Genomic DNA, 65,619 nt, shown 5'->3' with positions numbered 1-65,619 from the left:
CACCAGCTTGCTGTCTGTGTGTCACGCAGGTGTCATGCAGATAAAATCATCTGCACGTATACCCCAGACACTGAAGACCCAAACTTACCATGATACATGTGGTGTATGGTGAGCAGAGAGACGTTGTTTCCTGCTCAGCATGTGACAGATCACCTCATGTGTTTGACAGGAACCTCTCCTCTTCCCTGCTACAGCACAGCAGAATGCATAAAAACTGCTGACTTCTGCTCTGTGCTTTCTCTGCTACCTTGTATTTTGCTGTTCCCTGTCAAGAAACTATTTGCTGTCTGTATATTTGGTGACCGTTTGTCATCTCTATTGTCAAATATCGGTCTGATATGACTGGATTTAACGCGCCGGAAGAATGCGGAGGTGGTGCAAAGGCTGTGTCTTAGGTAAATGACAAAAAAGCAGCCCTGCTATAAATTAGATTATTGGGGTAATACACTTGCGGGCACAACAAGCAAAGCACTCGGGGTGAGACTACCTAGACCAGGGGTGCCCAATCCCGGTCCTCGAGAGCTACTATCCTGCAGCTTTTAGATGCATCCCTACTCCGACACAGCTGAATCAAATGGTTTGATCTCTTCAGCATGCCATCATGTTTGGCAAAGGCCTGATAACAAGCCATTCATGTGATTCAGGTGTGTGGGAACAAGGATGCATCTAAAAGCTGCAGGACGGTAGCTCTCGAGGACCGGGATTGGGCACCCCTGACCTAGACCAACTAAAAAAGAAAAAAGTCACAACGGAATTAGTTTATGGTGGAAACTTGCTCAAGTGACTGGGTCATGTTGAGTTTCTTAATAACTGCTCTGGTAATGTTGGTCAAAAAGGGTTACTATTTGTTAATGGCAAAAAATTCCATTAGTTACCTCAGCTTTTTTCTTTTTTGTACAAATACACATCTAGTTCAAATCGAGCTAGAATAAATGAGGGGATTATTTAAAAAAATAACTTTCTTACCACTGTTTATATGTTAAACAGTTCACAATCTCTGAGTTTGTGAATGTTTGTTTTCACTGTTTTCACAAAATCAAGGTAATCGTCACATTTAACACAAGCATGCTCACATCCGGCCTAAAAAGAAAGACGAAAGTAAAACTTGTGGCTTTTAAATGGCCCTCAAATCAATGGGTGATGTCACAGTGGTTACATCCCTTCTTGCTTTTGTATACAGTAAGTCAAAGGAGGGAGACCTACACAATATATGTTATTTTTTTTATATTTTTTGTGCTGCATTAGTGCAGGAGTATTTGTCACATTTACCTTTAAAGCTCGAGAAAATGGGTCAAGAAAATAAAAACTTTTATTGGAAGTTGGCTCACAAAAATATCTCCCAGCCTTTGCGAGCTTGGACCACTCTGGCTAAAAGGGTGTTTTTCTCACACAGTAACAAATTCTCATGGCATGAAATAATTTTTACTCCAGTGAACTGATCCCATTGTATTCACCAGCCTTGCACAGATGGCACACGCAGCACCGACCAACCATACTGCAACTGTGGTTCAGTAACAGGAAAAAAGAAATATGCAACTTTATGGGTGTAAGGTTTTTGGCATCTATACAGGAAAACCATGTGTGATAAGCTTCACTTTCAGCCAGTCGTAACAGCGGTCACTAAGAGTTAATTGTAATTTCTGCCATTTCAACATATGCAGCTGAAAACAGTCAGAGTTTTTGGGGGGACAGAAGAGGAAGTGTGTTTTGCAGTGTATGCGCAAAATGTGACTGTTTTTCTCTTCTTGATTGTAAGACCGAGACATTTTTACTAGAATATTGTTTCCTAATATTAAGTTCAGACTCATACTTAGGAGTGTAATTACAATGTTTAGGTTAGGTGTGCGGGGGTGGGGGGTAAATGCTTTTTAAATTTTTGTTTATATCAGGTTAAGTGTCAGACACATTTAAGACAGGAATGAAGTCGGTCCATTCAAAGCATTGGCAGTGAAACAAAAGTGTTCTTTTAGCAAATGTACTCCATCTGTGTTCAGAGAGCGATGTTATGTCGAGGGTGAAAAACAGACAACGTCAAGTCCTCATAAGGACAGTAATCTTGTGTGAGTGCACATATGGGAGGAAGAAGTTCAAGGAAGGCAGGGGGTGGGGCGCGGGGGCGACAGAGCTCTCAGCTCTGGCTCATGCCGGTTTGCGCTGCTTCTCACTGGCTGAGCACCACAGCGAGGTTGCGAGGTTAGCGGATGGATTTGAGGTGGGGAGGTGGCTCATGGGTGAGGGGGGGGGGGGGGGGGGGGGGGGGGTGTCATTTTAGCGCCTTGACTGCCCTTTGCAGATCTGGGGGCTTTGGCATGGCGTGCCCTTTGGCATGTGGTACAGCTATCTGAATGCAGAGAAAGAATGCAACAGCAATCACGCCTCCCTCTACGAAGAATGAAGGCTCAGATATTTAGCTGTGTCATATGGAAAGTGGCTTCAAGCATCATACTGTGGGCACACGCAGGAACAGATGAAGAAGAAGAAGATGAACACTATGTTTTCACCACAGCTTTAAATACAGCTCCCCCCGGTGTGCTGTTCTTGTTTCATCACACACCGTTTCTCAGGTGTGTGCAATGAGCCTACGGTAGAGGCTGAATCAGAGGGCTCACAAAAATGTTACACAGTAGTAACGTGGGCAATATTTACGTTTTACTACAGTGCTTGCTGGGATATAATGAACTGAGCGAGAGAAGGGTCGTTTGCACAGCTGTGTTACTAAAACATCTCCCTGAACAGCCACGCTGCTCTTCAACGGGCAACAACAGGCTCAGCTGCTTCCATTCACATTCCTGTGCACATGTTTGCATCCGCGATAGTAAGAGATGTGATTATCACATTCTGACTGTGCACTAGTAACTACGTTTGTGCGTCTGTCTTAGCGGGACAGTTGGTTTTATGGGCAGGAAAGTGATCACAGTATAGAGGCCTGGTTTATTTTGAACTGCACACCTGAGAGATGCACAGGTCATGTTTCACCTGAGGCCAACTTAAAAGCTGTCGGTTAAGGAGATTTTTGACCTCCTATTGTATAGGAAGGCAAACTGTGTTGTTCAAGCAGCTATTACTATGAAGCAGATGCAAACACAGATTGCAAGAAAATGCAACACTTTCTATACGCACATCTATATATAGACGTAGATTATCACAAGAAAGGCATTTCCAGAGTAATAAATAAAATCCAGCTGGAGTGTTGAGCAATGGAAAAACTAAGTGGGGCTGTCTCGCCTCTGTCCAGGTGGTACTGATTTCCAGCTGTGGCAAATGGAGCCGTTTTACTTAACTATGCTTTACTTGGATTATAGAGCATATTCTTCTAATCAGTGAGGCGGTGAAGGATTTGGAGATCCAGGATTTGTTTTTAATCACTATTTCTTCACTGAAGTTTGACACGTGAAAGCTGAAGGATGTAAGAGTTGGATGGTTTTTTGATTCTCGTATGTGTCACACAGTCATTTTGGGGTTTTGCAAAAGCAACTTTCACAAACAAAAAGCTTACTGAAGTCTCACTCTGGACGTATTCAGCTACTGTGTAACAGTGAGTTTATACAGACTCGAACCCTTGTGGCGTTTTGATTAAAAACAAAATAGACCATCAGTTGACAATCTGAAGTGACCTCAGCTTTGCAGCCTCCAAATCAAAAGTGCCATTGGGCTGGCTGACTGACAGAAGCAGATAACAGGGGTATCACAAAAAATATCTTCATATTATCACAATTTGATAGATTAGGACCAATAAAAATGTCATACCCCTCTGCAACAATTTCCATGTTTGTAGGAAGTCTGCAAGAACAACCAGAAAAGGACGCGTGGAGAGAAAACCTGGAAAAATAATATCCACACATGTGGCTGTGTGCTTGGACACAATTAGGTCTGTTTACACCTCCAGGTAGAAAACATATGATGGTAAATGGCCTGTATTTGTATAGCACTTTACTTAGTCCCTATGGACCCCAAACTGCTTTACACTACATTCAGTCATTCACCCATTCACATTCACACACTGATGGCAAGCTACATATGATGTGCTTTCTATGAGTTTATAAGTATTCGGTGACCACTGCATGGACTGAGTGGAAGGCACATGACAAAATCACATCCTCCCGGTGCAGTAAATACCATGCAAAAACTGGAGTAAGCTCGAGAAAAGAGAAGAGACAAAGGCAGTAGCTCCAGGCTTCTCCTTCACTTTACAGCTGCCTTTGGTCACGAGTTCTAAAGCTTGAGAGTCAGCACAGAGAGATTACTATTTCACACTAGAACTGACTGATTACTGCTCTGCATGCAGGAGAGCTCCTGGCAAAGCTATCGCTCGAGGTCAGAGGTGAGCAGTCTGACCTCTAGCAGGGCCTCTTCGCTGAGAGCATCTACCCCAATGGACTGGAATCCCACAAACAGGATCAAGTCAGAGGCCCTTATCAGCAGCTGGACATCACTACCTCGGCGTTAAGTCGTTAAAACAGTCCACTACTTGTGGATCGATGCATCTACTTAATGTCACGCAACTGGTCCCCGGGGTCCTTTATTCATAATGAATTCATGACTACATTCTGCTGAGAATGCTTCTTGTAACTTAGTTAAGCAACTATTTTTAAAGTACATTCTTCCATTTTACGTAAGTGCTTGTGAGATCTTGTTTACGCCGTCTATGTAACTGAAGCAAACTGCCGCGAACTGGCCGCAGCATGCAAGGATCCCACGTTTGCTCTGCCGAGTGAAGACGGGAATGCGATGCATGATATATTAATAGATTTTGCATAATCTCCAGTGAAGCCAGAGGTCAGTGAAGTAGGTTTAGGACCTGGCAACTGAATCCAGGACAGCGTTGTTTCTCATGAGCTCAGTGACTGACAGCCAAGTTCCATCAGACAGAATTTGTTCCAGAGACTGAGACACTGCCTCTGACCTCACTGCCCCCCACTCTCTCCATATCGAGGTTTCAGAAAAGCTCCCACTTATTCAAAAACAAGACCGAATGATGGTATCATGAGACCCCGGGGCACAAACAACTGGCTAAAGCAGCTTCCAGGACTGTCACCTTTCACCTCAGTCTTCTGTGGTTAATTCATATCCCCATTAGGATTAATAAATATATATTTATTTAGTGTAGTATATGCCATGAGCTTTATAACCTTCTAATGCAGACTTTCCTGAATAACTGTTCATATTCCAAGAAATAAATATTTTTGTGTTGTGAAAATACTTCATCGGTACATGCATGTTTTTTTTTTAATGGAAACTCTGAACAAACAACATGTACAGTAAATCAAATGCAAAGGCACACACTGTCCCACCAGAGGAACGTGTGGAGGGTCAACAATCCCATGCATGTCTGGATGATAATCAATACACCCCATTTTTCTCCTTATGAACCCCTCCCTCTTTCTTATGTAACGTGTTGGGAAACACCTGCCTGTCACTCTGACTGGGATCGTCCTGCGATCGCCACCCCCGCCCTCACTCGGCCGTCGATCCCCTTACACTTCTGAGAAATGTGTATCCAAATTGTTCCCGGTGACAACAAGCACATGATGGAGCGCTAAAAGAAAAAGTTCAGCCAGTCTGAGTCAGAAGAAAGATGAGGAGGGAGGGAGGGGTATGTAGCCCTAAGAGTCAGACCACGCTGGTTTAGACCGGTTCCTGCCCCCATCCCATTCTCTGCTCCTGCCTCTCCTCCTCCTTTATCTCTTTATCACATTGACTCCCCTGTTTTTCTTCTCTTCCTATTTTGGTCTACTTCCTCCCCGACCTACCTCTGACTTTCCACCCTCTTTTTCTATTCCTTCTTTTCACTGCTTCTCTTCCTCTTCTCCTCCAATTCCCCTTCTGCAGATGTTTGTGTAATCTAAGGAAAGATTATATGCTGTCTGCACAGCTATAAATACTAATGCTCACTTCTGGTGATATTTTACATAATAAACCATCAGTACAAGCTCTGGGGTTAGCGTGTGTTGTGTGGGAAGCAGAAAAGCGAAGACGGTGTAAAACTGTCATGAGAAGTGATGCTAGAAGTGTCCTGTGTAACATAAAAGCGAGGACTGCACTGTGAATAAATTAAATCACACCGAGGTATCAACAACATCTTTAGACTGTCATATGAGACAAAAAATATATTTGAGGCTAAACAGAAAATAGCGGTCAGGGTCAAGAAAATGGAAGCTGGATCTGAGTTTTAATGCCAGCTGCTGACATTCCTCAGCAAAACTCCACTGAGCTGCAAGGGTTTGTTCACCCAGACAACACTGGAGATGTAAATACTGAGACACTGAACAATGTTCTCTTCGTCAGGCTGCTGGCCAAAAGGATTAAAGACTGCCACCAGTGAGATATGACACAAAGCAACGGCTCACAGAACTGAGCTGAAAAGCCAGTGGACGGATCTCATGCCATAGATGTGCATGCATAGTTATAGTCATACTGAAAAAGGTTTATACAAAACATAAGAACAATAATAATAAAAAAAAATATGTCTCTTAGCAAAATGAAAATAAAATCGCTGATGTTAATTACAATTAGAAAAAGATTATTTGTAACGGTTCCCCAGAGAAAGCCTCTTCTCTCTAAAAAGACCATGGCATCACAGCGTAGGTTTGCAGAGTTATATCTGAATAAACCACAAGACTTATGGAACAATGTCCTTTGAACAGACAAAACCAAAGGGGAGAGGGGAGTCTTCTTTTGTGAGGTTTGACAGCTAAAGCTTGGCCCACAGCAAATCTTCAGCAAAATGGGTGGAAAAGAAAAGAATCAAGATGCCTGTAAAGGCCCGGCCAAAGTCCAGACTGCAATTTGATTGAAATACTGTACCAGGACCTGCAAGAGAGCTGTGATTAAACACACACACCACAATGAAGTGAAGCAACGTTCTAAAGAAGAATGGGCCGGGGGCAGCACTTTAGCTCAGTGGGTGAATAGGCGACCACATGCCACACGGCTAGAGTGTAGTGGCCTGTGTTTGAGTCTGATCTGCAGCACTTTGCTCTTTCATCTCTCCAAACTTTCACTGATCCACTATCCAATAGTCGGAGCGGAGTGGTCAGGAAGGCGTCTGGACGTGGCCGCGCCATCTTGATTTGCTTGATTCGCCATCTTGCTACTACTGCGCATTCACCCAATGTATGTATGTATGAAAAAAACAACAAAAAAAAAAAACCACCCAGCACGCCCCTGCGGGCGGTTTATCCTTCAAGCTCGGGTCCTCTACCAGAGGCCTGGGAGCTTGAGGGTCCTGCGCAGTATCTTAGCTGTTCCCAGGACTGCGCTCTTCTGGACAGAGATCTCCGATGTTATTCCCGGGATCTGCTGGAGCCACTCACCTAGCTTGGGAGTCACCGCACCTAGTGCTCCGATTACCACGGGGACCACCGTTACCTTCACCCTCCACATCCTCTCGAGCTCTTCTCTGAGCCCTTGGTATTTCTCCAGCTTCTCGTGTTCCTTCTTCCTGATATTGCTGTCATTCGGAACCGCTACATCGATCACTACGGCCGTCTTCTTCTGTTTGTCTACCACCACTATGTCCGGTTGGTTAGCCACCACCATTTTGTCCATCTGTATCTGGAAGTCCCACAGGATCTTAGCTCGGTCATTCTCCACCACCCTTGGGGGCATCTCCCATTTTGACCTCGGGACTTCCAGGTTATACTCGGCACAGATGTTCCTGTACACTATGCCGGCCACTTGGTTATGGCGTTCCATGTATGCCTTGCCTGCTAGCATCTTGCACCCTATGTATGTATATGTATATATACATATATATATATATATATATATATTAATTTTCTTCCTCTACACCCCCTCCCCCCAATTTTTTTGCACATGTCGAGCGTGTCAGGCTACATTTCACTGTGTGTTATACTTGTATAACTATGCATGTGACAAATAAAGAACCTTGAACCTTGAACCAATAAATGCCAACATAAAACCTGGTCTTAAAAGCAAAACGGTGGGCCAAAATTTCTCCACAACAATGGAAGACACCAATAAAGTGATGTACCACTGAACGACACAGGAAATCATTCCTGCCTGTGGCCATCTCCCTGTACAACGCATCCACTTAACACACTGTTTGCTGCTACAGCTACACATGTTTCTTTTCCAACTATTTATTTATAAGTGACTTATGTATGTATGTATGTATATATATGTATTGTACTATTCTTAGTTAGCGTATTGTCTGTCTTGTCTTAATGTTGGTTTAAAATGGAGCACTGTAACAAAAAATAATTTCCCCCAGGGATCAATAAAGTATTCTGATTCTGATTACATGCTTATTTCTACTAAAAGTATCTCTATTGGCTGATGGTGTGTACTTAATTTGTCACATATCGCTTCTGACTTTTGGCCTTAAATTTCACTGAAATCTTTTCTATTACTGTTCCAGTTGATGAGCAGTTGATTTAGTGAGCCACAGTACAGACACAAATAAGGACACCAAAAAAGCTGGAAAGAAAACCTCCTCAGCAGATGGTGTAATGGAAAGAGCAGTGTTTTCCTGTCCAGTTATTTTTGGTTCCTTCCATATGCGACTACTGAGATGTCCAAAAATAAACTGATTCCAGTTTAAGCTGCTTGTGAATATTATTTGTTGGATCCGGTGTCAAAGTCTCGTGCACAGACAAGCAGCTCTGGCGACGGGGAGACATCAGATAGCTCAACTTGCTAAGTAAGGTCTGTTTACAGCCTGTGTAAGCTAGCAGCCAGATTTGCTGTGCAGACTGGCAAACATGGCATTTAATAATCTCATTGACCTCTGCCACTTACTAGAGTACGAAGTCATCCTGTTATTGTAAAAGGTATGTTGATGCTTTCCATTTTCTCTGAATTCAAGAACTGGAGAGACTCTGGTTTCGATCATAAATAAGACTGACTGAATATGATGCCTTTTTAATCACAAATAGCACTTTGACACTAGAAAGCTAACAGTAATAATTAAATGGTTTAAAAGTTCAGTTAATCAGCTTAAATATTTTAAACTGCAGCAACTTTTCGAACCAAAATAACAGCTTTTAGCAAGACCCACTCCGTAAAATCCATTCTTCTTTTTGACGAGCTGTTAGCTGTTAGCTTGTCACAAAATCATCTTACATCCATCCTCTGCCGCTTATCCTTTTCAGGGTCGCGGGGGGCTGGAGCCTATCATGGGACGAGAGGCACCATGGACAGGTTGCCAGTCTGTTGCAGGGCTAACACATAGACACAGACAACCATTCACGCTCACGTTCACACCTATGGGCAATTTAGAGTTTCCAATTAAGCTATCCCCACTATCTGCACGTCTTTGGACTGTTGGAGGAAGAGAGAACCCACACAAACATAGGAAGGACATGCAAACTCCACACAGAAAGACCCCGGCCTGATGGTGGATGTAAACTCAGGACTAGGGATGGGTACCGGTGTCCGGTGCCATGATGGCACCGGTTCTGACATAAACGGTAGTAACCAGACCGAAAAGCAGCGCACATTTCGGTGCTTTATTTCGGTGCTTTTTTTTCCTGAGCTGTGATACACTTCTAGCCAATCATTTTACGTTTCCGAGGATAGTAGGCGGGGCCAGGTACGTACGTTCTGTTAGAGCAGAGCTACAGATTAAAAATGTCCAAGGCGAAGCGGTCAAAAGTCTGGCTGTACTTCACAGCAAAATATGCAAACTCAGCAGCCTGCAACAAGTGCTTTAAGCTGATACTGTGATACTGTCAAAGGAGGTAACACCTCGAATCTCATGAAACACCTGGCACGCATAGCGTTTTTTTTAAAAGCCGAGAAATGCGCCGTATTTGATAGCTTGCTGCGAGACCTCACACCGTGCACGTCGGGTGGGTTGCCTGTTATCTGACCCGGAGCAACATCCCCCCAAAACCCGAAGAATAGAGTCCTGGCCCCCAGCCCTGCCAGTGTAGCAGAAATGATGAGGATGATGATGCAGCAGCAGCCGTTCTTCTCTGCATGAGTAGCTTCATGTTGTTCGTGTGTAATTTACGTTGAGTAGGCTAACCACGTTATTACATTAATGCATGTAAGGTGAACTAGCAAACATCATCATAGCTACATGCGGCTGTCTTCTTGTTTGATGGCAGATACTCCCTTCACCCTGGCCAAAAAGGCTAAAATGACCAAAGAAAAAGTGGAAAACAGTTAAACAATAGAGGGTTTAAGTTTGTGTTTTTTCCATTGTTTAAGCACTGCTTCCAGCCAAGAGTGATGCCATATATGCCACATAGCTGCAGAAAAGGCACACATTGTTATCTTTTTACAAAAAAACCCAGCTGAACATGAGAAGTTTTTGGACAAAGTTTGTGTTCTCCATTCTTTAAGCACCGGTTCGAGCACCGTTTAAGCACCGGCACCGTTTCAAAAGTACCGGTTTGGCACCGGTATCGGATAAAACCTAAACGATACCCATCCCTACTCAGGACCTTCTTGCTGTGAGGCAACAGTGCTGCCCCAAAATCAACTTACATTTTCATGGATTAAACTGGATTCAGGGTGAGCCCGGAAACTTCAAATCTTCAGTAGATGGATGTGAAAACAGGCTTTCAGTGTCAAACCATCCACATGTAACGTGCTGCATGATGAAAGTTAAGCATCTGAGTGAATGAACCGTAAGCAAAATACCTTCACCAGAGAGGGGACTTGTCATGTCTTTGCACTCACGGGAAATGTAAGTAATGAAATTAGTGGTTAAAAATGTGGCGACAGAGACTACACAAAGTTTTATCTTTAAACATAACACCACAACCAAGGTTTTATCTTTCACTGAAATGCTAACAGCCGAGAAGCATGATTCATGCTCTGTTTACCACAGACTGAGAACTTCAGGTCACAGGAACAGAAAATCTGAAAGCTGATTCAGATGAAGGTGAGGCGGTTTGCATATGAGGTAAGTGAAGTGTGCAGCCCTGTGTTAATCGGACTGTATATATGAGACCAGAGCTGCTTTTAGCTGTGATTAAAGCATCTTTCCAAGACTTCCAGGTCATCAAACATTTACCATGGAAGTCCTATGACAGTCTTTAAGATAGGCCGAGCTTTGAAACCTTTTACCACATTTGGTATAAGATTTCACAAAAATACTTTTATCCACTTCTCTGTATAAAGAGAAAAAAGAATATATGCAAATGAAAAAGCAACTTTAGCTCAAAATTAGTCCATTTTTTAAAAGTTATTTTATTTTTTGCATTTGGTACTATCTTCACTAACAGAAAGAAAAACCTGTAACAGAGATAGTTTCATTGCTTCAGCCTCTGGCAGAGTGCAGCCACAAGACAAACGCTGACCTTCTTTGTTGTGACAGTCTGCGATTCGGACTATTTGTCTAACCATGATAGGATTTTAAAAAAGGATGTGTCCGCTGTGGCGCTAGTGTTTGCAATAAAACACAATGGGCTTTCAGAGTGAGTCACAGGCAGCAGAGAGAGAAACCAACACCACCCAGACACTGTCCAACGAGCTAAAGAAAGCACTTACAGTCACCTGTAAGGAGACCGGGAAAACTGCTACTCTGACTGGAATAAGTGCAGTTGAGCTGCATTTTCTAAAAAAAGAAAAGAAACCAAAACATGCAACACGTCACTTTAAAAGAGATCTTAGCAGATGAGTAATTGTGTGTGTGAACAGCCAGAGAGTCAAGCACTCACACTGGCTGTCAGGAAAAACAAGTCCAAGCAAAGCAAATAGAAAATCCCCCTTTAAAATTGATTGCGTCACAACAACTGCATTTAATATGATTTACTAATCACCCATCCATTTATTTTCCTAACCACTTGTCCATTTCAAAGGGATAGGGAGAGGCTCTAGGCATCCCCCAAGAATAGGAATGTCATATGATTGCTAACCATTTATCATTGAAAAAATAAATATAAAGTCTCTGCAAGCAAACATCAGCCACCGGGCATAACAAACATCAGTTTCACCTTCATTAAAGCAATCGAAATGATGTTTACAGATGCACTAAACAGTATTTATTAACCATTTACAGACTGTTATAAACACTAGTTACAGCGTCACATTCATTTTGTGGATAATGATCAGACTGGCTTACAAACCAGTAATTTACCAGCTGGCAAACTTTATTTATCATCATTTTATTGTTAAACCAGTAAAAACCTATTAAGCTTCAGTTAAGTATCTCTCAGGGTCCTGGACTTGTATTATATTATATGTTTTTTTTGGTGTTGCTGTCCCTCGTTCTCCCTGCTTGCAGGTATATGTGTGGGTGTGTGTGTGCGTGGATGCAGGTGTATCTGGGAGCACCTGTTTACAGGCACCTTCAGGCCTGGTGGGTGTGGCCCTGCCAGGTGGTTGGCCACACCTGAAGACCTTCACACACCTGCAGCTGATCAAGCATCGTCGGGGGAGGCTTCACATTAGTCTCTTGACCAGTTACTAAGTTTAGTCTGCTGCATTGTGGTATGTTTGACCGCTGCCTCTCTGTTATTTCCCCAGGAGAAGCGTGGAGATGAGAGGGCAGCGAGCACGGGGTGCTCAGACACTGAGGAGCGGAGACAGGAACACTAGCACTGTGAAGAGGACATGTCACGGGAGTCGGGAACGCACTGAGGATTTATTTCTGTTTTCCATTCACTATAAATAAACGCACTGCTAAGCACACAGAGTCCAGCATTTGGGTCCTCCTTCCTCACATCCCCACGGTCACGCGGACCGTCACAGTATCAGTAATCAGTGGTTATGAATTTATCACAAAGAGTCACAGTAAACGCGCAGTGTGAAGTTTCTGTGTTTTGCTTAAGCACATGTTGACTCTGAAAAGTCTTGAGTCCATTCAATGAGCCTATGACACATGAATCATAATGTGGGACAGGCAGAGTCAGGTAAATGAGCAGCAGCAGCACATATATGGAGGAAGGCATCAAATACTTTAACACCTTAAATATGGTGCAGTATACATTATATAATGTATTTATAGATGCTTCCGAAGTTTTACATGCTAGCGAAATCTATGTCATCCCCCCAAAAAACAAAAGTGATATAAGATCAGCTCCCTCTAGACAGAACAGCAAACAAGTCGTGCTGATACCTGCAGATGCCCCCTGAGGGCACTTTCCCTTTCGGTTGTTTTGTTCTTAGCATTTGGGAAACTTTGTTTCGCAATACTTCATGTCTGTGATTAGCAGCTATTATTATGCCCTCAAAATGAGCTATGAGTCACATAAAGTTCAGTAAGGCTCAGTACAGGTGACCTTTGGGGTATAAAGAGTGAAATGGATAAACAGGTTATGTAACCTGGCTTTGTGTCCATGTGCTGTCCAACTTGTACCTGTCGAAACCCAAGCACACCGTTCTCATCCCCAACACTGGATATGTAGAACGCAGCCGGAAAATGAATCAGCATTGAAGGATATTAAATAAATAAATAACAGAGCTAATCATTAAAAATACTGGTCTGTGTTTATCTCCATCCCAGCAGGAAAACGTAGCTTAAAAAAATGGTTTTTGAGGGCCATGTTGTCCATCTTTTTAGCTCTGAAAATCAAACTGACTAGGCTGACACCATTTTCAATTAAAAACACTGTCTAATAGACCAAAAATCTTTTCTGTTTTAAAGGGATACAGATTTTGAACTTTGGCTATTAATCTAATCTTCTACCACACCATGACCTTGTACTTTTCATTTCAAGCTGTTTGCCTGCCACAGTATGTAAGGGAGCATTTCTAAATCAAAGCCACTTTTCAAGTTGTTATTCTCCCATCCGTCTGCTCAGCTCCAGCCTGTTTCATCCAGATCCCTGCAGCGCTTTCATTTCAGTCCTCGCTGCACATTAGGTTATTGGGTCTACTAGCTGGCTCTCAGAGGACAGAGTGAGAACTTGATTATAAGTGTGTCATGTAGTTGTGTAAGGATTAAGGTGCAGTGAGTGGGGGTTGTAGCCTTTAAAAGAGACTGCTGTGTCACACGACTACATAGTTAGCATAGCTCCCTGTTTAGACTGCTCCCCCTCCTCCTCCTCCCACCTGCAGCTCTCCAATCCACAGATATCATCTGGGGGCTGCTGAGTCAGAGCTGTCTAAACTGCCTGAACTCACAGTCCCAGCTGATGAGAAGAAGTTGTTATCCATCGACTGATCGCTACTAGCTTACATTCATTCAGCCACATAGAGTGTAATCAAAGAAAAAGAGGTCTCTAACCAACTCTCGCTGCGAACATCCTGACGACAGGAAGCGTCACCACACACCACATCTTTTTTATCTTAAATACAATCCTACATGACAGTGTGCTCAGCCACAGTCTCTGTGGATCATAACACATGATCTGGGTGCCAATCCACAACAGCCGATAGGTCTGCTGACATATATCTTTGCATCGTAGTGGCAAATAAAAAAATCTGAAAGTCTCATCAGCTTGTTTGAGCCTGCCTACGGTTTCTGTTGATGCTTCGACCTGCTCTGCAGACCACCTCCACACCAGGCTTTCCATGCATGCAGGTGGAAAGGCAGAACAGAAAAGAGCTGCCAATTATGAATGACTGCAGACTGGAATAATAATGGTTTTGTTGAAACATGTTTATGTTTATCTGCAGCATTTCTCAGCAGGTTTAAATTTCGATTACCTCTGAAATGCACTTATAGAGTTCATTACTTATTACACTTACTAAAGGCCTCAGGCCTGCAGCCGGGTCACAACAATTACTGCAGACACTGAGATCACGTCCACTCAGTGAGAGATGTTTTTAACTTTAATGTTTTACTTGAGATCCAATAAAAAAATGTTTTCTGTGTGTAATGATTAGTAACTCTATGAAACTCGATCTTAAACTCCAGCATTTTACTAGTGTAGTGATTGTGGGTGTGTAGATGTTGTGATTTACTTCTAATGTGACATTTTTGTGATCTTCTACATGCACCTTGCCAGTGAACTGCAGAGGCAACTATAGGTTTAAGCCAATTCTGGATATTGATTTCAAATAAAACCAATTAGGAAAGAATGACAGCATTTCAAGCTTTTGAAGTATTTTCAATTTAAAAAGGAGTTAAAAGAAGAGCTTCACCTCAGATTTTCTATCTGACTTTCACAACATTGGGCACCATCATTTTTGTTTAAAGGTTTCTGCTTTCTTTATCTTCGTGCTTTCATTATTTGTAATTTTTACATGAAAAAAGACAAAACTGTCAAACGTCTGAAAATGATTACACAATAACTGGCTGGTTGGTCATCTTAATTAAACCACATATTACCTCCATAGTTTAAATGATCCGAGGCATCCCCAGAGGTTATTTAAGTGTACATTACTTGAATTTATAAAAATATCAAACCAGTTGATGGTTTCTGGAAGGTGAACTCACCAGGTTGTTTTTAATCAAAGCTTTGAGGTAAACCAGTTTCTGCAGGGCAGTGACCTCCATGACCAAAATACAGCCTGTAGATGGTGTTTCCTGTCAAATCATCAACAGGTGGACTTACTTTTAATGACACTCAGTCATGACCTGAAGACTGTGACAGGATATACTTTTTATTTGGGTGTTGTCCTCAGATAACTAAGCATCTTCAACTCTATAATTAAGTGGTGTGTCAGACGTCTCCAACTGCGATAAGTTTCAGTCTTCTGATCTAATCGGCGGAACTTCACAAGCTCCGCCCACAACCAGGCTCCAGACAGTGAACTAAGGGTCTGTTATTTTTGCTGACACAACAAAAACTTATCATCGTCAAAATGCCGTAAAGGTAGCCGTGTGTTGTCGTGGCCTGTTATTACACCTGGTTGGTTACAGGCTGCCAGTCAGAACAGTCTAGATAAAGACTAGAAGGAGCAGAGGTGACTGACCAGAAAATGACCATTTAGCTCAGACGTGTGCTGAGTAAGCAAAATTGGTCAGATTCAGGTTTGACAGACAAAAGAGAGAAAATGTGATTATTATTATTATTATTATTAATCAATTTTAACCAATATATACAAAATTAAAGTTAACTAAAGCCTGCAACAATGTGAAAACTGAACAAACTGTGACTTTTTGTTTCTTTTTCTATGTTTTTATACTATGTGTTGATCAATATGTTCACAAATCACTGAGATAATACAAATCGTATTCTTTCTATAAAGGTCTGATTGATTGTATGCAGATTTCTAAAATAATAGCCAGCACTGATGCAACTGAGTAATACAATTTATCAATTTAAATGCCCCCAAATATTGTAAAACTTCATTAACAATGCTTATTTCTTACTGCTACAATATCTTATATAAGTGGGCAAAGCCAGTGAAAAATAATTCCCAAATACTTTGATTTGTTGGCACTGTTATAACATTGTGCCCAAAGACTGTAGTATAATAGTAATCAAGTGTAGACAAACATTAATACCACTAATCACACAGGATATACTGTGTATTAATATATACCTAGCTAATTACAGTGATTAAGGGTTTCCCATCGTTTGAGCTCTGATGTTAAAATGTTCTAACATTGAAAGCAAACAAGCCAAAGAAACAGACCTACATGTGCAGACACATCTGTGAACGGTTTCATGTCCAAAGCACTGCCATCAGCTGCTGATAAATGTTTACTTTAAATTGAAGGCTAATGAGTGATGACAATGATTGTGGCTCAGAACACATTGTCCTTAAGAGCAGGAGGGCATTTTGAATATCAGGCTATGGGATACTCCACTTGGGGGACATAACAAGGAAATGTGGCTGTAGATTGACCCCTGCTGACAAGTAGCAGGTGAACAGCCACAGCTTTAAACACAAGACGAGAGCGCCCTCTGCTGCATCCGATGGGTAAGTAATCAGATGCAGGAGAGGGAAGGAAACACTTTCTTATTTTCTGTCATACACACCATCACAGTGGTGGATTCTCATATTATACTAAGTTTGAAATAACAAGATCAACATATATCTAAGTAATCCCTGTGAGCCAGACTTCAGGTTTCAAACTGCTCAAAGGCATTTTTCTCTGTATGATCTCAGCATGAGCAAATATCATTAACTGGGTCATTTCAGGCACACAGCTCTGGCTGTGACCACAAAAACCCAACTTCTGTTCAAAGCTTCTGTTTATGTGGGCAAATGAAATAGAGGCAAGTTTGTTGAAGAGGAGAGAGCAGGGAGCTAAAAGGCTAATTTCAGTCAGTGGGTGAGGAGCTTTCACCAAGGTCAAGTGTAATGTAAATAATTATTATTTTGAACTCTAAATCATGCAAAGCTACTGTAGTAGATACAAGGAATAACAACACAGAGCTAATGAGCAAGTCTGAACAGCATTACACTAGCTGGTTAGTCTACATCAGCAGTCCCCAACCCCCGGGACTCAGACCAGTAGCGGTCCTTGAGTCGTTTGGTACCGGGCCGCGAGAGTTGAGGCTCAGGTGTGAAATGTATGGTTTTCAGGGTTTTTATCGGTTTTCAGCGTTATTTTGTTATCGTTTTTATCGTTAACTCAGTTTTCCTGGGTCTTTTCACGTGTGTTATGAATAAATCTTTTTTTCGGTACCGGTACTAGTTTTATTTTGTTGTATTTATCCGCGACACCTTCAAGGCCGGTCCGTGAAAATATTGTCGGGCATAAACCGGTCTGTGGCGCAAAAAAGGTTGGGGACCGCTGGTCTACATAACTATGGACCAACATCTAGGATCAGGCCTGCTGGACATGGCTAGGGTCTAAAGAATGCTTGTTGGCCTGGAGAGAAAACTTACCTTCCCTTTTTAGACTGCCAACTCCAACCTGACACCAGACCTAATCCTGTGGCCGAATTCTCAGCAATCTGTCCTCATTGTTGAATTGACAGGTCCTTGGGAGGTCAAAGACCATCGAGCAAAGCAGTCACTGGCTGTGGCTTAAAAGAAAGAACACTACCTGAGCTAACAGCTGACCACCAAAGATTAACCACGGGACACACCTGGGTCTGATCAGCTGAGGGTATGCTGTGCTTTAAAAGGGCAAAACAGCCAATTATGATGACATGATGTCCCAAGTTCATTTTTCCGCCCAGTGGCTAGAAAGCCAAATCAGCTAGACACGCAAATCAAGTGCGTGTGGACATTTTGGGTTTGCAACACATAATGAATCTATCCTTCCATGCTGGAGGTGCAGGAGCCTAATCTAGATGTCATGAGCCGAAACACACCCTGGTCAGGTCACTAGTCTATTATTGCAGCACTAACACAAACAGACAACCAGTGACATCCATACTCACATCTCTGGCCAATTAAGAATCACCAGTTAATCTAACATATGTCTCTGACAGTGTGTGTGTGTGTGTGTGTGTGTGTGTGTGTGTGTGTGTGTGTGTGTGTGTGTGTGTGTGTGTGTGTGTGTGTGTGTGTGTGTGTGTGTGTGTGTGTGACAGAAAGAGCAAAAATAGTGTTGTGTGTCTACAGTGATGTGAAAAAGTGTTTGCCTCCTTCCTGATTTCCTTTGTTTTTGTATGTTTGTCACACTTAAATGTTTCAGATCATCAAACAAACTTAAATATTAAACAAAGATGGCACAAATAAACACAAAATGCAGTTTATAAATGAAGGTGTTTATTATTAAGGGGAAACAAAATCCAAACTTACATGGCCTTGTGACTCGTTTATGCAGAATTGTTGTAATTCAGCCACATTGGAGGGTTTCGAGCAGGAATCGCCTTTTTAAGTTCGTGACACAGCATCTCAGTCAGATTCAGCTCAGGACTTAGTCAAAGTCCTGACCTGAATGAAGACTTTTTTTTTAAAGCCATTCAGAGCTGGACTTGCTGGTGCGTTTTGGATCATTGTCCTCCCGCAGAACCCAAGTGTGCAAGAAATTGAACTCAAAAGCCACATTTAATTTATGCTATATGGGGGATCACTTTACACAGGGCCATGTAGATTTGTATATAAATAATAAATAAAACAAACTATAAGCCTACAATATTCCAGCATTTTGTAATTTTACCAATTAGTGATAACAGTCCTAATAGTTTTTGTAAAGGACTTAAAGACTATTACCGCTTATATATTGAAAGTATGCAGTCATATTATACTATGCGTTTATGGTAGGCTATATATAAGTCCACTGGAAACAACCTGTAGTTAGTTTCTCTCTTTTGCTGCTTACCAGCTTACTGTTGTCTTTACATTACTTTGGCAAACGTAGATGAAGAAGACGGTGTGAGTTTGTAGCATGAGATTAAATACATGTAGGTCTAAAAGTTTCCAAAGCTCTGACTGCAGTTACTGTCCACGTTGCTCAAAAGCTTCAATATATTACTGATTGTTGCTATGTGATATTATTTTTGCACTTACAGTGTGTGTGTGTCTGTGCCAGTAAAAGTACCAGACTGAGAGAGTGCACAACAATGTGTTTGCTGTTGGTCAGTGGACCAATCATGTTTTGTTGATGTCATAGATTTGCAAGGTGGGGGAAATAGAACAAAAGTGCTCTTGTTTATGTAAAACTCGCTTCTGGAGCAAGTGGTAAGCATTTTAAGTGTTTTATTTATTCATTTAAACAGTATAATAAATAGATTATTGTGTTTGCTGTTATCTAAATTAGGTCACTTGAAGTTTGTTGATGTTGGTTTGATCCTTTTTATTATGATGATGCACGAACAACAGCCTGTTTTAGCCTTGGAAAATGTAGCTAGGTTGCTAGGCAGATTTGGCCAGCTAGCTACTTCTTTTCTTGCTTCTTGCGATTTGTTTGCAATTGTTTGCTGTGTCTTGCGCATCTGTTTCTGCAGCTTTAACTTCATTAGTACCAATCCAACTCCACAACGCAACAAACCCCGCCTACGAGCGTGTAACACTCAGATTCGCATTACTGGTGTTTGTGTGACAGTTTAAGTTTCGTTTTCTTTTCTACGGAAAAGGCAGTGGCTCTTTCATTTGCGGTGTGTCCTGAGCTGCAGCTGCTGGTAACATCTACACACAGGAATTATGTTCTCGTCTGTTAAAGAAAAAAACAGGTAAGTTCGCAACTTTTAGTATTACAAAGTTTGATAGTTAATATGACAAGATTCACTCTTGCAAAGATGAGTGACAGCTGTAGTGCTGTCACTGTGGCCCATAGCAGTCAGTGTGATATACCGTCAAATAACAGGAAAGGAAAAGACCTGGCTGCACAAACAAATGTTAGAAATTCAACAAAAAAATTTAAAACTTCAAAGTTTACCTGGTTTTATGTCAAAACCAGGTAAACTTACCTGGTTTGCCGAAAACAAACAAACAAATGTTCACAAGACAGCAAGAGTCAACGATCCAGAGAGTCTAGTCTTCATTATATTCGTTTTATATACGTTTTATTACTCTGAGCAATTCCCTCCGCACCTAAAGCGTGCACTTTATCTTTTTGTGCACTCAAATGGAGCCAACTAGCGCCACCTGTGGCCAAGTGCCATAGCCTACAGCCAGATTAACTTGTGACTCACACACCTGAACCTGGCTCTATCACAACGTTTTATTTCGTTTCTGCTTTTCAGACTCATGTTTTGAGGTTGCTGATATTGTGTTTTAAGTGTAACCTGTCAGACACTTCACCCATTGCCTACTGGTGGTGGTCAGAGGGTCCGGTGGCGCCAGTGTCCGGCAGCCTCGCCTCTGTCAGTGCGCCCCAGGGTGGCTGTGGCTACGATGTAGCTTGCCATCGCCAGTGTGTGAATGTGTGTGTGAATGGGTGAATGACTGGATATGTAAAGCGCTTTGGGGTCCTTAGGGACTAGTAAAGTGCTATATAAATACAGGCCATTTACCAGGCCATTTTACTAAAAAACCTCAAGTTTCATGCTGTTCTTTAAATTAGTTAAGGGGTCTTCCTCTAATGTGTACTTTTTTTATTAGTGGCTTTAACTTTGGACTTCCAGTACTTACAACCAAACCCTCAAGTTCTAATGGATTGACACCACTCACAGCAGCTCCAACTACTTCAGTCCAACCTGCTTTTGGCACAACAACTCTCACCAGAGATGATAACAGCGAAGTCACAGATAGTTCAGAGACAAGGGAACCAAGACCTCAGTTCACATTCTTGGGTGAGCCTCCTTTTACACAAAGTTCTTTTGTCAAAGACCCAAATAAGTATGAGAAACCTTTAACATCTCAAGTCCTGTGTTTCACCACGCTACTGTGAAGCTGTCTGTACACAAAGTGCAAATAGCTTTGGAGATCCATGATTTCCTCAGGGATTAATAGTGATTCTGGTAATAAAGTTGGACATTTTGTTCTTTCCTTTTTTGGTTACAAAGTCATTTTAATCAGTGGCATTCAATCAGGGCAAGAAAGACAAGCAGTGCTTATCTGGTGAAATCTACAAACAGACATCAGTTACAACATAACAAAGAAAAGGGTGTTTTTCTTTCATCTTAAACATCATTCTGACATGAAGCTTCTGTAATGCCTGTTGCCATTTATTCTTTGCATTACTGCCATCTTGTGGTCACAATTGTTTATTATCTCTGGAAGCAGAATGCTTGATTACAGAGCTGCTGAAATCTGAATGGGGTATTAGTCCCGTGACAGACTGGCGACCTGTCAGGGTGTAGCCCGTCTCTTGCCCTTTTGCTAAATTTCTGGTTCTGGGTGATTTTTATATATTAAATATATTTGTTACACTTTTTAAAATTAAGATGTAGGCCTGTGTTTCTGAGCTGGTTATAATGTGTTTTTTCCTTTCTTTTAAAAAAGACAAGGACAACAACTACATTTTTCTGTAGAATAATTATTTTTGCTTATTTTTTGTGAGTTATTAGTAATACAGTTTTATGTGTAGTGAAGTGTTTTCTTTGTGTTTTATTGTTACTTTTGCTAAAGTAATGGGTCTGAAAAAAATCCTCTACCATTGTCAGCAAATAGTAAAACTAAGTTTAGTTAGATGACAACTATAGTAGTAATATAATTTTACAATTCTTTAGCCAGGAAGGAGTGGCCAAAGGGGAGGACACCCAGGAAGAGTTCAGGAAAAAGCTGTCAGAATGGTATGTTTGATACTAGTCGAATTTTCAAAGACAGGAGGAAAGTGTTTTTTTGGTATTATTTTTTTATTTTTATTTTTTAAAATTTTTATTTTTTTTTGGGGGGGGGGGGGGGGGGGGGGTCTTTGCTGAAGTCACTGAATGCCACTGCTTTTAACCCTAGCCTCGATGAATGTTAGAACTTTATATAAATACAACAAATACTGGCTATTTTGTCAAACCGCAATTCTTACATTTTTTTCAGGAGGTCAACTGAAGTTGGAATCTCCATGGAGAAACATGGACTGGACAGAAGAGTGAGTACAGTTGTGCTGTTCAATGAGCTCCTGTTCAACTAGCAGGAACTAGTAGATGTCAAGTAAGTGCATTTTTAAACTTTCAAACACAATGAGTCACTGAATGTATCACTGAACCCAGGCGAAAGACAAGCTTGATGGAGACAATCACCTCCTACAGACGGAGCTGTGAGGAGGTGCCTCAGGCCCGGGTTCTCCTCCTGGGCCCGGTCAGTTCTGGAAAGTCGAGCTTCATCAGTTCAGTCCAGTCTGTGTTTAACGGAAGAGTCACCAACCGGGCCATGGTGGGCTCCTTCTCATCCGGTTTTACCAAAAAGGTACACGAGGAGCATCTGCATGTATTTTAAATAAGTGGAAAAATAAACACAGAGATCCTCATTTAGTTTCATGAGATTATTTAAGCATTTCAAAAAGGGAAAGCATCCACAAGGCCTCTCTTCATCCATGTCAATGAAACTAAACTTTAGGTTTCTGTCCTATTAACTTCCTTTTTTTGTGTGCCAGCTGCAGTCCTTCAACATTCGGGGTAAGAAGGGTGAGGATCATACTGGGCTGGTGCTGTGTGATACCATGGGTATGAGTGAAGACGGGATGACCGGACTGACTCTTCATGACATCCTGTCAGTCGTTAAAGGCCATGTTCCTGAAGGACACAAGGTAAGCATGCCTTGCCCTGTTTGTTCTCGTTTCAGTGCCCCACCCTGCCTCACTCATTCTCAGTTTGTCACCCTGCCTCATTGGCCTCAGATGTTCAGTGAGGCCTAACTCCAACTGTGGTCTCAGGCCTAGTTCATCGCTCACCCCATCCAGCTTTCATTCATCTACTATCAAACTTTATTTAACCGTGTTTGAGGTTGTGGTCCTTGTCAGTGAAGCTGCGCACTTTTTGTTCCCTATGAATCAGCAATAACTCCTTTATCCTGTCATGCTGAGAGTGGGAAAGAGCCAGGTTTCACCCAGGACATGTCATTAATCCATCACAGAGCTAATGCCCACAGCTAATTTAGGCTTGGCTTTAGAAACGCATGCTAGGTTAAGTGGGAGAAAGCTGGAGCAACCAGAGGAAATGAGGAGCAGGAGCAACGTCAAATCACCCAGAAAGTCAACAGCAGCTCCAAACCCCTTTTTAATGCCCGATATTTGTTCCCATCAGGGTAAACTAAAGAACAGTGATGATCAGCTGACTGGTCATATAGTCCTGTGATGTAAAAGAAACAACAAAACAAATCAGTTTCCCAACTTCTCTGACTAGTAAAACAACTGGGATCGCCATCACCCATAGCTGTACCTTATGGTTTGTGCCAACATGTAGAATTGTGTACATGAAGGCACACAGCATAGTTCTTTTTAATACTTTTTCTTTTTTAATAACTTAAAATACTTTCTCTCTTCCAGTTTAGCCCAGACCAGCCAGTCTCCGCCTCAGAAACTGTGGGCTATGTGAAGAGGCCGAGCCTTAAAGACAAAGTCCACTGTGTTGCCTTTGTGGTGGACGCCTCAAAAATCACAACTTACCCCAAAGGCCTGAGCACCACATTTAAACAGCTCAGAAAGCACATCAGTGACCTGGGTGAGCCACAGACACATGTTTACACAGAGCCTGACGTTAAAGGTTGTGTTGCTTGAGTTAGCTGACTTTTGCCTCAGTGCAGCTGCTCTTTAATAATGTTCCTAATACTCTTTTTTTCTACATTGTTAGTGATTTTTTTCTTTGTATGAATTAGGCTAAAACTAAATGGGTTTCAGGTTTTATGTGAACATATAATAACAGAAGAAATCATTTTAGATTGTGTGATTTTTTTTCTTCTTCTTTTTTTTGTGTGTTTTTTTTAAATAGGGTCCAGTATGACAGAGTATTAGAGCTACATTAAGAGCAGATTGTTATTGATCATTTTCAGAATAAAGCCTGGATTTCAAGAAAAAGTCGAAATGTGGAGATTACAGATGTTGTTTTGAGATAAAACACCGCAACGCTTTAAAACACCTTATGTAGATGAGTTAGTGAAAAAGTATAAGGACGATGGTGAACGCTGCATCAGGTCAGAAAGACAACAAAGAAAGCTGAGCAAATGTTTATCTCTAGAACAAATGAACTGAGCACAATCTTTAAAGGATTCGCATTGTCTTTGCAAGTCTTCATCACAACAGTGTGTTTCTGTTCTTTAGGTGTTCACCAGGTGGCGCTGCTCACCCACGTGGACCAAGTTTGTTTGCAAACAGCCAAAGATGTCACTGGTGTTTATGAGAGCCGCACAATTCAGGATGTGGTAAGTTAAAACAAATCAAATACAGTTCAAGAAATGTTCATATACTGTAACTGCTCTACAAACCAGAATAGGATAAATCCTGCAAACAGCAATGTAAATGTAAAACTTGAAAAGATTTGACTTTGTTTGATTTTCTGAATATAAACAACAAGAGTTTAGAGTCAGTGTGACGTTAGAACAACTTTCCTCACAAACCACACTGAGATGATCATCGTAAGGAGATGCTGATTGTGTTTGGTGTTGTTCTTAATCAGCTGAAGATACTAAACGCTGGAGGTGTACATGTGTCTGTGTGTTTGCAGATGGGTAAAGCCGCCGCTCTGTTGGGCATGTCCACCTCCTACATCGTTCCAGTGAAAAACTACTCATCAGAACTGGACCTGGATGTAAACACAGATGTGCTGCTTCTCAGTGCTGTTGATCACATCCTGCAGTATGCTGACATGTATTTCCAGGACAATGCACCACAGAACAAAGAGCTCAAGACAGCCCTGGATCTCTGATTTCTGAGCATTTAGATTAGGAGCATCATACCCATAGCATCATGGCCATTAGATTAGGAACCCGGCTGTTCCTGTTTCAATGTGTTAGAGAAGAGAGTTTTCATTTGTTACAAAAATTTGTGTTTCTGTTGTTTTTGACATAAAAAAACCAAAATGTGTAAAGGACATCAAAATGCTATACATAGGAACTTTAAACAGTCTTGTTTTGTTTCTAATTAATAAAAACTGACTGTACGCTTTACGTTCTGTTTGTGAGACAGATATATTTTTTAACCAGTCTTTGGGCTTCTTCATTAAAATGTTTTACATTCACCAATGTTTTGTAGTTTTTTCCCTTTCACAGGAAAAAAAATGAAACTTTTTCGCCATTTCATTATTAAATTAAAAATAAAATGTGGTTCACACCCTCTCTAGAGACTTAAGGTTACACATGTGCTATCGCCCAGTGTACACCCTTCTCTCCTCCATCAGAAAGGTTAAAGTGGAAGATTTGTCTTTGCATTTTGAACAGGCTTGGAAACTGGACTGATTTCCCTTACTGCTGTGTCATTCATTAATGCTGTGCAGAGTTCCTTTATCATTATTATGTCTGTGAAAGTTCTCAGTCATCCATGTCATCGTAGTCTAAGGAGCTTGGAAAGAAAAGCATCTGGACTTCTTTAAGTTGCATGAAAGCACATGATAGGGTGGGGCTAGGTTTCACAATGAGCTTTTGTCCCTCTCGGGAAGATACTTGTACAGGGCTTAAATGTAGGACTCTCCACTATTTGACCCTAGAACTGAAGAAGCTTCTCAGATGAGAGGTGAAACGTCTTCAAGCAACTTAAAGAAGTCTATAAGCTTTTCTTTCCAAGCTCCTTAGTTTATCCTTATTACTATTATTATGTGTGCTAGTTTAAATTGCATATATTTTTTAATGAACCGTCTTTTTAATTTAATAGCTGAAGAACCAGTAAGATGGGTCATTCTTGAGAAGAAGCTGGAAAACTGCAGCATGTGACGATGCACGGATCAGTTTGTTTATCATCTCACACTCTTAAAGTGATCCTTATTATTTTGGGAGAAGCAATTAAGGTCAAATGTCTCTAACGTTCATTTCCTCCTGTTCATGTTATTATGAATATAAATGTTCAGAAGTGAACACGGTTTGCTTGGAGCACCGTGCAACAGGAGCTTACGTGGAAGTGGATCCAAGTGCAGATATCAAACGGAAACAGTGATAAAGTTTAACATTCTCACTCGGATCATGACGCACGGGTGCCAAGAAGATAAAAAATTAATGAAAAAGTTCAGAGGAGGTCTATGAGTTTAACTAACGACTTGTGTTGTATTTGTCTTGAACTGAAAGGAAATGAAATAAAAACATCAGACAGGTTTTATTCTAGGAGCTTTTCTAGTAGGACACTTTCAGTTTCATTTCTTTCGAAAATGGTGCCAAAATTGGAATTTGTGTCCTTGCGCTCCGGGAGCGCGCATTGGGCAGGGAACACGGACCCAAACGTTTTCTTTTGTGAGAAAGGGTCGTTACATTGCTGTTCAGTTTGCAGGTTACAACAGAAAATTGTACATTTATCATTCTCACGTGTATGGAAGCCCTTTTCCGCCACTGAAAAAAACACAAGTATCCATAACTCAAAATTTCAGGATATTTTCTTGAAATTTTGACTTATTAACTCGAAAGTTCGACTTACGAACTCCAAATTTTGAGAAACGTAACTCAAAATTTGGAGAAACATAACTCGAAATTTCGAGTTACTTTTCTCAAAATTTCGAGAAAATAACTTGGAATTTCGAGTTATGGATCCTTTTTTGTGTGGTGGAAACGGGCTTCCATAGACGTGGTATCGACGGGATGGGACGTTTTGTCTGATAAAAGGATCCATATAAACTTTGACACTCAATATACCACATCCTCAACAAGTAAACGCCTTCGTGTTCGTTTTCAGACATCCTAGAAATACTATTCTCTGATTGTTCCACCAAAGTTGTTTCTGCTGGGTACAAAAATGCACCTTTCTAAGAGCACCAATGAAAACAATTGTGTGTTTTATTCTTCTAAAATACTTCTGTAGCTAAAATACAATAATAACTTTATTGTATATTTACTGTATATTTAAGATTATATTAGATTATAATTAATTACTGCGATTGATCATAGTCTTTTTAAGTCTTTCTGCCCCAGTCTTGCACAAAGTCGGCCTACAGCCTTCCCCTATATGGGCAGAACAGATTCTATCAGATCAGTTCACTTGTTGAGAACGTGCTGAGTGTTAAAGTTTTTATGACACACAGACGTGATTGTACTGTTATCAGGCTAAACGGATTCAGGAGACAGACACTATCTCTACTTTTAAGATTAGGTTTAAAACTTTCCTTTTTGCTAAAGCATATAGTTAGGGCTGGACCAGGTGACCCTGAATCCTCCCTTAGTTATGCTGCAATAGACATAGGCTGCCGGGGGATTCCCATGATGCATTGAGTTTTTCCTTTCCAGTCACCTTTCTCACTCACTATGTATTAACAGACCTCTCTGCATTGAATCATATCTGTTATTAACCTCTGTCTCTCTTCCACAGCATGTCTTTATCCTGTCTTCCTTCTCTCACCCCAACCGGTCGCAGCAGATGGCCGCCCCTCCCTGAGCCTGGTTCTGCCGGAGGTTTCCTCCTGTTAAAAGGGAGTTTTTCCTTCCCACTGTTGCCAAAGTTAACTGTTCCTGTTTCAATGTGTTAGAGAAGAGAGTTTTCATTTGTTACAAAAATTTGTGTTTCTTTTGTTTTTGACATTTCAAAAAAAAAAATGTGTAAAGGACATCAAAATGCTACACACAGGAACCTTAAACAATCTTGTTTTGTTTCTAAGTGATAAAACTGACTCTACGCTTTACGTTCTGTATGTGAGACAGATTTTTTTTAATCAGTCTTTGGGCTTCTTTATTAAAACGTTTTACATTCACCAATGTTTTGCAGTTTTTTGCCTTTTTATTTTTCATTTAATAATAAAATAGCGAAAATGTGGTTCACACCCTCTCTAGAGACTTAAGGTTACACATGTGCTATCGCCCAGTGTACACCCTTAAAGTGGAAGATTTGTCTTTGCATTTTGAACAGGCTTGGAAACTGGACTGATTTCCCTTACTGCTATGTCATTAATGCTGTGAAGAGTTTCTTTATCGTTACTACTATTATTATGTGTGCTAGTTTATATTGTATATATTAATTATATATATTAATGAATCATCCTTTTAATTGAATAGCTGAAGAACCAGTAAGATTGTTTCGTACTTACGCTTCTTGAGAAGAAGCTGGAAAACTGTAGCATGTGACGATGCACAGACCAGTTTGTTTTAGCCTCTCCGCCTCATCTCACACTCTTAAATTGATGCTTATTGTTTTGGGAGAAGCGATTAAGATCAAATATCAATAATGTTCATTTCCTCCTGAACAAGGTTTAAGCTATTATGAATATTTATGGGAAAAGTTAAGAGGTGAACACGGTTTGCTTGGAGTACCGTGTCACAGGAGCCCAGAGGCCTAGGTGGAAGTGGACCCAAGTGCAGACATCAAATGGAAACAGTGATAAAGTTTAACAGGCTTTATTAACACCAGATGCTCACTCGGATCATGACGCACGGGTGCGAAGAAGATCAAACTTCACGGAAAAAGTCAGAGGAGGTGTGCAGGGCTGGACTGGGACAAAAAATCGGCCCGGGTATTTTGACTAGAGACCGGCCCACCAGGTATTATAGGAAAAACCATAAAGCCTTTGAATGAAAACAAACACTGTTGTCACAGTGATATACACTGTCGCGTTGGTATATATGCATCAGTCTAATAAACTTAAACCTATACCATCCTCCCTATTCTGGTACTCTAAACAGTACCCGAAAGTAGACTGCTTGGTCGAGTTAACCTCCTGAACTATCTACAACACATGGTGAAAACCTGAAATTAAGACAGAGAAGACTAGAGGTGAGACATGATCATTACTGATTACTGATGACAGATTTAGATACATTTTCATAAACCATTCATTTACAAAAACATCAATAAACACCATGGCAGGGCAAAATATTTTTTCTGACATGGCAACCGTTAAGAAGTGAAAGGAGATAGAAAGACAGGTGAGAAAGAATAAAACTTAATTGACTTTTTGATTTGCATTTTACACACAGTACTGGTACAGTATCTAGAAAATGTGGGTAAATACTGGCATCATATACAGTACTTAGTTACTTCTGAAGAAATTATGATGTACAATAACATTTTACATCAGATGAAAACGTTTGTTGTAAGATCCAGATAATTATTTTTTTAAAAGCGAGACATTTTAAATGAGAAAAAGAAAGAAAAGTATTTCTTTGTGCCCCCCTTTCCCTGTTAAGGCACTACATGGCCCCCTGGCAAAACTTTGCTAGACCCGCCCCTGCACAGTTACCAGCTGCCAGCTACATAGAAAAAGGATCCTGGGGTTATTTGTCTCTCAGAAACAGTTCATAACTTCCCTTCAACTCATTCATAATAATAATAATAATAATACATTTTATTTAAATAGCGCCTTTCAAAGCACCCAAGGACACTGTACAACAGATAAAAACTGGAAATATACACAATGGTAAAAATAGAAGATAAAAGTTAAAACATACAGAAATTTAAGAATAGGCAATTTTAAACAGATGAGTTTTGAGGGTGGACTTAAAAAGAGAGAATGAACTAATATTTCTGAGGTCCGGGGGTAGGGAATTCCAAAGTCGAGGGGCAGAGCAGCTAAAGGCCCTCCCTCCCATTGTGATCAGACGAGCAGAGGGAACAGAGAGAGAAAGAGAAGATGAAGATCTGAGGCAGCGGGATGGGAGCTTCATCTGTAATAAGTCAGAGAGGTACGGTGGAGAGAGAGAATGAATAGCCTTGAATGTATACAGAATTATTTTAAAATCGATGCGAAATTTGACCGGGAGCCAGTGAAGTTGCTTCAGGATTGGGGAGATGTGGTGGGTAGAAGAAGTCCTAGTAATAATACGGGCAGCAGAGTTCTGGACACGTTGGAGCTTGTTGATAGATTTTTGTGTGAGGCCAAATAATAATGAGTTGCAGTAGTCAATTCTAGAGATAACAAGATTATGGATGAGAATGGCAGTGGCGTGAGGTGTGAGGAAGGGGCGGAGGCGATTAATGTTACGGAGTTGGAAATATGCTGCACGTGTAATATTATTGATATGTGAGTTAAAGGACAATGTGCTATCGAGAATGACATGTCACCTAAAAGGTAAACCTGTTTCTCCATCACCTGTTCAGCTCTGATGATTCAGTAAGGACATCTCCTGGTTTCATCTTCATGTTTCCCTCTCACCACATATCCAAACCGACATCATGACCAGCAGCTTTACAGCTGTGGCTCCAACAAACATCAGCTGATACTAGAAATTAATATTAAATACATTCTAACAACAGCTGATCAAGCTTAAACATGCTGCTGTTGTTTAGTGGGACATCCGCCGGTTTCCTCTTTCTGGCGCAAAGTGGGCGATAAACAAACAAGAGAGAAAAGCCGATCAGCTGATCATTGATCAGTTTCATGATTGAAGTAGAAACAGGAGAGGGAGGTGGAGAGGATGAGAGAAGAAGAGGCAGCTGTGCAGCAAATACACAGAATAACTCCAGCTTTGTGTCTTTTTCATTGTAGCTGAAGTCCGGGACAAACTGTGTTTCTTTTCACCTCAATACGAAACACACAATATTTTCTCTGAATACCAGACCATTCCGTTTTTTACGGGACGGTTGGAAACTCTAATAACTAACCTTATAAATAAAATAAGATAAAACAAATTCAACATCATTAACATCATAGCACCCGCCCAGCAGTATAGAAACTCCGTCATGCTAGCTAGCAGACAGTACGAGTTATTGTAACTGACTGTAAAAAGTCAGCATGACCAAAATAAACTCCACCTAAACTTGGTTTATATCTGACCCAGATAAACTGCAGTCATAACTTCTTACATGAAGTTCAGTTCACCACCTCGGGTCTCTGCTCCTCCTGCCTTTCCCTCATCCACCTGCCAGCGTGTTGCATCTGCTGGCCTCCACCACTTGCTAATGTTACTGAATCTGTGGAAGCTCTGCAATAGCCACCACCAAACAATTGAGTTATTTTTACACATCTCCCAGCATCTGGCCAATCCACCACCTTTCAGTGTTTATACCGTTATGGGAAAAAAAGGGGGAAAAAAAACCCATCGGCCCATAAAAACGAAAAATCACCATCGGCCCGGTATGCCCGATGGCCAGTCCAGCTATGGAGGTGTGTCTTCTATGAGCTTAACTAATGACTCATGTTGTATTTGTTTTGAACTGAAAGGAATTACAATAAAACACCAGACACCAGGTTTTATTCTAAGAAATCTTCTGGTTGGACACTTTCAGTTTATTTTCTGCAAAAGTGGACGGTCGTGCCAAGGTAGTTATCCCCACAGAATTTGTGTCCCCAAACTGGACAGGGAGCGCAGACCCAGATGTTTTCTTTTGTGAGAAAGTGAACAGGGGCAGATCTAGAAAGGTGGCATCGGGTGGCAAGCACCACCCTAAAATGATCTCTTACCATCCCAAGTGCCACCCTAGTTTTGCATATGACAGTGTTGTTTATTAAAATAAGATAGCATTAACACTTTGAGCGTAGTTACAGTTAACAGTGAATATAAATAACTAAAACTGAATATATTGCATAGTGTTATCCCCCTCCACTATTAACAAATGGTTCAGCCCATAGCCTGGACCACCTTTTTTCTTGTTTCAGTAGCAACCAATGCTTATGATTGTGCCAGAGCACATTTTGAACAACACCATGGGAATTTCAGATTTCACACATGTGGTTGGTTGTTACCCTCTGGAAATTGAATGAAGGTGAGTGTTATTAACCGTCAGGGGTCCACAGGCATGCTGCACCTTCAAATCACATGACCTTAAACTGACACATCAAAAAGCTGCAGCCACGCTGAGTCTCTGTTTTAGCCCATGTTGAAAATCCAGGGGCTATGATCTAATTTTATATACATAAATATAAATATTTATGTATATATATAAATGTATATAAATATATATATATATATATATATATATATATATATATATATATATATATATATATATATATATATATATATATATATATATATATATATAAATAAAAGTACATATATATCCTTTTTTTTTTCCCCCACTCGCCCGTGTGGGCGGTCAATCCTTCAAACTCAGGTCCTCTACCAGAGGCCTGGGAGCTTGAGGGTCCTGCGCAGTATCTTAGCTGTTCCCAGGACTGCGCTCTTCTGGACAGAGGTCTCCAATGTTGTTCCCAGGATCTGCTGGAGCCACTCGCCTAGCTTGGGAGTCACCGCACCTAGTGCTCCGATTACCACGGGGACCACCGTTACCTTCACCCTCCACATCCTCTCGAGCTCTTCTCTGAGCCCTTGGTATTTCTCCAGCTTCTCGTGTTCCTTCTTTCTGATGTTGCTGTCATTTGGAATCGCTACATCAATCACTACGGCCGTCTTCTTCTGTTTGTATATATATATATATATATATATACAGCACCACCAAGGCTGGAGATGGAGCAATACTGAAAGAGCATATGGGAGAAGGACGCAACCCATAACGGCAATGGTCAGTGGCTAGTGGATCATCCAAGAAAGGGTCTCTAATATGAAGAGCTGGACAGCACCAATCCCCGACATGGTTCATGCCTATTGGCTGAAGAAGCTGCTAGCCAATGAGAGACACCCAGAATGGCTAACCGAAGGCCGGACAGTCCTGATCCTCAAGGACCCCCAGAAGGGACCGGCCCATGATCAGGTACCCGGCTGGGATAGTAAGCTGGCCAAAGGAGGAGATAGAAGCCACTGACATCAAGACAAGAAAGCTCCTGACTATGCATGGAGGGTTTCACCCCAAGTCCAGCACCCTGAGGCTGTACGCTAAGCGGAAGGAAGGGGGCCGGGGACTGGTGAGTGTCAGCACCACAGTCCAGGATGAGACAATGAACATCCACGAATACATCACGAAGATGGCCCCAGCGTGCTCAGTGAATACCTCAGGCAGCAGAAACCCAACAAAGCAGAGGAAGGCGAGGAACCATCATGGAAGGACAGGCCCCTGCACGGTACCACCGGCAGATAGAGGAGGTGGCTGATATCCAGAAATCCTACCAGTGGCTGGACAAAGCTGGACTGAAAGACAGTACGGAGGCAATAATCATGGCAGCACAGGAACAAGCTCTGAGCACAAGTCCATAGAGGCTGGGGTCAATCACACCAGGCAAGACCCCAGGTACAGGGTGTGTACCCATATGGAAAAGATGTATATAAATCTTATAAAGTTTGTATCTGTCTTGTGTGAAACTTGTATGAAAAACATACATGAGTGAAAACAGATACAAGATCCCTTGAAAAGTTATATATAAATGAAATTTGTATGTTTTGGATACTTCCTAAAACAATATATGAAAGAAATGAGAAAGTGGCCACTTTCATGAGTAAATCATATAAGCCTTATATGATTCACTATATGAAGCAAGTCAAATCTGATGCAAGTCTTTGATAAGTTTTTTCTATTTCTTTTCCATATGGGTAAAGATGCCCCTGAGACAATCCAGCACATAACAGCAGGGTGCAAGATGCTAGCAGGCAAGGCATACATGGAACGCCATAACGAAGTGGCCGGCATAGTGTACAGGAACATCTGTGCCGAGTATAACCTGGAAGTCCCGAGGTCAAAATGGGAGACGCCCCCAAGGGTGGTGGACAATGACCGAGCTAAGATCCTGTGGGACTTCCAAATACAGACGAACAAAATGGTGGTGGATAACCAACCGGACATAGTGGTGGTAGACAAACAGAAGAAGACTGCCATTGTGATCGATGTAGCGGTCCTGAATGACAGCAACATCAGGAAGAAGGAACACGAGAAGCTGGAGAAATACCAAGGGCTCAGAGAAGAGCTTGAGAAGATGTGGAGGGTGAATTTTTTGTATATCTATCTATCTATCTATCTATCTATCTATCTATCTATCTATCTATCTATTAGGGGTGCAACGATACACAAAATTCACGGTTCGGTTTGATACTTTGGTGTCACGGTTCGATATTTTTTCGATACAAAAAAAAATGTTCATGCCTTTTTAATTTGTCATTTATTAAATTTTCACGGCACATTCCGCACCACATCTCTGTGCGTTCATCATTTGTTTGAAGCCAGCTCACCTCCTGCAACTACTTTTCCGAGAATAGGCGCTTCTTTTGTGGTTCGGACTCTTGACATTTCTTTGGAGGTGGAGGAACATCACAGTAATTGCTTAAAGGAGCTTCTTCAACATCTTTAAGAGTTCTAAACAAATGTCTGTCCTCCTCCTGAAAGTCTTATGTACGCAAACACGCGTTGCAACTTCTTATCTTGTGTGCGTTTTTTATTTTGACAGCGAATGCGCACCTGCGGACCACTTATGTGCAGCCCTGGTTATTTAGCTCGTCATATTGCAGCCACAGAAATTCTTTTGTCCATGAAACCATAAAGCTGCACTTTCTTTTTGCCTTATAGTCTGATTTGTCATAACTTTTCCGTTTTGTGGTAAGCTTTTCTTTGGCTGTCACTTCTTCACCCTGACCTGTCTTATTTGGCTCAGCAGAACTAAAATATATATACTGCTACTTTTACACACGGACTCACATAACGCTCAGCGATTCTCTGCGCTATCAACCTCTCACATGTTTAAGCTTGCTGCGGGAGATTTCACTTGTCATGTTTGCATAGTAAGCTAACGATTGATAAGACGATGTCAGAGGAATTGGTGCGCAAATTATCATCACTCACCAATCAGTGCTGTCGCTCTCTATACACAGTTCGCACGATTGCAAAGTGAAAGCAAAAAACAAGCGCAAATTCAAACGCGATTTCAATATGTCACATATTGACAGTGGCTCATCGATGCCAATGACGTAATTACCCAGCTACATTTCCGAAAGAATGCAAAAGCATTGACATATATTTTTCCTTCCTACGATAGGCCGACGGGCAGGGCAGAGATAGATTTTGGTAGCCCGACTGGAAAAATCGCTAGCCCTGGGACGTCGGGCTAGCGATTTTGCGAGCCCTGTATCTGATTGAGGAATCACTCATCTTTGGAAAAGAGAGTTTATTACAGAGAAATGGCTCTTTCCAAAATAAAAGCTATACTATACGCTTCTTCTGGGCTATATTCTCAGCAGCATATTAAACATATCAGGTCCCCATAAGGAGAATCATGTGCTAACGGCTGTCTAAATGACTCGGGTAAAGTTTGTAGCATGCGTGCTTGTTGTTTTTGTCTGCTTCCACTTGTCTTTGCACTAGGATGATGTCGGCGTAAATGTGCAGTCATATTCGTTGTGTTCCCACTAGTAAATCTCGTTGAAATGACCTTAACGCCACAACACGGCAAATCTCCGTTAAAGAGCTACCGCGGATCGCCCCGTGCATGGGGCTGGATGGCCAACACGTTAACGAGCTAACTGCGCTAACACACTAGCTCCCACCCATGTAATTGAGCATTGCGTGGCACATCCAACATACTGTTTTACTTTAGTCCGTGACGCGCTTACCTTCAGGGTCATACTTCACATGAAAACCAAAATAGTTCCAAACACCACATCTGAATGAGGGTGGGGGAGGTTCAATTTGCCATGTTGCAAGAAGAGCTTAACTTCTGTCTCGCTAGCTTGCCCTGCGCTCAGTGAATCTGCGTTCGACTACTCCGCCTAGGCTGCACTGTCGAGCGCAGATCCACTGAGCGCTCAACACAGACAGCATCGTCAGAAGGAAAGTTGATAAAATAAATTAAAAATTTTGTATTGTTCGATACATATGCGTACCGAACCGAAAGCACTGTATCGAACGGTTCAATATCGATACGAGTATCGTTGCACCCCTACTATCTATCTATCTATCTATCTATCTATCTATCTATCTATCTATCTATAGTTTGCAGGTTACAACAGAAAATTATTTATCATTCTCACATGGATGAGACGTTTTGGCTGATAAGAGGTTAATCCCATCTGTGTAAACTCGATGCATATAAACTTTAACACTCAATATACCACATTCTCAACAAGTAAACACCCCGTGTTCGTTCCCAGACGTCCCATAAAAATACTATTTGCTCTGATTGTTGCACCAAACTTTACTGTATAGTGTAGTTACTGCTTTTGATCTTTGTCTTTTTAAGTCTTTCTGCCCCAGTCTTGTTTGGCCCACAGCCTTCTCCTGTGTAGAGAGAACAGATTCTATCAGAGCCGTTTACTTGTTGAGAACGTGGTATAATGAGTGTTAAAGTTTATATGACACACAGACTTGATTATCCTTTTATCAGGCTAAACGTTCTCGTTCTCGTTCGCTGTCCGTGCCCAGTGCGCGCTCCCGACGCACGGGAAACAAATTCTGCCGGGGGAATAACTACCTTGGCACACCTGTCTGGAGTCTGCGTGCGTTTACAGCAAGGACCGCGATCCCTGTTCACATTCTTCTATCCGTCTGGAACAGGAGGTAAAAGCGGAAACGTTAAAGAGCTTAATGAATTTAATGTAAACTTTTGTCTGTAAGATTAGTGAAATGTACGCATTATTCAAAAAAGAACCACTGCAAATGTGTTAAAGGATTCTTGGTGGAGTGGGAGAAACATTGTGTGCTCATCCTTATGCCAGTCTGTCTGGAAATGAAACTTATGACATCGTTACGTCAACTCAATTTTTTTTTTCTGTTCAGACCAAAGTAGCAACATACATTTAGATTTGGTTCTTTCAAGAAACAAATGCCTGAAGGGAATTAAGAACTGAAAATAATAATGTAAGTTGTTTTTAAATGGTTTTTAATATGCCATCGGGGTAGTTTTGACTGAATGAAGACGTCTACACAGTGGTGAAAAGTAACAAAAATTTCATTACTGTGGCTACTTAAGTAGAATTTTCAGGTATCCCTACTTTACTTGAGTAGTCTTTTTTTCTGATAGACTTTTAATTTGACTCCCTACATTTTTAAACAAATATCTCGACTCTCTGCTCCTTCCATTTTCAAATAAGGCTCCTTAGTTTTGGTTTAAGGCGTGTCTGAGGGGAGTTATTATTTCTGTCACTGAGCCTTCAAACACCAAATAGTCTCACAGTGTGTTGTGAGCTAGAGGTCCAGATGCTGTATTTACAGGGAGAGAAAAGCTAAATTAGGTTACTTGTTTGTTGATGTTGGTTTGATCCTTTTTATTATGATGATGCAGGAACAACAGCCTGTTTTAGCCTTGGAAGATGTAACTAGGTTGCTAGGCAGATTTTGCCAGCTAGCTACTTCTTTTCTTACTTTTGTGTGTGATCCAAGAGGTTGCGTTTTCGTTTGTTTGCTGTGTTTTTGCACATCTGCTTCTGCAGCATTAACTTTATTAGCACCAATCCATCTCCACAACGCAACACACCCTTCCTACGAACGTGTTACACTCAGATTTGCATTACTGGTGTTTGTGTGACAGTTTAAGTTTCATTTTCTTTTCTACGCAAAAGGCAGTGGCTCTTTCATTTGCGGTCTGTCCTGAGCTGCAGCTGCTGGTAACATCTACTTACAGGAGTTATGTCCACGCCTCGTAAAGAAATACTCAGGTAAGTTTAACTTTTAGTATTACAAAGATAAAGATTGCAAAGATACGTGAGTGGCCCATAGCAGTCATACCCTCAAATAACAGCAAGAAAAAAAAAGACCTGGCAGTACAAACAAATGTTAGAAATTAAATGGCTGCAAAGTGATAAAGTGAAGTTAGACATCTCCAAAGGTTGACTCTGTTCATAGATAGAGCATGCATCAAGATGAAGTTAGAAAGTAGTTGGATTCTGTAAATCGCTTCTAAATCTGAAGCAGGTTTCCTTCCAGGCTGCTGCAGGGACGGTGACACACACCTGCACCTGGCTATATCACCACATTTTAATTAGTTTCTGCTTTTCAGACTCATGTTTTGAGGTTGCTGATATTGTGTTTTAAGTGTAACATGTCAAACTAAAAACCTTCAATTTTCATGCTGTTCTAAATTTGTTAAGGGTCTTCCTCTAATGTGTACTTTTGTTTTTCTTATTAGCTTTGGTGGCTTTAACTTTGGACTTCCAGTACTTACAACCAAACCCTCAAGTTCTAATGGATTGACACCACTCACAGCAGCTCCAACTACTTCAGTCCAACCTGCTTTTGGCACAACAACTCTCACCAGAGATGATAACAGCGAAGTCACAGATAGTTCAGAGACAAGGGAACCAAGACCTCAGTTCACATTCTTGGGTGAGCCTCCTTTTACACAAAGTTCTTTTGTCAAAGACCCAAATAAGTATGAGAAACCTTTAACATCTCAAGTCCTGTGTTTCACCACGCTACTGTGAAGCTGTCTGTACACAAAGTGCAAATAGCTTTGGAGATCCATGATTTCCTCAGGGATTAATAGTGATTCTGGTAATAAAGTTGGACATTTTGTTCTTTCCTTTTTTGGTTACAAAGTCATTTTAATCAGTGGCATTCAATCAGGGCAAGAAAGACAAGCAGTGCTTATCTGGTGAAATCTACAAACAGACATCAGTTACAACATAACAAAGAAAAGGGTGTTTTTCTTTCATCTTAAACATCATTCTGACATGAAGCTTCTGTAATGCCTGTTGCCATTTATTCTTTGCATTACTGCCATCTTGTGGTCACAATTGTTTATTATCTCTGGAAGCAGAATGCTTGATTACAGAGCTGCTGAAATCTGAATGGGGTATTAGTCCCGTGACAGACTGGCGACCTGTCAGGGTGTAGCCCGTCTCTTGCCCTTTTGCTAAATTTCTGGTTCTGGGTGATTTTTATATATTAAATATATTTGTTACACTTTTTAAAATTAAGATGTAGGCCTGTGTTTCTGAGCTGGTTATAATGTGTTTTTTCCTTTCTTTTAAAAAAGACAAGGACAACAACTACATTTTTCTGTAGAATAATTATTTTTGCTTATTTTTTGTGAGTTATTAGTAATACAGTTTTATGTGTAGTGAAGTGTTTTCTTTGTGTTTTATTGTTACTTTTGCTAAAGTAATGGGTCTGAAAAAAATCCTCTACCATTGTCAGCAAATAGTAAAACTAAGTTTAGTTAGATGACAACTATAGTAGTAATATAATTTTACAATTCTTTAGCCAGGAAGGAGTGGCCAAAGGGGAGGACACCCAGGAAGAGTTCAGGAAAAAGCTGTCAGAATGGTATGTTTGATACTAGTCGAATTTTCAAAGACAGGAGGAAAGTGTTTTTTTAGTATTATTATTATTATTATTTTTTTTTTTTTTTTTTTTTGGGGGGGGGGGGGGGGTGTCTTTGCTGAAGTCACTGAATGCCACTGCTTTTAACCCTAGCCTCGATGAATGTTAGAACTTTATATAAATACAACAAATACTGGCTATTTTGTCAAACCACAATTCTTACATTTTTTTCAGGAGGTCAACTGAAGTTGGAATCTCCATGGAGAAACATGGACTGGACAGAAGAGTGAGTACAGTTGTGCTGTTCAATGAGCTCCTGTTCAACTAGCAGGAACTAGTAGATGTCAAGTAAGTGCATTTTTAAACTTTCAAACACAATGAGTCACTGAATGTATCACTGAACCCAGGCGAAAGACAAGCTTGATGGAGACAATCACCTCCTACAGACGGAGCTGTGAGGAGGTGCCTCAGGCCCGGGTTCTCCTCCTGGGCCCGGTCAGTTCTGGAAAGTCGAGCTTCATCAGTTCAGTCCAGTCTGTGTTTAACGGAAGAGTCACCAACCGGGCCATGGTGGGCTCCTTCTCATCCGGTTTTACCAAAAAGGTACACGAGGAGCATCTGCATGTATTTTAAATAAGTGGAAAAATAAACACAGAGATCCTCATTTAGTTTCATGAGATTATTTAAGCATTTCAAAAAGGGAAAGCATCCACAAGGCCTCTGTTCATCCATGTCAATGAAACTAAACTTTAGGTTTCTGTCCTATTAACTTCCTTTTTGTGTGTGCCAGCTGCAGTCCTTCAACATTCGGGGTAAGAAGGGTGAGGATCATACTGGGCTGGTGCTGTGTGATACCATGGGTATGAGTGAAGACGGGATGACCGGACTGACTCTTCATGACATCCTGTCAGTCGTTAAAGGCCATGTTCCTGAAGGACACAAGGTAAGCATGCCTTGCCCTGTTTGTTCTCGTTTCAGTGCCCCACCCTGCCTCACTCATTCTCAGTTTGTCACCCTGCCTCATTGGCCTCAGATGTTCAGTGAGGCCTAACTCCAACTGTGGTCTCAGGCCTAGTTCATCGCTCACCCCATCCAGCTTTCATTCATCTACTATCAAACTTTATTTAACCGTGTTTGAGGTTGTGGTCCTTGTCAGTGAAGCTGCGCACTTTTTGTTCCCTATGAATCAGCAATAACTCCTTTATCCTGTCATGCTGAGAGTGGGAAAGAGCCAGGTTTCACCCAGGACATGTCATTAATCCATCACAGAGCTAATGCCCACAGCTAATTTAGGCTTGGCTTTAGAAATGCATGCTAGGTTAAGTGGGAGAAAGCTGGAGCAACCAGAGGAAATGAGGAGCAGGAGCAACGTCAAATCACCCAGAAAGTCAACAGCAGCTCCAAACCCCTTTTTAATGCCCGATATTTGTTCCCATCAGGGTAAACTAAAGAACAGTGATGATCAGCTGACTGGTCATATAGTCCTGTGATGTAAAAGAAACAACAAAACAAATCAGTTTCCCAACTTCTCTGACTAGTAAAACAACTGGGATCGCCATCACCCATAGCTGTACCTTATGGTTTGTGCCAACATGTAGAATTGTGTACATGAAGGCACACAGCATAGTTCTTTTTAATACTTTTTCTTTTTTAATAACTTAAAATACTTTCTCTCTTCCAGTTTAGCCCAGACCAGCCAGTCTCCGCCTCAGAAACTGTGGGCTATGTGAAGAGGCCGAGCCTTAAAGACAAAGTCCACTGTGTTGCCTTTGTGGTGGACGCCTCAAAAATCACAACTTACCCCAAAGGCCTGAGCACCACATTTAAACAGCTCAGAAAGCACATCAGTGACCTGGGTGAGCCACAGACACATGTTTACACAGAGCCTGACGTTAAAGGTTGTGTTGCTTGAGTTAGCTGACTTTTGCTACATTAAGAGCAGATTGTTATTGATCATTTTGAGAATAAAGCCTGAATTTCAAGAAAAAGTCGAAATGTGGAGATTACAGATGTTGTTTTGAGATAAAACGCCGCAACGCTTTAAAACACCTTATGTAGATGAGTTAGTGAAAAAGTATAAGGACGATGGTGAACGCTGCATCAGGTCAGAAAGACAACAAAGAAAGCTGAGCAAATGTTTATCTCTAGAACAAATGAACTGAGCACAATCTTTAAAGGATTCGCATTGTCTTTGCAAGTCTTCATCACAACAGTGTGTTTCTGTTCTTTAGGTGTTCACCAGGTGGCGCTGCTCACCCACGTGGACCAAGTTTGTTTGCAAACAGCCAAAGATGTCACTGGTGTTTATGAGAGCCGCACAATTCAGGATGTGGTAAGTTAAAACAAATCAAATACAGTTCAAGAAATGTTCATATACTGTAACTGCTCTACAAACCAGAATAGGATAAATCCTGCAAACAGCAATGTAAATGTAAAACTTGAAAAGATTTGACTTTGTTTGATTTTCTGAATATAAACAACAAGAGTTTAGAGTCAGTGTGACGTTAGAACAACTTTCCTCACAAACCACACTGAGATGATCATCGTAAGGAGATGCTGATTGTGTTTGGTGTTGTTCTTAATCAGCTGAAGATACTAAACGCTGGAGGTGTACATGTGTCTGTGTGTTTGCAGATGGGTAAAGCCGCCGCTCTGTTGGGCATGTCCACCTCCTACATCGTTCCAGTGAAAAACTACTCATCAGAACTGGACCTGGATGTAAACACAGATGTGCTGCTTCTCAGTGCTGTTGATCACATCCTGCAGTATGCTGACATGTATTTCCAGGACAATGCACCACAGAACAAAGAGCTCAAGACAGCCCTGGATCTCTGATTTCTGAGCATTTAGATTAGGAGCATCATACCCATAGCATCATGGCCATTAGATTAGGAACCCGGCTGTTCCTGTTTCAATGTGTTAGAGAAGAGAGTTTTCATTTGTTACAAAAATTTGTGTTTCTGTTGTTTTTGACATAAAAAAAACCAAAATGTGTAAAGGACATCAAAATGCTATACATAGGAACTTTAAACAGTCTTGTTTTGTTTCTAATTAATAAAAACTGACTGTACGCTTTACGTTCTGTTTGTGAGACAGATATATTTTTTAACCAGTCTTTGGGCTTCTTCATTAAAATGTTTTACATTCACCAATGTTTTGTAGTTTTTTCCCTTTCACAGGAAAAAAAATGAAACTTTTTCGCCATTTCATTATTAAATTAAAAATAAAATGTGGTTCACACCCTCTCTAGAGACTTAAGGTTACACATGTGCTATCGCCCAGTGTACACCCTTCTCTCCTCCATCAGAAAGGTTAAAGTGGAAGATTTGTCTTTGCATTTTGAACAGGCTTGGAAACTGGACTGATTTCCCTTACTGCTGTGTCATTCATTAATGCTGTGCAGAGTTCCTTTATCATTATTATGTCTGTGAAAGTTCTCAGTCATCCATGTCATCGTAGTCTAAGGAGCTTGGAAAGAAAAGCATCTGGACTTCTTTAAGTTGCATGAAAGCACATGATAGGGTGGGGCTAGGTTTCACAATGAGCTTTTGTCCCTCTCGGGAAGATACTTGTACAGGGCTTAAATGTAGGACTCTCCACTATTTGACCCTAGAACTGAAGAAGCTTCTCAGATGAGAGGTGAAACGTCTTCAAGCAACTTAAAGAAGTCTATAAGCTTTTCTTTCCAAGCTCCTTAGTTTATCCTTATTACTATTATTATGTGTGCTAGTTTAAATTGCATATATTTTTTAATGAACCGTCTTTTTAATTTAATAGCTGAAGAACCAGTAAGATGGGTCATTCTTGAGAAGAAGCTGGAAAACTGCAGCATGTGACGATGCACGGATCAGTTTGTTTATCATCTCACACTCTTAAAGTGATCCTTATTATTTTGGGAGAAGAAATTAAGGTCAAATGTCTCTAACGTTCATTTCCTCCTGTTCATGTTATTATGAATATAAATGTTCAGAAGTGAACACGGTTTGCTTGGAGCACCGTGCAACAGGAGCTTACGTGGAAGTGGATCCAAGTGCAGATATCAAACGGAAACAGTGATAAAGTTTAACATTCTCACTCGGATCATGACGCACGGGTGCCAAGAAGATAAAAAATTAATGAAAAAGTTCAGAGGAGGTCTATGAGTTTAACTAACGACTTGTGTTGTATTTGTCTTGAACTGAAAGGAAATGAAATAAAAACATCAGACAGGTTTTATTCTAGGAGCTTTTCTAGTAGGACACTTTCAGTTTCATTTCTTTCGAAAGTGGTGCCAAAATTGGAATTTGTGTCCTTGCGCTCCGGGAGCGCGCATTGGGCAGGGAACACGGACCCAAACGTTTTCTTTTGTGAGAAAGGGTCGTTACATTGCTGTTCAGTTTGCAGGTTACAACAGAAAATTGTACATTTATCATTCTCACGTGTATGGAAGCCCTTTTCCGCCACTGAAAAAAACACAAGTATCCATAACTCAAAATTTCAGGATATTTTCTTAAAATTTCGACTTATTAACTCGAAAGTTCGACTTACGAACTCCAAATTTTGAGAAACGTAACTCAAAATTTGGAGAAAATAACTTGGAATTTCGAGTTATGGATCCTTTTTTGTGTGGTAGAAACGGGCTTCCATAGACGTGGTATCGACGGGATGGGACGTTTTGTCTGATAAAAGGATCCATATAAACTTTGACACTCAATATACCACATCCTCAACAAGTAAACGCCTTCGTGTTCGTTTTCAGACGTCCTAGAAATACTATTCTCTGATTGTTCCACCAAAGTTGTTTCTGCTGGGTACAAAAATGCACCTTTCTAAGAGCACCAATGAAAACAATTGTGTGTTTTATTCTTCTAAAATACTTCTGTAGCTAAAATACAATAATAACTTTATTGTATATTTACTGTATATTTAAGATTATATTAGATTATAATTAATTACTGCGATTGATCATAGTCTTTTTAAGTCTTTCTGCCCCAGTCTTGCACAAAGTCGGCCTACAGCCTTCCCCTATTTGGGCAGAACAGTAGTCAAGTCAAGTATTTATTTATTGTCATTGTCAAAGAACAATGAAATTGCGTTTGGGGCTTCCGTACAACCCGTAAAAAAAAAAAAAAAAAATGCCCCTTAAAACCCAAGTGTAAATATTTAACCCAGTGTGACTTCAGTGCAATGAGACAATCCTTAGCAACAACATGAGAACAAGACAGGTAATGTTCACAGGACATTCAGACAAAGACCTGAGAAACATGACAAAATGCAACAATGCAACCCGTTCAATATTATTGTACTGTGAGATATGATGGTTGTCTATTTAAGAAAGAGGGGGGGGGGGGGGGGGGGGGGAGAGAGAATAAAGATATAATGCACCAATGCAAACCAGTTCAGTGCTATTAAGAAGTTGGATATGGTTATTGTCTGTGAGAGGGGGGCAGAGAGGGGAGGGGGGCAGAGAGTTCAGGAGCCTCACAGCCTGTGGATACAGGCTGTTGGCCAGTCTGGATGTTCTGGCCTGTATAGACCTGTACCTTCTCCCTGAGGGCAGCAGGTGGAAAAGGTGGCACGCAGGGTGATGTTGGTCCCGCAGGATACTGTGCACCCTCCTCAGACAGCGAGTGGGGAAGATATTACTAATCTCTGGCAGAATTGTTCCAATAATTCTGCCAGCTTCTTTCACCACCCGCTGGAGTGCTTGCTGGTCGGCCTTGGTGCAGCTGGGGAACCACACTAGAAATCCATGCGTCAGGACGCTGCTGATGGCACAGTTATAGAAGTTCAACATCAGAGGTCTGGGAATGTGTGCGCTCCGTAGTCTCCTCAGGTAGTAGAGGCGCTGTTGGGCCTTCCGTGCAACTAAGGTGATATGGTTGCCCCAGGACAGGTCCTCGGTCACAGTTACCCCCAAGAATTTAAAACTGCTCACCCTCTCCACCGCCTCACTGCCAATGAAGAGAGGCAGATGGTTGTCGATTTTGCCCATCGGTGCCCTGCTTAGCTCAACATCTCGAGCAATGGAATTCATTTTCTAAATTGTTTTTCTTCTCTTAAAAAAATGTACAAGATTATCTAAACAAACTGACACTTTAATGTCATTATTATTAATTAATTATTATTTTACAACTATAAGATCCTATAGTAAGTTTTGTACTGTTCTCATCTGAGACGGTATGTTCCATTCCTTTTTCAGAGGGCTGGAGAAATTGTGCACTGGAAAAGGTTAATGGACTTTCATTTTTAGCATTAATTAGTTTAAAACATTGATTGGTAAACGCTGCTGTTGTAGCTATATATTTAGCATGCATAAATTGTGTCCTGTTTGTGAAACTTGCAGCAGTTTTAGTATCTCTAACGTCATACCAATATAATGATTATCATTGCAATAACAGTGTTTGCACACAGGGTGGAGCTGAGCGACCAAGACAGATGAACCAATAGCTACTTCGCATGTTGCCACAGATGCAGGCTGGATCTCTCGTCAGGATTCCTCTGATTCCTCAGCTCCTGCAGAACCACAAAATATGAACTGCATAGAGATATTTGATTTCCATCTTGTGTTCAAAGGATTTATTGAATATCACCATCAAAAGGGGCGTGTCCTTCCTGGGCTGGGAAGACAGGGTCAAGTTTATTTATGTAGCACATTTGCTAAACAATGTAAAATGCAACTAAAATAAGTGAAATGCACAACAATGATGCAATAAAATATAAAAGAGAAAGAATAATGCAATAAGTCAATTAAAAACAACAAAAACAACAACAACTAAGGCTGGTGAAACCAAAATGTTTTGCTGCTCAAAGTCAGACCATACGGAAGTGTTTCTGTTTTAAAAGTTCAGTGTGCAGAAAAAATGTTCTTAATTTTGCTGTTGTTTGAAGCAGGTAATGTATCTTAAGAATTTACTTGTGTATGTTCACGAGAATGCATGAGGCGTAGTATCAAGAGAGCTGTGGTATAAGACTGGATTTGACTGTGTCTGTTATTATATGCGTTTCTCAATTGTAACAACATCCTTGAGGATTTTGTGCCTACAAAATGATCTTTTTTTGGTTTTTAAAAATAAGACTCAAGTCAATATTTGCGTTTCAATGCAATTTAAACAGGAAATGTAATCAGTCTTGTACAACAGCATGCTCTCTTTTATTTCTCAAAAACTTTAATTAATAAAGCTAAAACTCTTAATAAATTTATTTTTTTTATTATAAGAATGATCTTTATCAGTCAAATTGTTATTCATTAAAACTTACTACACTCACCGTTTTGTTAATTAGGTAAAATTACAGTAGATTAAGACAATCACACATATGTGTTTCAAACCTGCCATCATTGAGATGCACAGGTTGTCTTTATAGAGAGCTGAGGTTACACGTGGTATCATCTTGTGTTCTCTCTTCCATCTCCATTATTATCTGAATAATATTAAGGGAAAGGCTGACTTGTAAGTGAGGGAGGAGATAGGTAGGCCTATTGCGAACAGGCTTAACAGGTTAAACCTGTCATTACGTCGGAGTACTGCTGACGTATTGGTGGTAACATTTTGTTGTTGTTTTTCCTGAAATTAATACTCATAGTTTTCTAGATCAGACTAGGACCGAATGTAGGAAAATAAATCATTAACCCCACAGAGAAGTTGAAGTTGTAGTTTCTGCCATTGTTACTTTTAGATATTTTAAACTGAAAGGAGAGGCGCCACAAAGCACAGGCTTTAGCAACACTGCAGGTAAGGGGTTCAGGACATCCAGTTTCACTTGCACAGCGCGCAGACGGCTGTCACACGTGTAATCTGCGCAACCACGATCCCCGCTCAGTTTCTAACCACAGCAGGTAAGACTGAAAATATTAAAGAGCTGCATGATTTTCAGAACTTTGTAAAAAAAAAAAATGTATGCGCTGGTTTTTGTTGTTGTGTGGAAGCATTGTGTTAAACTGACTTTAACACAATGCCCAGTAGGTTATTACTCCGACTTTTCATTTGAGCTTGTGGATACACTTTTTAAAAATATAACAAAAATGGTCTGTATTTATATAGCGCTTTACTAGTGCCTAAGGACCCCAAAGCGCTTTACATATCCAGTCATCCACCCACACACACTGGTGATGGCAAGCTACATTGTAGCCACAGCCACCCTGGGGCGCACTGACAGAGGCGAGGCTGCCGGACACTGGCGCCACCGGGCCCTCTGACCACCACCAGTAGGCAACGAGTGAAGTGTCTTGCCCAAGCACACAACGACCGAGACTGTCCAAGCCGGGGCTCGAACCGGCAACCTTCACGATTACAATGCGAACGCCCAACTCTTGAGCCACGATCGCCCCAGCCCCAAAAGTACAAAGCGATACCTTAAGAAAGTGCAACGAGTACATCTGTGTTAAACTCATGATATTAGTGGAACGTTTGGCACAGTTTATAAGCTGGGTGTGTCTAATCCTTTTGACAGTTTTTTTTTTTTTTGGCTGTCCCCCAATTCATTGTTGTATTTGTCTTGAACTGAAAGGAAATGAAATAAAAACATCAGACAGGTTTTATTCTAGGAGCTTTTCTAGTAGGACACTTTCAGTTTCATTTCTTTCGAAAGTGGTGCCAAAATTGGAATTTGTGTCCTTGCGCTCCGGGAGCGCGCATTGGGCAGGGAACACGGACCCAAACGTTTTCTTTTGTGAGAAAGGGTCGTTACATTGCTGTTCAGTTTGCAGGTTACAACAGAAAATTGTACATTTATCATTCTCACGTGTATGGAAGCCCTTTTCCGCCACTGAAAAAAACACAAGTATCCATAACTCAAAATTTCAGGATATTTTCTTGAAATTTCGACTTATTAACTCGAAAGTTCGACTTACGAACTCCAAATTTTGAGAAACGTAACTCAAAATTTGGAGAAACATAACTCGAAATTTCGAGTTACTTTTCTCAAAATTTCGAGAAAATAACTTGGAATTTCGAGTTATGGATCCTTTTTTGTGTGGTGGAAACGGGCTTCCATAGACGTGGTATCGACGGGATGGGACGTTTTGTCTGATAAAAGGATCCATATAAACTTTGACACTCAATATACCACATCCTCAACAAGTAAACGCCTTCGTGTTCGTTTTCAGACGTCCTAGAAATACTATTCTCTGATTGTTCCACCAAAGTTGTTTCTGCTGGGTACAAAAATGCACCTTTCTAAGAGCACCAATGAAAACAATTGTGTGTTTTATTCTTCTAAAATACTTCTGTAGCTAAAATACAATAATAACTTTATTGTATATTTACTGTATATTTAAGATTATATTAGATTATAATTAATTACTGCGATTGATCATAGTCTTTTTAAGTCTTTCTGCCCCAGTCTTGCACAAAGTCGGCCTACAGCCTTCCCCTATTTGGGCAGAACAGTAGTCAAGTCAAGTATTTATTTATTGTCATTGTCAAAGAACAATGAAATTGCGTTTGGGGCTTCCGTACAACCCGTAAAAAAAAAAAAAAAAAATGCCCCTTAAAACCCAAGTGTAAATATTTAACCCAGTGTGACTTCAGTGCAATGAGACAATCCTTAGCAACAACATGAGAACAAGACAGGTAATGTTCACAGGACATTCAGACAAAGACCTGAGAAACATGACAAAATGCAACAATGCAACCCGTTCAATATTATTGTACTGTGAGATATGATGGTTGTCTATTTAAGAAAGAGGGGGGGGGGGGGAGAGAGAATAAAGATATAATGCACCAATGCAAACCAGTTCAGTGCTATTAAGAAGTTGGATATGGTTATTGTCCGTGAGAGGGGGGCAGAGAGGGGAGGGGGGCAGAATTCAGGAGCCTCACAGCCTGTGGATACAGGCTGTTGGCCAGTCTGGATGTTCTGGCCTGTATAGACCTGTACCTTCTCCCTGAGGGCAGCAGGTGGAAAAGGTGGCGCGCAGGGTGATGTTGGTCCCGCAGGATACTGTGCACCCTCCTCAGACAGCGAGTGGGGAAGATATTACTAATCTCTGGCAGAATTGTTCCAATAATTCTGCCAGCTTCTTTCACCACCCGCTGGAGTGCTTGCTGGTCGGCCTTGGTGCAGCTGGGGAACCACACTAGAAATCCATGCGTCAGGACGCTGCTGATGGCACAGTTATAGAAGTTCAACATCAGAGGTCTGGGAATGTGTGCGCTCCGTAGTCTCCTCAGGTAGTAGAGGCGCTGTTGGGCCTTCCGTGCAACTAAGGTGATATGGTTGCCCCAGGACAGGTCCTCGGTCACAGTTACCCCCAAGAATTTAAAACTGCTCACCCTCTCCACCGCCTCACTGCCAATGAAGAGAGGCAGATGGTTGTTATGACCCTTCCTCCGGAAATCTACAATGATCTCCTTGGTCTTTTTGGTGTTTAAGACCAAGTTATTGTCGTGGCACCATGACTCTAGTTGTTGCACCTCTGTCCTGTAGTTTGTCTCATCGTTGTTGGATATAAGTCCGAGCACTGTGGTGTCATCGGCAAACTTAACAATGAGATTGGACGCGCAGGAGGAAATACAGTCATGGGTGAAGAGAGTGTATAGCAGAGGGCTCAGAACACACCCCTGAGGGGCACCGGTGTTGACCACAAGGGTGGAAGAGGTGTTCTTACCCACTCTGACACTCTGTCTGCGGTTAGTGAGGAAGTCCACAATCCAGTTGCACAGAGAGGAGTTGAGTCCAGTTGGTGGAGTTTGGGACGGAGTTTATATGGCCGGATGGTATTAAAAGCCGAGCTGTAGTCTACAAAGAGGAGCCGTGCATAGGTGTTCCTGTGTTCCAAGTGCTTCAATAATGTGTGCAGCACTATGGCGATCGCATCCTCAGTTGACCGGTTCTCCCTGTATGCAAACTGGTGCGGGTCCAGAGATGGTGGAAAAGCAGCTCTGATGTGTTTAATGACCAGTCTCTCCAGGCATTTGGCGGGAATGGGGGTGAGTGCCACAGGTCTGAAATCGTTCAGACATGTGACATTTGACTGTTTTGGGATGGGAATGATGGTTGCTGCTTTGAAACAGGATGGTACCAGTGAACAGGACAGCGAGGTGTTATATATAGAGGTGAAGACGTCCGCCAGGTCCGCAGCACAGTCTTTTAGCACCCTGCCCAGCACTCCATCCGGCCCGGCCGCCTTCCTGGTGTTAATGCTCCGGAACACACGCCTCAGCTCATGAGTGCTCAGGACCGGAGCAGGGTCGGTTGAGGGGAGAGGGGACAGGACAGGGTCGGTGTTCTCCCTATCAAAGCGGGCATAAAAGAGGTTTAGGTCCTCAGCCAGAGTAGGACTATCGGCTGAGGGTGATGGTGTTCTCCTTTTGTAGTCCGTGATAGCCCTGATGCCTTCCCAGACCTGCTTTGGGTTTGTGATGTTCTCAAACCTGGCCTCGATACGCCTCCTGTGCTGCTGCTTGGCAGTCTTGATGCCTCTTCTCAGGTTAGCCCTGGCAGCACTGTATGCCTCCTGGTCCCCGGAGTTGAAAGCGTTGTTCCTTGTTCGAATAAGTTGTTGAACTCTGTGTGTCATCCAGGGTGGATTATTAGGGAACACACGGAGTCGTTTCCAAGTTGTTACATTGTCCACACAGAAACAGATGTAGTCCAAGACAGTGGAGGTGTAACTGTCCAATGCGACACGGTTGTCAGTGTCCTGCACCTTGAATACCTCCCAGTCTGTGCAGTGGAAACAGTCCTGAAGCATCGGAATAGCATCCTGCGGCCATGTTCTCACGGTTTTGGTTGTAATCCCAGTGCTCTTGACCTTTTGTGTGTATATTGGGTGTAGCAGAAGGGAGAGATGGTCTGACAGACCCAGGTGGGGATAGGCCTGGGCTCTGTATGCGTTCGCCATGTTGGTGTACACCTGGTCCAAAGTTCTATCTCCTCTGGTAGCACACTTCACATTTTGGTGACGTTCGTGCACCAGAAGTTGTTAATATAGATGCACAGCCCCCCGCCGGTCTTCTTACCCGAGTCCGCAGACCTGTCGGCTCGATAGGCGGTGCGGCCTGCTAGATCAATAGCCGCATCGGGAATGGCGCTGTCCAGCCAGGTTTCAGTAAAAATCATGCACGAACAGTTGTTGAAAGTCCGTCGAGTGGCGATCTGCAGTCGTATTTCATCCAGTTTGTAACAGATTGAACGGGCATTGGAGAGGAATATGGTCGGGAGTGGTGGTTTAAACGGACTAGCCTTTAGCCGTGCCCACAGGCCTCCCCGCCTGCCTCTCTTCTGCCTCCGCTCGCAGCTTCTCCTCCTGCGGCTTGCTGTTGCGGGTAGCCCCGGGGGTTGCTTGACGATCTCCGGGGGGATGAGATACTCGGATGTTAATTGAAGATCTCCACGGCTTAGTTGTAGTAGATCATCTCTATTATATTGAAGTAACCCCAGACTGTGTGAAATGATACACAGTACCACCAAAAGTGCAAAAGTGTAGGAGCTCCGGGCCGCTGCGTCTGTGCGCGCCGCCATCTAGAACAGATTCTATCAGATCAGTTCACTTGTTGAGAACGTGCTGAGTGTTAAAGTTTTTATGACACACAGACGTGATTGTACTGTTATCAGGCTAAACGGATTCAGGAGACAGACACTATCTCTACTTTTAAGATTAGGTTTAAAACTTTCCTTTTTGCTAAAGCATATAGTTAGGGCTGGACCAGGTGACCCTGAATCCTCCCTTAGTTATGCTGCAATAGACATAGGCTGCCGGGGGATTCCCATGATGCATTGAGTTTTTCCTTTCCAGTCACCTTTCTCACTCACTATGTATTAACAGACCTCTCTGCATTGAATCATATCTGTTATTAACCTCTGTCTCTCTTCCACAGCATGTCTTTATCCTGTCTTCCTTCTCTCACCCCAACCGGTCGCAGCAGATGGCCGCCCCTCCCTGAGCCTGGTTCTGCCGGAGGTTTCTTCCTGTTAAAAGGGAGTTTTTCCTTCCCACTGTTGCCAAAGTGCTTGCTCATAGGGGGTCATATGATTGTTGGGTTTTTCTCTGTATCTATGAAGCGCCTTGAGGCGACTTTTGTTGTGATTTGGCGCTATATAAATAAAATTGAATTGAATTGAATTGAACGTCCTCGTCTGCGGTCCGTGCCCAGTGCGCGCTCCCGACGCACGGGTAACTAACTGCTTGTGTTTGGCACAACACCTGGAATAACTACCTTGGCACACCTGTCTGTAGTCCTCCGTGTGTTTACAGCAAGGTCCGCGATCCCTGCTCCCTCGTCCGTCTGGAACAGGAGGTAAAAGCAGAAATGTTAAAGAGCTTAAGGAATTTAACTTAAAATTGTGCCTGTAAGATTTTTATTAACTAAAGTTTTCCTTTCGGGATAGTAACTATACTGATGTAGTTGCGTAGAGTAGGAGTAGAGTAGTAGCCACCACTAAAGTCACAAATTCAGTTCTATTTATATAGTGAAATGTATGCATTATTCTAAAAGCAACCACTGCAAATGTGTTAAAGGATTCCTGATGAAGTGAGAGAACAAAACGTGCTCATCCTTATGCCAGGCTGTCTGGAAATGAAACTTATGACATCGTTATGTTAACTCATTTTTTTCTGTTGAGACCAAAGTAGCAACATACATTTAGATTTGGTTCTTTCTAGAAACAAACATCTGAAGGCAATAAAAAAGGAAAATAATGATGTATATTGTTTTTAAATGTAGCTACTTAAGTAGAATTTTACTTGAGGAGTTTTTTTCTGACAACCTTTTAATTTTACTCCCTACATTTTTAAACAAATATCTGGACTCTCTGCTCCTTCCATTTTCAAATAAGGCTCCTTAATTTTGCTTATTATTTTCTGTCACTGAGCCTTCAAACACCAAATAGTCTCTTCGTGTTTTGCTAGGTAAAGGTGCAGCTGCTGTACGTCACAGGGAAAGAATAGAAAGAGACAAACTGAGGTAGACTGTGTTATTTAAAGGTTACATGAAAATCCTCTGCAGGTTAGTGCAAGGTATGCAGGTTAGTTTGCTATATATTTCTATATTTCTGTACTGTGATGGGTTTAAAGTAAACAACAGTGTGTTGGACCGGTGCATCCATCTAATTGATGGAAATCACCCAGGAGAGCTCATGAAACATCTGCTCACATCTGGTTGAATTCAGGTGTGTAAATCCGCAGGGAACAGCAGGTCAGCTGATCACAGCCTGTACACTAAGAATATCTACTGGAGGTCTCAATAGAAATTATTGTAAATTGTAATTCTTTCCCTATGCTGAGCCATTAAAACTGATTTTGGGGTTCATGTAGATTGTGTTTGTCTTTTTGTGATTGATTCCACAGATTCAGTCACTTTCTTTACTACGCTCAAACAACCAAGAGTCCAAAATGAACCCCATGCTAACACAAAGCCAGCAGAGAACAATCTGCGCTCAGCTGAGAAGAGTCAAACTACAGCTGCTGTACAAGGCCAGCATCCACGGCTTCACCGGTGCAGCATTTCACCAAAGATGTGACAACCGCTCTCCCACTGTGTCTGTGGGCTACAACAACTCTGGTTTTGTGTTTGGAGGCTACACCAAACAACCTTTTAGTCAGTCTGGACAGTACGTGAATGATGATCAGGCTTTTCTTTTCACATTTAATGGTGAAAACCTCATCAAATATCCAGTTACTAATCCTACATATGCAGTGAGAATGATAGCTAACTCTGGGCCTTATTTTGGAGGAGATTTGGTTCTTGTCAATGGAAGCCAAGCAGTAACGCACAGCAATCCAGGAAATTATTACAACTTCCCCGCTGCAGAGATGCATGGCAATGATCTCAACCTGACTGAGTGTGAAATCTACCAAGTGGAGGGTAAGTGTAACATAAGGCATCATGTAATCATTTAGCTGTTGCAGATAAGTGTTGATAAATTAGATATATCACAGTACAAATACTACAATATGCCAACACCCAAGCATGATTACTAACAGACCTGCCGAATAATGAAATCTCTTAATTTAAAGATGTCTGAAAAAATGAAGTAAGCTAAAAGATCTCAAAAAGCAAAACATCACAAAACAATAAAGAAACTTGAGAAACAAAGTCAGTGACATCTAAAGTTGGGGACTTGAGTGAACCATATATATATATATATATATATATATATATATACAACTGATATAAAACTAACACAACATTTCATAATAAGAACATGAAACCAACAGTCAAACTGTTAGGGTCCCTGGGTCGTTGACCCAGTGTTTTGTGTTTTTGGTTCTTTGATTTTGTTATTTCATTATATTCTAGCTTTGCTTTATGGGTTTTAGGATTATTCTTAGTTTAGGTTCTCTGGGTGGGGTTTGGTTAGAGTTTTAGTGTTCTGGTTTTCTGTCTGTGTTCCATGTTGCTGTCTCCCCTTTCTGCTGTATCCCCACATCCAGTCAGTGTCTGTGTCTGCCCTGGTCCCACGTCTGTTCCCTTTGTTATAGTGCCTGCCCGTGAGTCTGTGTTATGTTTCCTGTTTTACTTTGAAAGTCCATGTCTGATGTTAATGTGTCTGGTTTTGCTTCCCCTTGTCTCGTTAGGCCTGATTTGCCCCAGCTGTGTTTCCCTCCTGTTACTCATTTCCTGATTGCTCCCTCTGTGTATTTAAGCCCTGTGTTTCTCTGTGTCCGTGTCGCGATCTACCGTTTATTTTGCTGTGTGTTTTGCCCAGCCACTGGTGTTAGTTTATTTTGACTTTTTTCCAGTTATGTTATGTTTGAGTTCAGCATTAAAGCTGTTTTGGTTTAAGTTTCTCTCTGGAGTCTGCATCTTGGGTCCCATTCCTGTCTGCACACAGCCGTCACCTAACACAAACATGGTGGTGGCATTGTGATGGTGTAGGAATGCTTTTGCTGCTTTTACTTCAAGACCGTAAACAGTATAATCCATCAATTATACTGTTTTCATAATTGATGGAACCACAAGTTCAGTAGTGATGGGCAGATGAAGCTTCATGAAGCACTGAAGCTTTTCATCCAATTGGTTCACCCCAGCGCAAAGCTGCTTGAAGCTTCATTTGCTCTAGTAGGACACCTACTGGACGTAAAAATATTGGTTGGCATGAATTTGAAGAGTGTGACATTTTGCACACAGCCTGTAAATGTCAACAACAAAAGATCTATATTGTAGTGATGCAGTATACTGTGTATATTTATACTGGCAGTATGGAAAATGATAATTTGGAAATGCTTAAAATGGAAATGATCATTTACTGTGAGGTGAGGTGTGGTTGGGGTGTGGACAGTGGTTGTGCTTTTGTAACGTTGAGGTATGGACAGCTACAGGCTTTGAGCCTCAGTCCTGCCCACATTTTATTCTGTAAAAACTAAATTTTCACTGCTTTTATGACCTTTTTAGTGGGGAGAACATAGCTAGGATTCAATGATTTAACAAATCTTGTAAATCCTTTGTCCTCCACAATGCTAAATGGCTGGGAGTCCTCAATCACCATGGTAACCAGGTCTTCATCTATTTAAGATTGTTCTCCTGAGGAAAGACAACAAAAACAAAGCACAAATATAAATATCACACACGTAACTTATTACAGTTGTATAATATTGTTATATCATTTAGTAACATTACTGCATGCTATATTATCATTGCATTTGATGGCTCACCTGGTCTTGCTCCACAATCGGTGTTCCCTTATTCTCATGCAAAGCTCTGTAGTGCCTAAGCATGGATGAGGTGTTGTTGTTATTATATCCCAGCTCCCTGGCACATAGCAAACACTTCACCTTGTACAAAAGTAAAGCCGCTTAACATAAATTGTATTGCACCATCAGTATTATGAAAATACATCTTCTGTAGAAATTTAAATACCTTGTTGAGAGGAATAAAATCAAAATGTTCCCACACAGGGGAGAACATCCTCCTCTTCTTAGCTGGCCCCATTCTCTCCTGACTTTCTCTCATAAACCTCCAAACTGTCTCCAAACTCTCACTAACTGCAACTGTCCATCAAACACCCACATTTTGAATGAAGTCTGAGGGGTTTATATCGCTGTCATATCTCGCGGCAAAGTTCGAACCACTTCATGAACCAGTCACGTGGTACAGCCGGGCAGCGAGGCTTCGCACGTCATCATTTTCAGCTCCTCCCATAAATGAAGCAAGCCTCGATACGCGCATCGCGGAAACGCCTCCTCCATTACTCGACACAAGCTTTGAAGCCTCGATACAGAACGTCACATCACTAAAGTTCAGCTCCCTACCAGAAAATCCTGAAAGAGAATGCCAGTCATCAGCTCATGCCATGAAGCTCAAGCATATTTAGGTTAGCAGGGGAAAAAACAGCAAGTCTAAATGTCTAAATGACTCAAAGCAAAATGAAGGCTTGGGATTAGCCCAGTATGTATCTGCAGATCTAGAGAGTTGAATTTAATGTCTTTACTAAATTCAATAACATTAATGTATCATTTCACTTTTTTCTTTAAGAAAGCACTGAACTTGAGAGGCCATGGAGGACTGTAACCTGGGAATCTAAGTAAGTCTGATGGAGCCAACATCCAGTCTGATGCTTTATGCACAACATATTTTAAAGAGTTTGATCGGGGGAAAAGCAATAATCTATTTTTGAACTGAATGCAGTTACATTATCCACACTTTATGACAAACAAGCTATATTTGAATGTCATACTCTACAAAGTATTTAAGGTGGCATTCCTGCAAAATACTATGCAATACTGTTTACCATGTTACCATGTTTTGTTTTGGCTTTACACTAAACATTACTGTTATATTCAAAATTTCTTCACATTCAAAATGTTACCATTATTCATCTCCTTGTTTTGTACAGGAAGAGGACGGAGCTGATTGAGTACATTAAAAGCTACAAACCCACAGTCAGCTCTGTGACCCAGCCTCGGGTTTTGCTCATTGGACCAGTCGGAGCTGGAAAGTCCAGCTTCTTTAACTCTGTCAACTCTGTATTCAGAGGCCACGTCACCAGCCAGGCCATCTCTGGCTCCTCCTCCACCAGCCTCACCACACAGGTCTGTGTCTGCTGTCTGATGATTTCCACTTATTGGGACTGATTTCAGTGGTCTGTCACTCATTCTCATTGTACTGTAAACAGTTTCGCTCCTACTCTGTGAAAGCTGGGCGTGAAGGGAAACCTCTGCCAATAATCTTGTGTGATACCATGGGACTGGAGGAGACCAAAGGGGCGGGGCTTGACATAGACGATCTGAGCAGCATCCTCAAAGGTCACCTGCCAGACCGTTATCAGGTGCTACAGTACATCACGGGACACTGAATGTATGAAACACTGATTTGTCAGCAGTCGACTCAAACTGTGTCTCTGTTTCTCCTCAAATGTGTCATTTAGTTCAACCCTTCAGCTCCTCTGCATCCTGAGGCCCACGGCTATCGCACATCTCCTGGACTCAAGGACAAGATCCACTGTGTGGCCTATGTTATTGATGCTTCCAAGGTCTCCGTCATGCCCACAGGGCTGGAGGAGAAGCTGGATGCTATCCGCAGAAAGGTCAACCTAATCGGTCAGTGCCTGAGGTTTTGTCATATCTTTGGGGGATTAGACAGTTTATGTGTAAAACAAATGAAGACAAAAATGCAATAATGTAAAAATCACTGAAAATCAGTTTTTATCTGTGCAAATTAGTATATTATGTGTTGAAATTGGAAATGTTTTCCCTTTTTAACAAAAAAAAAAAAGCTATAGGTGGACCAGTTTAACAGCCATGCATGGACTGTAGACAGGCAGAAATGAGCTTAATGGAAAACAAGCCTTTATTGAGACTGATTGCAAAAGTACAAAGTAATCAAAAAGGAAAATAACACAGGAGGAAGGGTATGTCAGGAGACAGGAAGTAACTAAATGTAAGAGAAGAAGAGTGACTGGCACAATAAGATGGAAAGTACAGAATACAAAGATGCAGATTTCACACACAGACAGGGAGACAAGACTGACTACATACAGGGGACTCTAGGGAGGATGCACAGATGAGACTAAGACAGACTGGACACGAAAGGAAACGAATTTAAACAGAGAACGTGTAACTACAAACATGATTAACTAAACTTGGAAAATTCACAGCACGACAGAACTCTGCACAAGTGAGCCGGAATCATGACAGCAATTTTCAACTTCATTTCATATCTTAAACAACTCAAAGAATTTGGATATTCCAATAACAATCCAATAGAAATCATTATGTCAAAGTGATCTTCCTGCTCATTTTGTTTCCAGGTATTCCTCAGCTGGTCCTCCTCACTAAAGTAGATGAAGCCTGTCCACTGGTGAAAGAGGATGTGAGAAACATTTATAAGAGTGGCTACATTAAAGATGTGGTAAGCATTTTTTACTTTTTTTAAACTGCTTTTTTTAAATTTATTTTTTATTAATAAACATTTTATATGAGGGTAGTAATACTTTTTCCCCTGTGTTCTGTCATACAGATGCAGGAGGTCGGCTCTCGGCTCGGTGTGCCGTTGTCCTGTGTTGTTCCGTTGAAGAACTACAGCGAGGAGCTGGAGTTGGACATGAATTGTGACATCCTGTTGCTCAGCGCCGTCATCCAGATGCTTCGCTTTGTTGATAATTACTTTGATGAGCTCAGTGACCGAATGAGCAACATGCAAACCAAAGACTAGGAGAAGACTGAGGAGATGATGTAATAGTCTGAGCAGCTGATGACATTTCCTTTAAAATGATTCAATCATGTACCTGCAGGTGATCCTACTGAGTACTAGTTCCCTGTGTTAACTGGGTTACTTGAAAGGCAGAAATTAGAAGCTAAACTACAAATTAGAAGCCTTCTTATATTGTGGGTATTGGGAGATATAGTATCTGTACTTTGTGAACATCCAGTTTCTCCCTTCAAAATTTTGGTGAACTGGTTCTTAATTTGAGCTCAGCAACAGAAAATAATGACATTAAAGGTCATCAGTCTCAAGATAATAAATTATTTTGAACATTTTTATTACCTCCTTTTTTCCATGTAGCTGAATATTTCATCACAAGTTAATAGATTTAATAAACTAAATTACTGTTTACTGTGTCAGAACCAGACACGGGGAAGCTGCATTCAGCTTTTATGCTTCATATATCCGGAACAAACTCCCAGAAAGCCTCAGATCAGCTGAAACACTCAGTTTATTTAAATCCAGGTTGAAGACTCACCTGTTCTCAGCTGCATTTGAATAAAACACCAAATCCACACTTTAAACTTAAATTTCAAAACTTACATTTTAACTACTGATTTTATCTACTGTTCTGATTTTATCTACTGTTTTTTTTTTTTATCAATTTTAAATCATGCTTTTTATTGTTTTTATTTTTTAATGTCTCTGTAAAGCACTCTGAATCACCTTGTTGTTGAATTGTGCTATACAAATAAACTTGGCTTGCCTTAACAACCCCGACTCCTACATGATGTTTTGGTTTAACATGAAATATTTCAGCACCCTGTGTAATTTTTTGCCTGCAAGGTGCACACATGCACACAAGAGAAACACTCAGTATAGCAGTATTATTTTTGGGGCAAGTTGCATCTGGCTTTTGGAATTGAATTTCTGCATACAAAATAAACAAAATGTAACTTTATTGTACTCAAAATGGTGCAAACACAACAACACACAACAACACTCAAACACAAACATTTGTGGCATCAATAAAAGGTATGTATTTATAGCTTTTTCTCTTTGTAACGTGACTTTGGGTTTTAGAAAGGTGCCCTCAAATAAAATGTATTATTATTATTTCCAGAGTTTAACAATCAACACCTGTGTTAAAATCTGAAATGCCCGTGGAGTTGATTTAAAATCTGCTCTGGCACATTTTTAGGAGTTGCTACTTAAAACAAGGAAAAAACAAACAGGAAAATAGGAAGATGAAAACCTTCAGTAACATGAGCAGAGATCATCAAGAGCCCGAAGGAAGACCACAAGAAGGGAGCAGAGTGTAGGCTCTTAGGGCAAAGCTGACAGTATCAGACAGTTCAGTTAGTCGATAGCAACACACACAGAAAGCACACATAGGATTGGTCACAGTCCAAAGGATGGTTTTCTTATCAGCACCTACACTGTAGCTTATCAGTAAATGATTTACTCAGATGGGCCACGATGATGGGTAATGATTTCCAGGTTTATGGTTAAAACTATGACGTATGCATTCAGGCTAAATGAAACTAGGGGGCGTCTCCCATTTTGACCTCAGGACTTCCAGGCCATACTCAGAACAGATGTTACTGTATACTGTGCTAAGCTTGTTTCTGTGCTGCCATGATTAGTGCCTCTGTGCAGTCCAGCTTTGTCCAGCCACTGGTAGGATTTCTGGATGTCAGCCACCTCCTCTATCTGCCGGTGGTACATACCGTGCAGGGGCCTCTCCTTCCATGATGGTTCCTCCTCTTGGTCCTCTTCTTTCTTGGGTTTCTGCTGCCTGAGGTATTCAGTAAGCAGGGGGTTGGTTGTGGCCATCTTCCTTATGTACTCACAGATTTTCTTTGTTTTATCCTCTGATGATGGTTCTGACACTCACTAGTCCCCGGTTTCCTTCCGTCCTTCCACTTAGCGTACAGTCTTAGGGTGCTGGACTTGGGGTGAAACCCTCCAGCTCCAGGAGCATCCTGGTCTTGATGTCAGTGGCTTCTATCTCCTCCTTTGGCCAACTTATTAATCCAGCAGGGTACCTGATCACAAGCAGGGTATAGGTGTTTGATATCCTGGATTGCGTTCTTTCCATTCAGCTGACTCCTGAGGACTTGCCTGATCCTCTGCAGGTATTGGGTGATTGCGACTTTCCTAGCGGCCTCTTTATGGTTCCCATTTCTGACCACCTTCTCTTTGTTACCATCCGACTACGTTTCTCTCCAGTCATTCCAATGTTGTTGCTTATATCCTCATATCCTCGTGATGTGGATCAGTAAGTCGATGTCTCATTCACTCTTGGCATATGGCTTGATAACCCCTGCAGACACACACACACACACACACACACACACACACACACACACACACACACACACAAACACACACACACACACACACACACACACACACACGTTCTCCTTGTCCTCCTCTGTCTTCAGCCAACAGTAACTCAGCTTCCACCAGCGCCCTGTTGGCCAAAGCACCGCAGTGAGTTGTTGTTAACCTGCTATGGAAATCTCATTTTTAAATATTCTCATGAAAGTTGTCGATTTTGCCCATCGGTGCCCTGCTTAGCTCAACATCTCGAGCAATGGAATTCATTTTCTAAATTGTTTTTCTTCTCTTAAAAAAATGTACAAGATTATCTAAACAAACTGACACTTTAATGTCATTATTATTAATTAATTATTATTTTACAACTATAAGATCCTATAGTAAGTTTTGTACTGTTCTCATCTGAGACGGTATGTTCCATTCCTTTTTCAGAGGGCTGGAGAAATTGTGCACTGGAAAAGGTTAATGGACTTTCATTTTTAGCATTAATTAGTTTAAAACATTGATTGGTAAACGCTGCTGTTGTAGCTATATATTTAGCATGCATAAATTGTGTCCTGTTTGTGAAACTTGCAGCAGTTTTAGTATCTCTAACGTCATACCAATATAATGATTATCATTGCAATAACAGTGTTTGCACACAGGGTGGAGCTGAGCGACCAAGACAGATGAACCAATAGCTACTTCGCATGTTGCCACAGATGCAGGCTGGATCTCTCGTCAGGATTCCTCTGATTCCTCAGCTCCTGCAGAACCACAAAATATGAACTGCATAGAGATATTTGATTTCCATCTTGTGTTCAAAGGATTTATTGAATATCACCATCAAAAGGGGCGTGTCCTTCCTGGGCTGGGAAGACAGGGTCAAGTTTATTTATGTAGCACATTTGCTAAACAATGTAAAATGCAACTAAAATAAGTGAAATGCACAACAATGATGCAATAAAATATAAAAGAGAAAGAATAATGCAATAAGTCAATTAAAAACAACAAAAACAACAACAACTAAGGCTGGTGAAACCAAAATGTTTTGCTGCTCAAAGTCAGACCATACGGAAGTGTTTCTGTTTTAAAAGTTCAGTGTGCAGAAAAAATGTTCTTAATTTTGCTGTTGTTTGAAGCAGGTAATGTATCTTAAGAATTTACTTGTGTATGTTCACGAGAATGCATGAGGCGTAGTATCAAGAGAGCTGTGGTATAAGACTGGATTTGACTGTGTCTGTTATTATATGCGTTTCTCAATTGTAACAACATCCTTGAGGATTTTGTGCCTACAAAAACTCCAAATTTTGAGAAACGTAACTCAAAATTTGGAGAAAATAACTTGGAATTTCGAGTTATGGATCCTTTTTTGTGTGGTGGAAACGGGCTTCCATAGACGTGGTATCGACGGGATGGGACGTTTTGTCTGATAAAAGGATCCATATAAACTTTGACACTCAATATACCACATCCTCAACAAGTAAACGCCTTCGTGTTCGTTTTCAGACGTCCTAGAAATACTATTCTCTGATTGTTCCACCAAAGTTGTTTCTGCTGGGTACAAAAATGCACCTTTCTAAGAGCACCAATGAAAACAATTGTGTGTTTTATTCTTCTAAAATACTTCTGTAGCTAAAATACAATAATAACTTTATTGTATATTTACTGTATATTTAAGATTATATTAGATTATAATTAATTACTGCGATTGATCATAGTCTTTTTAAGTCTTTCTGCCCCAGTCTTGCACAAAGTCGGCCTACAGCCTTCCCCTATTTGGGCAGAACAGTAGTCAAGTCAAGTATTTATTTATTGTCATTGTCAAAGAACAATGAAATTGCGTTTGGGGCTTCCGTACAACCCGTAAAAAAAAAAAAAAAAAATGCCCCTTAAAACCCAAGTGTAAATATTTAACCCAGTGTGACTTCAGTGCAATGAGACAATCCTTAGCAACAACATGAGAACAAGACAGGTAATGTTCACAGGACATTCAGACAAAGACCTGAGAAACATGACAAAATGCAACAATGCAACCCGTTCAATATTATTGTACTGTGAGATATGATGGTTGTCTATTTAAGAAAGAGGGGGGGGGGAGAGAGAATAAAGATATAATGCACCAATGCAAACCAGTTCAGTGCTATTAAGAAGTTGGATATGGTTATTGTCCGTGAGAGGGGGGCAGAGAGGGGAGGGGGGCAGAATTCAGGAGCCTCACAGCCTGTGGATACAGGCTGTTGGCCAGTCTGGATGTTCTGGCCTGTATAGACCTGTACCTTCTCCCTGAGGGCAGCAGGTGGAAAAGGTGGCGCGCAGGGTGATGTTGGTCCCGCAGGATACTGTGCACCCTCCTCAGACAGCGAGTGGGGAAGATATTACTAATCTCTGGCAGAATTGTTCCAATAATTCTGCCAGCTTCTTTCACCACCCGCTGGAGTGCTTGCTGGTCGGCCTTGGTGCAGCTGGGGAACCACACTAGAAATCCATGCGTCAGGACGCTGCTGATGGCACAGTTATAGAAGTTCAACATCAGAGGTCTGGGAATGTGTGCGCTCCGTAGTCTCCTCAGGTAGTAGAGGCGCTGTTGGGCCTTCCGTGCAACTAAGGTGATATGGTTGCCCCAGGACAGGTCCTCGGTCACAGTTACCCCCAAGAATTTAAAACTGCTCACCCTCTCCACCGCCTCACTGCCAATGAAGAGAGGCAGATGGTTGTTATGACCCTTCCTCCGGAAATCTACAATGATCTCCTTGGTCTTTTTGGTGTTTAAGACCAAGTTATTGTCGTGGCACCATGACTCTAGTTGTTGCACCTCTGTCCTGTAGTTTGTCTCATCGTTGTTGGATATAAGTCCGAGCACTGTGGTGTCATCGGCAAACTTAACAATGAGATTGGACGCGCAGGAGGAAATACAGTCATGGGTGAAGAGAGTGTATAGCAGAGGGCTCAGAACACACCCCTGAGGGGCACCGGTGTTGACCACAAGGGTGGAAGAGGTGTTCTTACCCACTCTGACACTCTGTCTGCGGTTAGTGAGGAAGTCCACAATCCAGTTGCACAGAGAGGAGTTGAGTCCAGTTGGTGGAGTTTGGGACGGAGTTTATATGGCCGGATGGTATTAAAAGCCGAGCTGTAGTCTACAAAGAGGAGCCGTGCATAGGTGTTCCTGTGTTCCAAGTGCTTCAATAATGTGTGCAGCACTATGGCGATCGCATCCTCAGTTGACCGGTTCTCCCTGTATGCAAACTGGTGCGGGTCCAGAGATGGTGGAAAAGCAGCTCTGATGTGTTTAATGACCAGTCTCTCCAGGCATTTGGCGGGAATGGGGGTGAGTGCCACAGGTCTGAAATCGTTCAGACATGTGACATTTGACTGTTTTGGGATGGGAATGATGGTTGCTGCTTTGAAACAGGATGGTACCAGTGAACAGGACAGCGAGGTGTTATATATAGAGGTGAAGACGTCCGCCAGGTCCGCAGCACAGTCTTTTAGCACCCTGCCCAGCACTCCATCCGGCCCGGCCGCCTTCCTGGTGTTAATGCTCCGGAACACACGCCTCAGCTCATGAGTGCTCAGGACCGGAGCAGGGTCGGTTGAGGGGAGAGGGGACAGGACAGGGTCGGTGTTCTCCCTATCAAAGCGGGCATAAAAGAGGTTTAGGTCCTCAGCCAGAGTAGGACTATCGGCTGAGGGTGATGGTGTTCTCCTTTTGTAGTCCGTGATAGCCCTGATGCCTTCCCAGACCTGCTTTGGGTTTGTGATGTTCTCAAACCTGGCCTCGATACGCCTCCTGTGCTGCTGCTTGGCAGTCTTGATGCCTCTTCTCAGGTTAGCCCTGGCAGCACTGTATGCCTCCTGGTCCCCGGAGTTGAAAGCGTTGTTCCTTGTTCGAATAAGTTGTTGAACTCTGTGTGTCATCCAGGGTGGATTATTAGGGAACACACGGAGTCGTTTCCAAGTTGTTACATTGTCCACACAGAAACAGATGTAGTCCAAGACAGTGGAGGTGTAACTGTCCAATGCGACACGGTTGTCAGTGTCCTGCACCTTGAATACCTCCCAGTCTGTGCAGTGGAAACAGTCCTGAAGCATCGGAATAGCATCCTGCGGCCATGTTCTCACGGTTTTGGTTGTAATCCCAGTGCTCTTGACCTTTTGTGTGTATATTGGGTGTAGCAGAAGGGAGAGATGGTCTGACAGACCCAGGTGGGGATAGGCCTGGGCTCTGTATGCGTTCGCCATGTTGGTGTACACCTGGTCCAAAGTTCTATCTCCTCTGGTAGCACACTTCACATTTTGGTGACGTTCGTGCACCAGAAGTTGTTAATATAGATGCACAGCCCCCCGCCGGTCTTCTTACCCGAGTCCGCAGACCTGTCGGCTCGATAGGCGGTGCGGCCTGCTAGATCAATAGCCGCATCGGGAATGGCGCTGTCCAGCCAGGTTTCAGTAAAAATCATGCACGAACAGTTGTTGAAAGTCCGTCGAGTGGCGATCTGCAGTCGT

General features: G+C 41.6%; 3 protein-coding genes across 5 annotated transcripts; all 3 read left to right on the top strand.

Moving 5' to 3' along the window:
* The first annotated feature begins 19,743 nt into the window (after window positions 1-19,743).
* Window positions 19,744-25,262, top strand: LOC308397470 (interferon-induced protein 44-like). 2 transcript variants are annotated; one of them, XM_080883393.1, is made up of 9 exons: window positions 19,744-19,883; window positions 20,755-20,945; window positions 21,825-21,887; window positions 22,129-22,180; window positions 22,302-22,497; window positions 22,685-22,837; window positions 23,576-23,750; window positions 24,347-24,447; window positions 24,750-25,262. In XM_080883393.1, the coding sequence occupies exons 1-9, from the start codon at window positions 19,855-19,857 to the stop codon at window positions 24,948-24,950; spliced, it is 1,161 nt and encodes a 386-aa protein (XP_080739519.1). In that variant the 5' UTR covers window positions 19,744-19,854; the 3' UTR covers window positions 24,951-25,262. The 2 variants fall into 2 exon arrangements, with proteins under 2 accessions (XP_080739519.1, XP_080739520.1); XM_080883394.1 differs by lacking the exon at window positions 21,825-21,887.
* A 12,996-nt stretch (window positions 25,263-38,258) lies between these two features.
* LOC308397196 (interferon-induced protein 44-like) lies at window positions 38,259-42,371 on the top strand. Its single transcript, XM_080883005.1, has 8 exons — window positions 38,259-38,284; window positions 39,164-39,226; window positions 39,458-39,509; window positions 39,631-39,826; window positions 40,014-40,166; window positions 40,905-41,079; window positions 41,455-41,555; window positions 41,858-42,371. Exons 3-8 carry the CDS (start codon window positions 39,493-39,495, stop codon window positions 42,056-42,058), a joined length of 843 nt encoding a protein of 280 aa, XP_080739131.1. The 5' UTR covers window positions 38,259-38,284; window positions 39,164-39,226; window positions 39,458-39,492; the 3' UTR covers window positions 42,059-42,371.
* A 4,364-nt stretch (window positions 42,372-46,735) lies between these two features.
* Window positions 46,736-59,487, top strand: LOC308397443 (interferon-induced protein 44-like). 2 transcript variants are annotated; one of them, XM_080883363.1, is made up of 8 exons: window positions 46,736-47,039; window positions 53,493-54,009; window positions 56,620-56,668; window positions 56,981-57,176; window positions 57,260-57,412; window positions 57,512-57,683; window positions 58,394-58,494; window positions 58,603-59,487. In XM_080883363.1, the coding sequence occupies exons 2-8, from the start codon at window positions 53,538-53,540 to the stop codon at window positions 58,795-58,797; spliced, it is 1,338 nt and encodes a 445-aa protein (XP_080739489.1). In that variant the 5' UTR covers window positions 46,736-47,039; window positions 53,493-53,537; the 3' UTR covers window positions 58,798-59,487. The 2 variants fall into 2 exon arrangements, with proteins under 2 accessions (XP_080739489.1, XP_080739490.1); XM_080883364.1 differs by lacking the exons at window positions 46,736-47,039; window positions 53,493-54,009 and adding an exon at window positions 56,361-56,458.
* Window positions 59,488-65,619: the final 6,132 nt, after the last annotated feature.

The sequence above is a fragment of the Rhamphochromis sp. 'chilingali' genome (assembly GCF_963969265.1).
Source record: "Rhamphochromis sp. 'chilingali' genome assembly, chromosome: 5".
NCBI lineage: Eukaryota > Metazoa > Chordata > Actinopteri > Cichliformes > Cichlidae > Rhamphochromis > Rhamphochromis sp. 'chilingali'.
Note: the sequence above shows the minus strand (reverse complement) of the source record. Positions and strands in the feature narration are given on the sequence as shown.

What these genes read in the sequence shown, in the direction of transcription:
- LOC308397470 (XM_080883393.1), top strand. Translation starts at nt 19,855, where the DNA reads ATGTTCTCGTCTGTTAAAGAAAAAAACAG. An exon ending in AACATGGACTGGACAGAAGA is followed by an intron (nt 22,181 to 22,301) that starts GTGAGTACAGTT and finishes CACTGAACCCAG; the next exon opens with GCGAAAGACAAGCTTGATGG. An exon ending in CATCCGGTTTTACCAAAAAG is followed by an intron (nt 22,498 to 22,684) that starts GTACACGAGGAG and finishes TTTGTGTGCCAG; the next exon opens with CTGCAGTCCTTCAACATTCG.
- LOC308397196 (XM_080883005.1), top strand. An exon ending in AAAGCACATCAGTGACCTGG is followed by an intron (nt 41,080 to 41,454) that starts GTGAGCCACAGA and finishes TCTGTTCTTTAG; the next exon opens with GTGTTCACCAGGTGGCGCTG. An exon ending in GCCGCACAATTCAGGATGTG is followed by an intron (nt 41,556 to 41,857) that starts GTAAGTTAAAAC and finishes GTGTGTTTGCAG; the next exon opens with ATGGGTAAAGCCGCCGCTCT.
- LOC308397443 (XM_080883363.1), top strand. Translation starts at nt 53,538, where the DNA reads ATGAACCCCATGCTAACACAAAGCCAGCAGAGAACAATCTGCGCTCAG. An exon ending in TGAAATCTACCAAGTGGAGG is followed by an intron (nt 54,010 to 56,619) that starts GTAAGTGTAACA and finishes TTTTTCTTTAAG; the next exon opens with AAAGCACTGAACTTGAGAGG. An exon ending in ACTGTAACCTGGGAATCTAA is followed by an intron (nt 56,669 to 56,980) that starts GTAAGTCTGATG and finishes TGTTTTGTACAG; the next exon opens with GAAGAGGACGGAGCTGATTG.